The following is a 72,089-nucleotide window of genomic DNA, read 5'->3' as shown; positions in this document are numbered from 1 at the left end:
TTGGTGTGGGAAATTTAAACCAGTGATGTATCTTTAGTGTATGACTGTATCTGTATGTGCTTCAACCTAGGTAATAAAAGAAGTGGCAGCTCTACTCCATATACTGAAAAATCAATCAGGGGAAGCAAAGGTATCCCAAGTTCTCGCACAACTGTATCCTGGTTCATGGTACGAATCTTTGTACCTTCTGTTCGTCTATTTCAATTGTATCCTTAAAATTTCTTCTTCCTGTGACCTTGCTGTACAATGCTTCACAGTAATTGAATATGATTGAAATAGACTACAGTACGATGTACCTTTTCACCCTCAAGGTATGAGAAATGTACCTTTTAGCCCTTATAACGGTATAACTCGGAAGTCAAATATCTTTTTTACCCCTCCGATTTTTCACTGTCACGGTAAAAAGGGATAAAGGGTACGAAATGTATACCTTGAGGGTGTGGCGCCCTCCAAACCCGGGACAGAAGTTTGGGGTCCACACACACATCTTAATTATAACCTGCTTATAACAATAATAAAGATAATAATAATATATGCAGTGACCCTACTTATCAACTACCACGGACCGCAACAGGTTAAAGTATGCACACAAGCCAAACACACTAATATATTACAAACCGTTCAAATGCCAACTATTTCAAACTCACACTGAGTATCAAACATTAATACAAACTTTTACAAACTTAAATTATCCCAAAAGAAGCCTACTAGCTCAGCTTCCTCAACCTGAACCCCTAGCTCTCGCGCTGGACTGGGGATCCTCGCTACCAACTGGTTCCTTTTTAACTGGAAAGAATATAAACAACATCGCACAAATGTGCTAACTAGCTCAGCAAGTCACAATGACAAAACTGAGAATAATAATCATCAGGTGAATATGATTATGATATCAAGTGAACATTGGATTATGATTTAGAATTGGATATTATACTTTTAATTTAAAAGCCAAGGTTAGGCTGCTGATCAGTCACGCACTAACCCCGAGCAAGGCACACAGCATTGCTCTAACTACTGGATCCAAGGCACACATTGGCCTAACTTGACCATTATATGGTCTGACCACGAATCTGGTCCACAATTTTATAAAAACAATCCAATTCTAACATAATAACAGAATATGCAATAATAAACAATAACCAAAATCATTAACAACAATGAGTGTTTAACAATGAAAGGTTTTCAATCTTTGTAAGGATCAAATAAGTAGTTTAAAAACTTGAACGTTGGGTAATGAAAGAATTGGAAAACAAAAGAATCAATATTTCAGGATTTCAAAGATTTGGGCTCTCAAAGCATAGGATACAATGGTTGAATGTACAAGTAATTCAGTTCAGTGTTTGGGATTTTGTTTGCATGTATTTATGGAATAGTATCGTATACTTGAGGTTCGAGTTTGGGTTTACAATAATCAATGGCTTAGAAAGAATATGGTTCATGGCTCAAGAACAATAACTGAAATCAGGGTTTAGGTTTCCGTGCTTCAAAGCACTTGCAATGTCAACTAGACTATCAAGAATTACAATGTCTCGAGAAAGTTCAGAACACTTGCCTGGTATTAGCTTACTACTCTGCACTGACTTCCAATCACAACCGTCTTACTCTTCAACTATCTGTTTTCCTTTCCTACGTCTTGCCTTTTCTGCTCACATATCATAAGTATCTATCAATCATCAACTCATAGAGTTCTATTCAACACACACTTCTATCTACCCTTCGTTTTACCCAAATCCGATTAATGGATTGAAATCTATGCAATAACGAAGTAAACACCGAATATATAGACCGATAGTCAAACAACAGGTCACGTATAACATATAATACATCATGTAATCAATGATATATCATTTATAAAGAAGTCTCGGGTCATAAATGTGCTTTCGGGTATTTAAAATAATTTTTAAAATATTTTTTTGGAATTAAAACGGGTCGTTGGATCAATTTCGGGTTAATAAACAGGGTTCGGTTGGCCAATTCTGGCTCCGAAACAATTTTAGAATAATTATCGAGCCTTGAAAATAATTTAGAATAATATTTTAAAGCTCGAAACTATTTTTCAGAATTTTTAAATCATTTTTAATAATTAAATCTAATTAAATAATTAATTAAAAATCAATTAATAATTAATTAAATCAATTAATCAATTAATTTTCAAATTAATTGACTAATTAATCAATTAAAAATTAACTGAAATTAATTAACTAATTAATTCAGATTTATTTGTGAATTAAAAATAATTTTCGGAATTAAAATAATAATTTTTAGAATTTTCAGAAATTAAAAACGAATTTTTATAATAAAAATAAATGGAAAATATGATTTTTAAACATTTTATAAACAGGAATCCTATTTTTGCAAAGTCTGGAAACTTCAGGGACCTAACTGCATCATTTTCAAAAGTTGGGGTACCAAACTGTAATTTTCCAGCTCTTCGCCGGAAAACAGTCGGGTTCGCCGGAGAACACGTTCCCGGCGTCCTCACCCCACCAACACCTCCAGATCACATCTACACAACATCAGGAACACAACCATGCAATCAATTCATCCTAACAATCCCTGAGTTGGCCGGAATTTGGCCGTGAAGTTTTCCAGTTTCCGGCGAACATCGGAAAACTTCAAAACACAACTCCCTTCTCTACAGACCTCGTTGGTTCATGAAACTTATACGACTAGATTGCAAATTTCACAGAGAACACAACCCACTATAACACATCATCAATCTATCACAGAATAAGAAACCCCCAAATTTCAATTAAGAACATTCATACGGGTTATAAACCCTAATTTTAAAATTCGAAAATCAAACTCAAATTTGAACATGTTATTGAACTCCAAATCAGACGTATGACATATGAAAATCATCAGGAAAACAAGCTCTACAACATGCAATCATCAAATCAGACAAACAATCATCCGAACAAAAATTCATATTTTTAATAAAATAAATTCAAAATTAAATAAATTTTTAGAAATTAAACCTTTGATTTTGCAGTGAAACAAAGCTCAGAATCTGATAGAACACCTCAAATCCTTCGTTTTGGTTACTCAAGCTTTAAAAACAGAGATCGGTAACGCCTTCGTTTTGCTGTTTGATTCTTAGAACAGTTTAGGAATATAAGATTTTTCTCTGTAAAATTATATAATTATCTGTCTGCAATTGATTTTTATACGAAATAAAATACGGTAAAAGGCTATTTATAATTACGGAAAATTAGTATCCCGTTGGATCATTCCGGATATAAAATGGTACGTTTATTTATAAAAATTGATCCAAACGGTATCGGTTTTCGGGATAATTATCCAAATCAGTACAGCTTGTACTGCAGTCTTGGTCTCAGCACCCAGTTACACGTACTACGAAGTGATAATTGAGATAGTTTAATAAAAAGCTCCCGTTTATCGAAAATACGGGTTTTATTAATATACCGAAACGAATATTGTATCGAAAATGTTATGCCGGGACCCGCGCAGGACAAACCGTACGCCGGATCGAAAAAGTCGAAACATGGAAAATGCTCAGAATATTACAATTAGGTTAGGAAGGAGTTCTCGGAAGAGTTTCGGGTTCCAAAAACGTAACAACGGTTGACGTCGGTTGGTTCCCGTTTTTATAAAATAAATTTTAATTACCCGGAAAAAGATTTTAAAAATTTCATATGATTCTTATAAATCTATAAATCAACATAAAAATAATTAGGAAGATATGACAATTATCTATATTTTATTTTGGACATATAAAAATAAAAATACTCAATTAATATTATTTTTGAATATTCAAGTACATATATCACTTAACAATTAACTCACAAAATAGATACTGAACACACATAATAATTATTTAATATCGAAAATAATTACACGATATATCCCGGATATTACATCCTTCCCCCCTTAAAATGATTCTATCCTCAGAATCTCCTAAGAAAACAAATGAGGATACTTTTCTCTCATATCACTTTCTAACTCCCAGGTTGACTCTTCAACCTTTGGGTTTCTCCACAATACTCTTACTAACTTTATCACTTTATTCCTCAATACTTTCTCTTTTTCCTCTAAAATCTCTATTGGATTCTCTACATATGATAAATCTGCCTGAAGCTCTATTGGCTCATATTCTATTACATGCCTGGAGTCTGGATTATATTTCTTGAGCATCGATACATGAAAAACATTGTGAATGTGCCCCATGTGCGGAGGTAACGCCAATTCGTAAGCGACTTTGCCAACGCTCTTTAGGATCTCAAAAGGTCCGACATATCTTGGGCTTAGCTTCCCTTTCTTCCCAAACCTCGTTAGTCCTTTCCACGACGATACTTTTAATAATACCAAGCTCCCTTCTTCAAATTCCATGTCTTTCCTTGACTGGTCTGCATATCTCCTCTGATGATTTTGTGCGGCTATTAATCTCTTCTGGATAATTTCAATAACTTCCTTTGTCTGTTGCACCAATTCAGGTCCGAGTATTTTGCGTTCTCCTACTTCGTTCCAATATAATGGAGATCTACATTTGCGTCCATAAAGGGCTTCATAAGGTGGCATTCCAATGCTGGCATGATAACTGTTGTTGTAAGCAAACTCTACCAGGGGTAAATGTTCGTCCCAACTTCCTTTGAAATCAATAGCACAAACACGTAACATATCCTCGATTGTCTGGATCGTTCTTTCACTTTAGCCATCCGTTTGGGGGTGATAAGCTATACTCATATTCAGTCTTGTTCCCAAACGTTCTTGAAAACCCTTCCAGAATCTTGAATTAAACCTTGGATCTCGATCAGATACGATAGACACTGGAACTCCATGACGAACTACAATTTCTTTTAGGTACATATGGACCAACTTGTCGAGCGAAAATCTTTCATTTATAGGCAGAAAATGAGCTGACTTGGTAAGTCTATCCACTATAACCCAAATGGCATCATGATTAGCTCTTGTCCTTGGTAATCCAACTATGAAATCCATGGTAATATGTTCCCACTTCCACTCTGGAATCTCCAATGGTTGTAGCAATCCGCTTGGTCTTTGATGCTCTGCTTTAACTCTCTGACAGGTATAACATTTGCTAACCCATTCCGCAATTTCCCTCTTCATATCTGGCCACCAATAATTCTTCTTTAAATCTCTGTACATTTTGGTACTCCCTGGATGAATGGAATATCTTGAACTATGTGCTTCTTGTAAAATTTCATTCTTTAACTCCGTCACTGGTGGAATCCAGATTCTAGATGAAAATCTCAAAATGCCTTGATCATCCTTCTGCGTGCATAATTTTTCACCTATCAAACAATTTATATCTTGATCCATTACATCTTTCTGACATTTCTTTATTTTCTCCAACAACTCCGGCTGGAAAGTCATACTATACACTTTCGCTTTCCCAGGCTCGCAAACTCTAATTTCCAATTCCAATTTCTGAAATTCCTTATATATCTTCAGGTACTGATAATTCATTTAACTTTTCCTTCCGACTTAATGCGTCTGCCACCACATTCGCCTTACCGGGATGATAATTAATCGAGCAATCATAATCCTTGATCAATTCTAACCATCTCCTTTGCCTCATATTAAGTTCCTTCTGGGTAAATATATATTTCAAACTTTTGTGATCCGTGAAAATCTCACACTTTTCTCCATACAAATAATGTCTCCAAATCTTCAAAGCAAAAACTATAGCTGCTAGCTCCAAGTCATGAGTAGGATACTTTTGTTCGTGTGGTTTCAATTGCCTTGACGCATACGCAATCACCTTGTCGTGCTGCATAAGAACACATCCTAATCCTTTGTAGGAAGCATTGCTATAAATTACGAAATTCCCTTGATTGTCTGGAAGTGACAAAACAGGTGTTGTGATTAATCTCTGCTTCAATTCCTGAAAACTTTCTTCGCACTTGTCATTCCATATAAACTTTTCATTCTTTCGTGTAAGCTTTGTTAATGGTGTGGTAATCCTTGAGAAATTCTGAACGAATCGTCGATAATATCCTGCCAATCCCAAGAAACTTCTTACCTCAGTGGGTGTTCTCGGTATTTCCCAATTCGTAATTGCTTCGATCTATGCCGGGTCCACTTTGATCCCTTCGTTACTGACTATATATCCTAAGAACTGAACTTCTTGTAGCCAAAACTCACACTTCGACAATTTAGCATATAACTTCTTTTTCCTTAAAATCTTCAAAGTTGTCCTTAAATGTTCCGCATGATCCTTCTCCGTCTTTGAATAGATCAAAATATCGTCTATAAATACTATAACGAACTTGTCCAAATATTCCTTGAAAATTCTGTTCATCAGGTCCATAAACGCTGCTGGGGCGTTGGTCAATCCAAAAGACATCACTAAAAACTCATAATGTCCATACCTTATTCTGAAAGCTGTCTTTGGTATATCTTCTAGCTTGATCTTTAGTTGATGATATCCCGATCTTAAATCAATTTTGGAGAAGTACTTGGCTCCCTTCAATTGGTCAAACAGATCATCGATTCTAGGTAACGAATACTTGTTCTTGATTGTCAGCTTGTTGAGTTCCCTATAGTCAATGCACAGTCTCATGCTTCCATCTTTCTTCTTGACAAATAATACCGGGGCTCCCCACGGGAATACGCTGGGTTTGATTACTCCTTTTTCTAACAATTCCTGCAATTGCTTTGCTAGCTCTTTCATCTCAACAAGCGCCATTCTGTACGGGGCTTTGGATACTGGTTCTGTTCCAGGTGCTAAGTCGATCGCAAATTCAATTTCTCTATCTGGAGGAAGTCCTGGCAATTCGTCGGGAAATACGTCTGGAAATTCATTCACTACTGGGATATCTTCAAGTTTTGCTGGCTCCTGACTTTTGTCAATCACGTATGCTACGAAATGCTCGCATCCTTGCCGTAGTAACTTCTTAGCTTGAATCCTCGTTAAGAACTTCTTTACCTGCTTCTATCCCTTGAACGTTACTATTCTTTCGTCTTGCGTTTTCACCATTACTTTCTTATTTCGACAATCTATCTGAGCATCATGCTTAGATAACCAATCCATCCCTAATATCACATCAAATTCTCCTAACTTAAATGGTATCAAATCTACACAAAACTTACTACCAGAAATCTCAATCTCACAATTTCCACAAACTTGGTTTACAGTTACACGTTCTTGATTTGCTAATTCCACAGTCATTATTTCATTTAAGCACTCAACTGGACAATTTAATTTACTAACAAAATCTTGTGAAACAAACGATCGAGTTGCTCCCGAGTCTATTAACACTTTGGCACATAAAGAATTCACATTAAGCGTACCTGCCACGACATCCGTATCCTGGATCGCATCCTTCACCGACATGTCAAAAACTCTAGCCCTTGAAGTCTCATTCATTGTTGGGGTAGATCCCATAATCCTCAATGCATTACTGACTGGGGCTGGTGTCTTGCAATCCCTGGCCATATGTCCTGGCATCCCACATTTAAAGCATATAAATCCAATGACTGGAACCTTCACTGCTGGATTCCGGATAGGCTGATCCTTATTTTCTGGCTGATTTCGGCACTCCCTCGAGTAGTGCCCTTTCTGGTTGCATTTAAAACATACCACATTCAATTTGTTACAAACTCCTCCATGCTTCTTTACACATACTTGACAATCTGGAAAAGTTAATCTCAACTGATTCGGCGGATTCACATTAGCTGGACGATTGCCCTGGCCTCCGTCTCCTGTATTTTGTCTCCTAAAATTAAAATTTCTCCCTGGCTGAAACTTGCCCTTCTTAAAATTTGGAAACATCCCTGTTTGTGACTGACCCTCACTTCCCTCAACTTTCCTTTTCTTGCTTTCCTTATCTTTCTGGAACATCTCACTCTCTGTCTCTGCGATCATAGCTTTCTGTACAACCCCGGCGTAGGTATCCAATTCAAAAATAGCTACTTTCCCCCTGATCCATGGCTTCAAGCCTTGCTGGAATCTCTTAGCTTTCTTTCTATCAGTATCAACATACGACGGCACATACCTTGACAATTCCTCAAACTTCCCTTCATAATCTGTTACCGACATATTCCCTTGCTTTAACTCTAAAAACTTCAGCTCCATTTGATCCTGAACAAACTGAGGAAAATACTTTTCTAAAAACAATTCCTTGAACCTTTCCCAACTAATAACATCTGTGCCTTCCAATGTCTTCACCATTTCCCACCAATAGGTGGCCTCATTCTTCAGATAGTAACTTGCAAACTCAACCTTCTGTTCCTCTTTCACTTTCACTAAGGCAAATGCCTTTTCTATTTCCTTTAACCAAACATTTGCTTCAATTGGCTCTAAGGAACCCTTGAATTCTGGTGGGTTTATTGCCTGAAAAGTTTTGAAAGTTACCTGGGGATTGATCTGTCTCTGCTGTTGTTGTGCCAGGTGAACTGTTTGTTGGGCCAAGATTTGAAGAATCTGGGCTATTGCTGGGTCCATGGGTCCTGGGTTCACATTCTGGTTTATATCATTTTGATTGTTATTGTTGTTGTTGTTGGTTTCTTCATTCTGGGTGTTGGTGCGGGTATTTCTTTTGGGAGGCATTTTCTGTAAAGAATCAATCAATTTATTTAGCTTTTGAATCAAATATTTGCATAAAAGAAAAGTTTTGGAAAACAAGAATATCTCTTTTTGAAAACAGTTGTAACTAAGTAAATTACATGCTTCTTTACAGAATATAAACAGTTAGAGAAAACAGGGTACATGGTATCGCAGGGTATACTGGTGCCATAAATAAGGTAAAGTAAAACAGGTACAATAAAATAAATGACAGTGTTGGAACGGAAAAGGTACTGATATATAGATCAAAAGTTTTAGGTAGTACAAGCGTAAAGATGCTTCAAAAGTAAAAGCAGAAAGGGTACAACAACCTACTCACTAGTCAGCATCGCTAGTCTATAAATATAACTCAAAAGTCTTCTGATACACACTACACACTACTGTCCATACTACATAACCATACAACACTACTCAGCATCTTCATCTCAAAATCTCTAACTCAGCTCCAAGGAAACTCTGGTCCTGCTAGCCTCTCAAAGTCCTCCATCACCTCAGTAGCCCAGCCCAGCAGTGTATCAGGGCCCCTGCCAGGTAATGTAGCTCCATGTAACCTAGCCTCAAGAACCCTCCGGGTCACATGAATCTCCTCTCGAAGCTCCCTCATACCACGATTAACATCTGTAGTCCTGATGATATGCTGTAACTCTCTAATCTGAGCCAACAAGGAATCACGCTCCAATAGAAGAGCCTCATACCGGTAATAAGGAATTGGGGGCAATGTAGACTGGAATGGGGCACTCGCTACTGAATGCCCAGTGGAATCTGAATCAGCTGGTGGGGGTCCTCTGACAGGTGGCCTCATGCCTGGAGGTGGAATAGCCTGCAATGGTACGGGCTGCAATACCGGTGGAGGTAGAATAGCCAATGCTGGTGGAATAACAGGTCGTGGATCCGATGTTGGTGCTCCAACTGAAGGCTCTGTGTGATCAGCTGATACGGGAATAAAAGAATCGGCCATCTCTGCTATCTGAAATCATATCGCAATATAAGAATCTCGTTCCATAACACAAACTATACTAATACCTGATATACCGAAGCACTCAACCTCTCAACGTTCTCTCATCCTATGCCTTACTTCTAATCTTAACCCTCTACCCATTCCCGTTATCCTAGGCTTGTGTCAGTGACTTATAACCTGTAGCTCTGATACCAAACCTGTGGCGCCCTCCAAACCCGGGTCAGAAGTTTGGGGTCCACACACACATCTTAATTATAACCTGCTTATAACAATAATAAAGATAATAATAATATATGCAGTGACCCTACTTATCAACTACCACGGACCGCAACAGGTTAAAGTATGCACACAAGCCAAACACACTAATATATTATAAACCGTTCAAATCCCAACTATTTCAAACTCACACTGAGTATCAAACATTAATACAAACTTTTACAAACTTAAATTATCCCAAAAGAAGCCTACTAGCTCAGCTTCCTCAACCTGAACCCCTAGCTCTCGCGCTGGACTAGGGATCCTCGCTACCAACTGGTTCCTTTTTAACTGGAAATAATATAAACAACATCGCACAAATGAGCTAACTAGCTCAGCAAGTCACAATGACAAAACTGAGAATAATGATCATCAGGTGAATATGATTATGATATCAAGTGAACATTGGATTATGATTTAGAATTGGATATTATACTTTTAATTTAAAAGCCAAGGTTAGGCTGCTGATCAGTCACGCACTAACCCCGAGCAAGGCACACAGCATTGCTCTAACTACTGGATCCAAGGCACACATTGGCCTAACTTGACCATTATATGGTCTGACCACGAATCTGGTCCACAATTTTATAAAAACAATCCAATTCTAACATAATAACAGAATATGCAATAATAAACAATAACCAAAATCATTAACAACAATGAGTGTTTAACAATGAAAGGTTTTCAATCTTTGTAAGGATCAAATAAGTAGTTTAAAAACTTGAACGTTGGGTAATGAAAGAATTGGAAAACAAAAGAATCAATATTTCAGGATTTCAAAGATTTGGGCTCTCAAAGCATAGGATACAATGGTTGAATGTACAAGTAATTCAGTTCAGTGTTTGGGATTTTGTTTGCATGTATTTATGGAATAGTATCGTATACTTGAGGTTCGAGTTTGGGTTTACAATAATCAATGGCTTAGAAAGAATATGGTTCATGGCTCAAGAACAATAACTGAAATCAGGGTTTAGGTTTCCGTGCTTCAAAGCACTTGCAATGTCAACTAGACTATCAAGAATTACAATGTCTCGAGAAAGTTCAGAACACTTGCCTGGTATTAGCTTACTACTCTGCACTGACTTCCAATCACAACCGTCTTACTCTTCAACTATCTGTTTTCCTTTCCTACGTCTTGCCTTTTCTGCTCACATATCATAAGTATCTATCAATCATCAACTCATAGAGTTCTATTCAACACACACTTCTATCTACCCTTCGTTTTACCCAAATCCGATTAATGGATTGAAATCTATGCAATAACGAAGTAAACACCGAATATATAGACCGATAGTCAAACAACAGGTCACGTATAACATATAATACATCATGTAATCAATGATATATCATTTATAAAGAAGTCTCGGGTCATAAATGTGCTTTCGGGTATTTAAAATAATTTTTAAAATATTTTTTTGGAATTAAAACGGGTCGTTGGATCAATTTCGGGTTAATAAACAGGGTTCGGTTGGCCAATTCTGGCTCCGAAACAATTTTAGAATAATTATCGAGCCTTGAAAATAATTTAGAATAATATTTTAAAGCTCGAAACTATTTTTCAGAATTTTTAAATCATTTTTAATAATTAAATCTAATTAAATAATTAATTAAAAATCAATTAATAATTAATTAAATCATTTAATCAATTAATTTTCAAATTAATTGACTAATTAATCAATTAAAAATTAACTGAAATTAATTAACTAATTAATTCAGATTTATTTGTGAATTAAAAATAATTTTCGGAATTAAAATAATAATTTTTAGAATTTTCAGAAATTAAAAACGAATTTTTATAATAAAAATAAATGGAAAATATGATTTTTAAACATTTTATAAACAGGAATCCTATTTTTGCAAAGTCTGGAAACTTCAGGGACCTAACTGCATCGTTTTCAAAAGTTGGGGTACCAAACTGTAATTTTCCAGCTCTTCGCCGGAAAACAGTCGGGTTCGCCGGAGAACACGTTCCCGGCGTCCTCACCCCACCAACACCTCCAGATCACATCTACACAACATCAGGAACACAACCATGCAATCAATTCATCCTAACAATCCCTGAGTTGGCCGGAATTTGGCCGTGAAGTTTTCCAGTTTCCGGCGAACATCGGAAAACTTCAAAACACAACTCCCTTCTCTACAGACCTCGTTGGTTCATGAAACTTATACGACTAGATTGCAAATTTCACAGAGAACACAACCCACTATAACACATCATCAATCTATCACAGAATAAGAAACCCCCAAATTTCAATTAAGAACATTCATACGGGTTATAAACCCTAATTTTAAAATTCGAAAATCAAACTCAAATTTGAACATGTTATTGAACTCCAAATCAGACGTATGACATATGAAAATCATCAGGAAAACAAGCTCTACAACATGCAATCATCAAATCATACAAACAATCATCCGAACAAAAATTCATATTTTTAATAAAATAAATTCGAAAATAAATAAATTTTTAGAAATTAAACCTTTAATTCTGCAGTGAAACAAAGCTCAGAATCTGATAGAACACCTCAAATCCTTCGTTTTGGTTACTCAAGCTTTAAAAACAGAGATCGGTAACGCCTTCGTTTTGCTGTTTGATTCTTAGAACAGTTTATGAATATAAGATTTTTCTCTGTAAAATTATATAATTATCTGTCTGCAATTGATTTTTATACGAAATAAAATACGGTAAAAGGCTATTTATAATTACGGAAAATTAGTATCCCGTTGGATCATTCCGGATATAAAATGGTACGTTTATTTATAAAAACTGATCCAAACGGTATCGGTTTTCGGGATAATTATCCAAATCAGTACAGCTTGTACTGCGGTCTTGGTCTCAGCACCCAGTTACACGTACTACGAAGTGATAATTGGGATATTTTAATAAAAATCTCCCGTTTATCGAAAATACGGGTTTTATTAATATACCGAAACGAATATTGTATCGAAAATGTTGTGCCGGGACTCGCGCAGGACAAACCGTACGCCGGATCGAAAAAGTCGAAACATGGAAAATGTTCGGAATATTACAATTAGGTTAGGAAGGAGTTCTCGGAAGAGTTTCGGGTTCCAAAAATGTAACAACGGTTGACGTCGGTTGGTTCCCGTTTTTATAAAATAAATTTTAATTACCCGGAAAAAGATTTTAAAAATTTCATATTATTCTTATAAATCTATAAATCAACATAAAAATAATTAGGAAGATATGACAATTATCTATATTTTATTTTGGACATATAAAAATTAAAATACTCAATTAATATTATTTTTGAATATTCAAGTACATATATCACTTAACAATTAACTCACAAAATAGATACTGAACACACATAATAATTATTTAATATCGAAAATAATTACACGATATATCCCGGATATTACAGAGGGTCAAAGGGTACACTCGCAGAGTTCAGGGGTTCATGGGTACAAACACATATAATTTAAGGGCCAAAAGGTTAATAAGCCTTAAGGCATTTATCCTAGTTTGAACAAGATTTCCTAATTTTCCTGTTGGGAGTAATCTAAATTAATTTTAATGCTTTGTTTTGTTTTGTCCATGTCTAGAAAATAAGATTGATTTAGTCTTAGCTATGTTTGAGATATTTTAGGTTTGTTTTAAAATAAGTGGATTAGTAGAGATTTGATAGGAAGATGGTTGCTAATTTTTAGGAGTCTATTTTTCTTTTAAGGTTGTATGTTCTTATTCAGGAGTTTTAAAAGTAGTAGGAAAAAAACTTTTTTAGTGAACAATAAGTTATGTTTGTTTTCTATATTCTCTGTGTTTTCGATTCAAGTGTCTTGATTCTATACCGATATTTGGTATCAGAGCTGTGTGAGTATCCTGGAGGATGCCAAAGTGTATGTTAAGACCGAAACCTATGGAAGAAAACATTAGTAAGGATGAAATGGTGGCATAGAGTTTTCCGATGCTTACAATGTGTAATTACATTGCTTGGTCAATGAGGATGAGTGCTGTTATGCTGGCACATGGAATTTAGGAGGCTGTGGAGCCCAAAGACCCTAAAGGGAAAATTAAAGATAAGAAGGATAGAATAGCGTTGGCTGCAATCTACCAGGCCATACCAGAGGATATCCTATTGTTTGTGGCTGATAAGAAGACGACACAGAACACCTGGGAAGCAATTAAGTTATTATGCTTGGGAGCAGAAAGATTGCGTAAGGCATGAGTGCAGACAATGAAGACTGAATTTGAGAATTTGCTGATGAAAGAGACCGAAACCCTGGATGAGTTTGCATTACGTCTAAGTGGTTTGGTAACGAATATGAGAGCTCTCGGTGAGACAGTGGAGGAAGGGTACGTTGTCAAGAAACTATTAAGAGCAGTGCCTGCGAGATTTTGGAAAATCACGTCTGCTATAGAGCAGTTTGACAAGATCGAAGAAATGTCTTTGGACTGTTGGGTCGTTAAAGGCTAACGAGGAGAGGACACAAGGTCCAATAGAAAAGGCGTCAAGGCAACTCATGTTAAACGAGGAGGAATAGAATAAGCGTGAGGCATATGAAAATTAACGACTTTTATTAACAAGAGAGGAATGGCTTAAGAAATCGGGCAAAAGTGAAAGCACAAGGAATAGGGGCACTGGGAGTTTTACAAGGGCCGTGGAATCCAAAATAAGAGTCGAGTGAAGTATTTCAGTTACAAAGGTTATGGGCACTTCGCTGTTGAATGTCGTAAGCCGAAGAAGGAGAGAGACTCCAAACTAGAAGCTAATCTCGTTCAAGTTCAAGATGACGAGCCCGCATTACTGTTTATCGAGACTGATGAAAAGAAGTTGAGTGCACTGTTGTTGACTAAAAGGAAAATAATGCCAAAATTAAACACAAGCAAATGGGAAAAATCATGGTCCAATGTCTGGTACTTGGATAACGGTGCAAGTAACCATATGATGGGAGAATTGGGAAAATTCAAGGAACTAGATTACAAGGTGACCAGAAAAGTCAAGTTTGGGGATGGGTCCACAGTCGAGATTAAAGGCAAGGGCGTGGTAAGTTTCGATTATAAGACTGATGAATAAATTGAATTATGAGATGTATATTTCATCCCCAGTCACTACAAGAATATCCATTTTTAATAACAGAAAATGTCGTTTTTATGTTATAGACATCCATTGGTAGAGATCCCTGCCAACGGAATAACAACTAAAATATTCCATTGGAGGAAACATCATTGAGAAATCACTGCCAATGGATTTGTTTTCGTTACTAAATTTAACAATGGAATAATAGCAGACTAACAACAGAATTCCGGTCTGAGACTACAACCACATCCCGACAAACTTAGTAATAGATTATTCCGTTAGTATAATAGCAACCCCATAATAACGATTATTCCGTTGCTAGTAATAGCAACCTATAATAACGTAATATCCGTTATTAAATTCAGTGACACATTTTTAATGATAAATCCGTTATAAATATTAGCAAAACTATGGAAACGATTAAATCCGTTGGTAATATTAACATTTTTGGTCTTTTGTAATTTATTTCGTAACAAAATACCAACTTAATCTGTTAGTTCTTGTGATAAATTTTAAGCCAACAGATGCAAAATTAAAAGCATATTTATAAATATATATGATTTTTAAAACCTGTGCAATTTTTCAAATAAAGATAGCAAAAGTAAACATATAGGAAGTCCTTAAATACTGATTAAAAATTCAAAATGGGGTAAGAGTTACATCATCACTCTAGCCCTATACTTAAATACTGATTGAATACAACATCCAAAATTGGAAAATCTGATAGTTAAACTGGTACTAAACCAGATTTTCCCGATCAATGTAACCAAAATTAGCAACCTAATAGTTAACGGGGTACTAAATTACGTTTCCCCAATCAATGTTACGTTACATGCACACAAACATATATAACTTCAAGTAAAATGCATACCAAACATACTAATACCAAGTGAAATACTAATTGTCATCATTTTCACCATCTAAATTGGCAGGGGACTGATCATGTGGCACTCGAACTGAAGTAGCCTCAACAATCCTGGCTAGCTGATTTTCCATGGCTTTCATCTGATCATTCATCTCAATTAGTTGACACTTCAGCCTTTAATTTTCTTCTTCACCATCAAAGGATGACATACAAGGCTTATTCATAGACGGGTAGAAGAGTCTTTTTGATGAACCCACTCCATATACTCTCTTTTTCTTGTCAAGCCCTCCAACGGCTTCAAGAAACAATGCATAATTATCCATAGGCTGCCCAGTTTCCTCATGCAATTCATGAAGTTATAAGAATGTTTCCTGCATTAATTCATTCCAGTCGAGCAAGACATTACACAAAGAGTTCCAATATAAAGCTGAGGAAACATTCGTACAAATGCACATACCTATGCTCATTATGTACTACTAGATTTTGATTCATTATAGCACTTTTCAAATCATTTTATTAGGTTATATGATCTAGTCTTTGACATACTATGTATGTAAGGAATATTTTAAAAATGGATTATAAACTCAATATATATATATATATATATATATTTTACAGATATTCCATATTTTTACATATTTTTTCTTAAGAGTACGTAAAGTCGCTATCATTGTTCAGACCCAAAACCAAATATAAACCAGGGAGCGTATAATCAAGACACCAACACTACAATCATTATCAAAAATCAGTCTTATGCCAAAGATTAAATAGGTACAATCAAGCCATTTTAAAAAGTAAACATACTAAAATATTGCAAAATCCAGAGAATGTATAGTTTTCAATTTTAACATTATTAGTATTAAGTGCATAAATCTGCTAGGTGTATTCCTAATAACTAAATGGATATTTTGAATAATAAAACTCACATAGTTTGTTGACTTTTTTTGTCAATCCATACGACTTCCTCATCATCTTCGCTCTCATCATCCAAGATATTATCATCAACCCCGCCAATCAAGTTCTTTTTCTTCACATGTCTGGTGTGTGTCTCAAAAAATAATTGATCAGCAGTGGGGACACGCTTATACTGAATTTTCTGTAAAACAAAATATAGAAAATTTTAGAGCACAACAATTTCATTTTTAAGAAATAAAATTGAAAAAACATGTGAAAAATGCATAATATAGCTTACCAAATGAGTTGCAACCAGCCTATGAGAAGCAGAACCACTCGTATGTGTTGAATGGAGGCCATCAACCCCTTTATGCCGATTACTTTTTTGAATCAAATACAACTTTTAAAATTCCTCAGATTTTCAAAACTTAATCCAGCCCTCGTAAACATTCTTGCCAATTCTAATATCCTCTTTCTTTTTCTTTTCCCAGTTGGAATGAGCTACAGAAATAACTTGAGAATACTTCTTCTTTACACTTGTCAGCCAACCAGCATACATAATACCATTTTCTTATTTCCACATAAAAAATTTCTATAATAATAAAAAAGACAAATTATACTAAATTTTGAACTTCCAAATGTAACCAAACTTAAAAAAAAAATATTGAACTTCCTAAATAAGTTATAACCAAACACATTATATTTATGAACTTAAAGCCCATTTTTTATAAATGAAAGAATTGAAAGGCTTCTGTGATATCACTAGGAAGAGATATTTAACAAGAATTACTAAAAAAAATTCACATATAAAATTACAACATATAAAAAAGATATAATTACCTTGAATTCTTCAAATAAAATCTTTGAGTTTCTTGAGAAACCGACTTCCAATTGTATTTACTAGGCTCAAGCTTCTGGTATAATATTTTTTGGATTCTTGCAGAGCACTCATATGAAGGTTCCAGTCTAATATATATATAATTAACAGAAGGTAATGTAATATGACTAAATTATAGAGCAAAACAGAAAATTCGCTACATAGATATTTTAATTTAAGAACTCCTAACTTGCATATCATCAATGACTTCTACTAGCACCCTTCCATCCCTCTATGTGGAACCGATGTTCCAAAATACATTATCATTAGCAGCTGTAGAGGATACATTAAGTGTGCTTGGAAGGTTGGTCTGTATTCCATTGGTTCTAAGTGAGCACCACCTGTTGTCGTGATTGAGGTTCAGGAGTATGTTGGCGTGACTGAGCACTGATTTATTGTGATCCATTAGGTGTACTCTATTCAGATTGTGATGAATGTTGTCTTGATTGAGTGGGTGATGAGTGAAGTAGCGACTGATATGGTACATATTTTGGCAATGTATCCAGTCTTGACTGAGATTGTGTAGGAAAACTTTGTCCAGAATGAGCTTATACCCGTCCAGATTGAGATGGAACGCGTCATCCAGATTGAGGGCGTCATCCAGATTGAGCGCGTTGTCCAGATTGAGCAGGATGTCACTTTCTAGATTGACCAGGAGTGCGCTATACAGATTGAGTGTGAGCGCATTGTTCAGATTGGGTTTGTACGCGGTGTCCAACTTGAGATTGTATTCGCTGTCCAACTTGAGTTTTTAAGCGCTGTCAAGATTGAGCTGGTACACCTTGTCCAGATTGAGACAGTGTTGTTTCAACATTGCTCCTTAACCTTCTCATCGGTGCCTGCAATACAGAAGATAAAAGATAAAGATTTAGGAAAGAGGAAAAATGCATATTTATGTCAAAAATATTATAAAGACAAAGCTAATGATTGGAACTTCTAAATATCTTATTATTTAAGAAGAATGTATTCATTTTCATAGAATAGTTATGTACTACCTTGATATTTATCAAAAACAAAGGTGCACAAATAGAAGTATAAAAATATAAAATATGTATACTTGTTCAAAATAGTTTGTATAATTGTAATATAATTGTGGTATATCAGGCACATGAATTGTGTATCTGTATATTGATTGATCATATTATCATACAGACTTCTCCATTTATAATAGGAGAATAAGAATATAAACCATCATACATGTATTTGAAACATATACATCTCTTAAGGTCTATGAATATGACCTAATACATTCTCTTCAGTTGATGCTTGCTATGGGATTCTTAATTTACTAAGCAACCTTATTAACCATATAGCATGGCAAACACAATAGAATGCTTCCTCACAAGTTGACAATTAAACTATAGGGTGCTTCCTAGAATACCAAGTAAAAGTTGTTTCTCCCATAAAAAATAGGTATCCAGATATGCTTTTATGATCATCAACGTTTCCACACTAGTCACTATCAGAGTATCCCTTTAATTTGTAGTCAGTTATTCTTGAATAAAATAATCCCAATGATTTTGTTCCTTGAATATATCGCAAAATTCTTTTAATTGCATTCCAATATGACTAATTTAGATCTTCCATAAATCTGCTTACTACTCCAACACTGTATGCAATATCACGCCTGGTGCATGTAAGATATCTCAAGCTCCAACCATGCTTTGATATAAATTTGCTTCCACTGAATTTCCTCCCTCAAATTTAGAAAGTTTTATTCCCTGTTCCATGGGTGTTGCTACTAGATTACAATGCTCCATTCTGAATTACATCAAAATATTGTTAGCATATGCTTCTTGGGAGATAAAAATGCCTGACTTATCTTGCTTCACTTCAATACCAAGAAAATATCTCATCAAGCCTAAGTCTGTCATCTCAAATTCTTGTGTCATCTCCTTTTTAAATTCTTTAATCATGTCCTCATTGTTCCTCATGAATATAAGATCATCAACATAGAGTGCCACGACTAAAATATTACCTTGCCTTTCCTTCACATACAAAGCTGATTCACAAGGGAATTGTATAAATCCATTCTTCTTAAAATAGGTGTCTATACGGGTGTTACCATGCTCGAGGTGCCTGTTTTAAACCGTATAATGCCTTATACAATTTTAACACCATTCCTTCTTTTCCAGCTTTATATATCTAGGAGGTTGACTCACGTATACTTCTTCTTCCAACATGCCATTCAAAAATGCTAATTTCACGTCCATCTGGTAAATAGGCCACTTGAATTGAGCAGTTTGTGAGATCAGGAGCCTTATTATCTCGATTCTAGCAACGGGTGCAAAAACTTCATCGTAGTCTATTCCAGCCTTTTGTCTGTAGCCCTTTGCAACTAACCGCGCCTTTGCTAGATTATTTTTCTGAGCCTGGTTCAAAGCTCCTTCATTCTTTGGCTCATCATAACCTTTTTATACAATTTCCCATGCCTCTTGTGAGCCCAACAAAGCTTTCATGCGAATACATAAGTGCCCATAGTTATCTTTGGTAAGCTTTGGAACAATAAAAGAATTATTCATTTTGTAGGCTTTGATACCAATCTGTTCTGAATAGTTTGTATAATTGTAATATAATTCTAGTATATCAGGCACATGAATTGTGTATGTGTATATTGATAGATCATATTATCATACACAATTCTCCATTTATAATAGGATAATAAGAATATAAACCATCATACATGTATTTGAAACATATACATCTTTTAAGTTCTATGAATATGTCCTAATACATTCTCTTATAATAATTATCACCTTCTGGAATATATTCCAATAAACAAAAGAGTTTAGTTTATCCAACAGTACTATGCTAGTTTAAAGTTCATATCACATTCACAATACGACCTTTAAAAATTTGTAAGCTAACTAGCATAATAACTCATGCGAGGCACCGGTCATTTTCTTAAATTTTTTTATGCACCATGTAGTTATAGTGTTCTTAGTTGTTTTCTTATTTGTAAATGTTGTACAATGTCTAACATAAATTAAATACAAGTTGATTGTTTATCATCATGTATTATTTTTATAAAACACATTACCAAATTACATGACGTTTCTAATATAGCTTATTAAGCAAGATATATATATTCTTATTTGTGATGTGTAATTTATATTTAATGAATGGATATTAACAAGATAATGAGTATACGTTTAAACTGAAATGATTATGCCGTTACTATGTTTACAAAGAAATAGTTAAAAATTAACATATATGTTCAATATAGAGTTGACCAATAATTTTGAATTTTATTTAAATAAACTATATGTACTGTTCTGTATTATTAATGAGTTCACGACTAACTTACAATTAACTTACTTAATTTAAAAAGATAAAAAATGCATAACTGAAGTGAGAATGACTTATAATCATAATATATAATAACGTAAAATTTACACTACTGTTAATATATAAGTTGATTTTAATGTAAAATGTTACTTTTTGAAATTCAATGTATGCATGTATGAAAAAATGTTAGTTTATTATTTACATTACGGTTAACAAGCTAAGATTAAGTTATATGTGTGTCAGCATGTAAAGTATCGTATGTTACGTTTTTAGTAAGTTGAGATGGTTTCAATTATTTATATGCTAAATATGTGACTTAGGTACATGTATATTCTTTATTATTATTATTATTATTATTTTGCTAAATTGCTTTGAAATAGAAGAGAAAAGAATATAGAATAGATTGACCCTAAGATCTATGACAAGCCATAGATAGGACTATCTATAACCAATCTAACAAACTAGATTGGAGATAGAAAGCGAAAAGCTAAGCAACTAAGCAACTACAAAAGATGAATATTAGAAATGTCAATATTTGACCTAGAATATACAACATAATGATACCAACTAGAAGAAAGTAGCCTAGCTTTGATATCTACAATAATTCCTTGGAGAAGCTTGTAGGGGCCAAAAATACCCTTCTCGCGAGCTCTAGCATTCCTCTCCCTCCATATGTGATAACAAAAAACTTGAGCAAAGCACAGGGCCAAAGTACCTTTGGCTGATCCTCAACTTGAGTAATGCTGACCAGAAAATTTACCGAGGTGATGTTGCTAACAGGGATGTCAATAACGGAGAAAAGCTTGTTTAGAACCCATCTGCTATAGGTAGAATGCAAGAAGATATGACTAGTGGTTTCCCTTCCTAAGACACAGAGGAACCACTGCTGAGTATTTGTTAAACCAAACCTGTGAAGTCTACTTAAAGTGCTCAAACGATCCCAGCAAGATAACCATTGGTGATGGCATATCTCTGGATGCAAAGTTTGTGCCACACTGCCTTGTGCCAAACAACATTGGGTCCTTGATTGCAAAGAGAGTTCCATATTGCCAAGTTTTTACGCAATCAAGTACCAGTCATGGTTGTAACATAAAATTAAATTATAAATTGTAAAGACTTGTTATTGATATTCATGATTTATTTCAAGAATTTGAAGAAAAATTTGTAATTATATCATTATTTAAACTATTTTTAAGTTTCTTTTATTATGACTCCAATATTTCTTCATATAATAATTTGATAACTTGTATACTATTCTTCTAAAATAAAATATTTTTAATTCGATAAATTTTTATAAATATCAGTTAAACTAGTTATTTCCTTCAAATTATTGAATAATATATATTTTTTCTTTAAATAGTATAAAATGCATTTAATCAAATGCTAAATATAGTGTATATATATAACATTTATTTGAAAATTTTAAAATATTAAAATAATTAAAAATATTTGTACAATATTTTCTTGATCAATTAATATTGCTTATTGAAAATAATTCTTTTTAAAAGGCTAGTCTTTTTCAAGTAAAAAATGAATAATAAATAGATTTAATATATCATCGTGATTTTAACAAATTTCGTGAGATCTTATATCAAATTTCGATATTTTTAAAACGGGGACCACTACCAAAAATAATAATATGCTACCAGTGAATTTAGTAATTTTAATACAAATAATCAATTGACTTGATCCTATAAAGACCTCAAATACATTGATTTATATTAACATAAGATATTAAAATATTTCACATTATTGGCAAGATATTCTCGCAGAGCCTATAAATTAAATTTACTAAACGTATAATGTAATATCCGGGATATATCGTGTAATTATTTTTGCTATTATATAATTATTATGTGCGTTCAGTATCTATTCTATGAGCTAATTGTTAAGTGTTATCTGTACTTGAATATTCAAAAATAATATTAATTGTGTATTTTAATTTTTATATGTCCAAAATAAAATATAGATAATTGTCATATCTTCCTAATTATTTTTATGTTGGTTTATGGATTTATAAGAATCATATGAAATTTCTAAAATCTTTTTCGGGGTAATTAAAATCTATTTTATAAAAACGGGAACCAACCGACGTCAACCATTGTTACGTTTTTGGAACCCGAAACTCTTTCGAGAACTCCTTCCTAACCTAATTGTAATATTCCAAGCATATTCCATGTTTTGACTTTTTTGATCCGGCTTACGGTTTGTCCTGCGCGGGTCCCGACGCAACATTTTCGATACAATATTCGTTTCGGTAAATCAATAAAACCCGTATTTTCGATAAACGGGAGCTTTTTATTAAACTATCCCAATTATCACTTCGTAATACGTGTAACCAGGCGCTGAGACCAAGACCGCAGTACAAATTGTACTGATTTGGATAATTATCCTGAAAACCGATACCGTTTGGATTAGTTTTTACAAATAAACGTACCGTTTTATATAGGGAATGATCCAACGGGATACTAATTTTCCGTAATTATAAATAGCCTTTTACCGTATTTTATTTCGTATAAAAATCATTTGCAGACAGATAATTATATAATTTTCAGAGAAAAGCCCTAATTACATAAACTGTTCTAAGAATCAAACAGCAAAACGAAGGCGTTACCGATCTCTGTTTTCAAAGCTTGAGTAACCAAAACGAAGGATTTGAGGTGTTCTATCAGATTCTGAGCTTTGTTTCACTGCAGAAATCAAGGTTATTTTTCTAAAAATTTATTTATTTTCGAATTTATTTTATTAAAAATATGAATTTTTGTTCGGATGATTGTTTGTATGATTTGATGATTGCATGTTGTAGAGCTTGTTTTCCTGCTGATTTTCATATGTCATACGTCTGATTTGGAGTTCAATAACGTGCTCAAAAGTGGGTTTAATTTTCGAATTTCAAAATTAGGGTTTATAACCCGTATGAATGTTCTTAATTGAAATTTGGGGGTTTCTTATTCTGTGATAGATTGATGTTGTGTTATAGTGGGTTGTGTTCTCTGTGAAATTTGCAATCTAGTCGTATAAGTTTCATGAACCAACGAGGTCTGTAGAGAAGGGAGTTGTGTTTTGAAGTTTTCCGATGTTCGCCGGAAACTGGAAAACTTCACGGCCAAATTCCGGCCAACTCAGGGATTGTTAGGTTGTTTTGATTGCATGATTGTATTCCTGGTAATTTGTAGATGTGATCTGGAGCTTGTGGTAAGGTGAGGAGGTCGGAATCGTGTTCTCCGGCGAACCCGACTATTTTCCGACGACGGGGTGTAAAATTGCAGTTTGGTCCCTGGACTTTTGGGGACGATACAGTTAGGTCCCTGAAGTTTCCAGACTTTGCAAATTTAGGATTCCTGTTTATAAAATGTTTAAAAATCATATTTCCTATTTATTTTTATTATAAAAATTCATTTTTAATTTTTGAAAATTCTAAAAATTATTATTTTAGTTCTGAAAATTATTTTTAATTCACAAATAAATCTAAATTAATTAGTTAATTAATTTCAGTTAATTTATAATTGATTAATTGGTCAATTAATTCGAAAATTAATTGATTAATTGATTTAATTAATTATTAATTGATTTAATTAGTTATTTAATTAGATTTAATTATTTAAAAATGATTTAAAAATTCTGAAAAATAGTTTCGAGCTTTAAAATATTATTCTAAATTATTTCCAAGGCTCGATAATTATTCTAAAATTATTTCGGAGCCAGAATGGGCCAACCGAACCTTGTTTATTAACCCGAAATTGATCCAACGACCCGTTTTAATTCCGAAAAATGTTTTAAAAATCATTTTAAATACCAGAAAGCCTATTTATGACCCGAGACTTCTTTATAAATAATATATCATTGATTACATGATGTATTATGTGCTACATGTGACTTGTTAATTGACTATCGGTTTATGTATTCGGTGTTTACTTGATTATTGCATAACTTTCAATCCGTTAATCAGATTTGGGTAAAACGAATGGTAGATAGAAGTATAGGTTGAATAGAATTCCATGAGTAAATTATTGATAGATGCTTATGATATGTGAGCAGAAGAGGAAAGACGTAGGAAAGGGAAACAGGTAGTTGAGCAGTAAAACGGTTGTAATTGGAAGCGAGTGCAGTGTAGTAAGCTAATACCAGGCAAGTGTTCTGAACTTTCTCGACATATTGTAGTACTTGATAATCTCGTGATATTGCAAGTGCTTTGAAGCACAGAAACCTAAATCCTGATTTCAGTTATTGTCCTTGAGCCATGAATCATATTCTTTCTAATCCATTGATTATTGTATACCCAAACAAGAACCACAAATCTACGATACTACTCTACAAATACATACAAACTAAATACCAAACACTGAAATGAACTATTATATACTCAACCCATGGTATCTTATACTTTGAAAGATCGAATCCTTGAAACCTTGAAACATTGATTCCTTTGTTATCCAATTTTTTCATTACCCAGCATCCAAGCTTTTAAATTGCCTTATTGATCCTTACAAGGATTGAAACCCTTTCATTGTTAAACATTTATTGTTGTCAATGATTTCAGTTATTGTTTACTATTGCATATTCTGTTATTATGTTAGAATTGGATTGTTTTTATAAAATTGTGGACCGGATTCGTGGTCAGACCATATAATGGTCAAGTTAGGCCAATGTGTGCCTTGGATCCAGTAGTTAGAGCAATGCTGTGTGCCTTGCTCGGGGTTAGTGCGTGACTGATCAGCAGCCTAACCTTGGTTTTTAAATTAAAAGTATAATATCCAATTCTAAATCATAATCCTTTGTTCACTTGATATCATAAACATATTCACCTGATGATCATTATTCTCAGTTTTGTTATTGTGACTTGCTGAGCTAGTTAGCTCATTCGTGCGATGTTGTTTATATTCTTTCTAGTTAAAAAGGAACCAGTTGGTAAAGAGGATCCCCAGTCCAGCGTGAGAGCTAGGGGTTCAGGTTGAGAAAGCTGAGCTAGTAGGCTTCTTTTGGAATAATTTAAGTTTGTAAAAGTTTGTAATAATGTTTAATACTCAGTTTGAATTTGAAATAGTTGGGATTTGAACGGTTTGTAATATATTAGTCTGTTTGGCTTGTGTGCATACTTTAACCTGTTGCGGTCCGTGGTGATTGGTAAGTAGGGTCATTGCATATATTATTATTATCTTTATTATTGTTATAAGCAGGTTATAATTAAGGTGTGTGGACCCCAAACTTCTGACCCGGGTTTGGAGGGCGCCACAGGTTTGGTATCAGAGCCACAGGTTATAAGTCACTGACACAAGCCTAGGTTGACGGGAATGGGTAGACGGATAGGATTAGAAGTAAGGTATAGGATGATAGAACGTCGAGAGGTTGAGTGTTATGGTATAACCGGTATTAGTATAGTTTGCGTCGTGGTACGAGATTCTTATATTATGATATGATTTCAGATAGCAGAGATGGCCGACTCTTTTATTCCCGTATCAGCTGAACACTCAGAGCCTTCAGTTGGAGCACCAGCATCGGATCCACGTCCTGTTATTCCACCAGCATTGGCTATTCTACCTCCACCGGTGTTGCAGCCCGTACCATTGCAGGCTATTCCACCTCCAGGCATGAGGCCACCTGTCAGCGGACCGCCACCAGCTGAGTCAGATTCCACTGGGCATTCAGTAGTGAGTGCTCCATTCCAGTCTACATTGCCCCCAGTTCCTTATTACCGGTATGAGGCTCTTCTATTGGAGCGTGATTCCTTGTTGGCTCAGATTAGAGAGTTACAACATATCATTAGGACTACAGATGTTGATCGTGGTGTGAGGGAGCTTCGAGAGGAGATTCATGTGACACGGAGGGTTCTTGAGGCTAGGCTACATGGAGCTACACTACCTGGCAGAGGCCCTGATGCACTGCTGGGCTGGGCTACTGAGGTGATGGAGGACTTTGAGAGGCTGGCAGGACCAGAGTTTCCTTGGAGCTGAGTTAGAGATTTTGAGATGCAGATGCTGAGCAGTGTTGTTATGGTTATGTAGTATGGACAGTAGTGTGTAGTGTGTATCAGTAGACTTTTGAGTTGTATTTATAGACTAGCGATGTTGACTAGTGAGTAGGTTGTTGTACCCTTTTTGCTTTTACTTTCGAAGCGTCTTTACGCTTGTACTACCTAAAACTTTTGATCTATATATCAGTACCTTTTCCTTTCCAACACTGTCATTTATTTTATTGCACCTGTTTTACTTTACCTTATTTACTACACCAGTATATCCTGTGATACCATGTACCCTGTTTTCCATAACTGTTTATATTCTGTAAAGAAGCAAGCAATTTACTTAGTTACAACTGTTTTCAAAAAAGAGATATTTCTATTTCATAAAACTTTTCTTTTATACAAAGATTTGATTCAAAAGATAAATAAATTGATTGATTCTTTACAGAAAATGCCTCCCAGAAGAAATACCCGCACCAACACCCAGAATGAAGAAACCAACAACAACAACAATAACAACCAAAATTATATAAACCAGAATGTGAACCCAGGACCCATGGACCCAGCAATAGCCCAGATTTTTCAAATCTTGGCCCCACAAATAGTTCACCTGGCACAACAACAGCAGAGACAGACCAATCCCCAGGTAACTTTCAAAACTTTTCAGGCAGTAAACCCACCAGAATTGAAGGGTTCCTTAGAGCCAATTGAAGGAAATGTGTGGTTAAAGGAAATAGAGAAGGCTTTTGCCTTGGTAAAAGTGAAAGAGGAGCAGAAGGTTGAATTTGCAAGTTACTATCTGAAAAATGAGGCCACCTATTGGTGGGAAATGGTGAAAACATTGGAAAGCACAGATGTTATTACTTGGGAAAGGTTTAAGGAGTTGTTTTTAGAAAAGTATTTCCTCAGTTTGTTCAGGATCAAATGGAGCTGAAGTTTTTAGAATTAAAGCAAGGGAACATGTCGGTAACAGATTATGAGGGGAAGTTTGAGGAATTATCAAGGTATGTGCCGTTGTATGTTGATACTGATAGAAAGAAAGCTAAGAGATTCCAGCAAGGCTTGAAGCCGTGGATCAGAGGGAAGGTAGCTATTTTTGAATTGGATACCTATGTCGGGGTTGTACAGAAAGCTATGATCGCAGAGACAGAGAGTGAGATGTTCCAGAAAGAAAAGGAAAGCAAGAAAAGGAAAGTTGAGGAAAGTGAGGGTCAGTCACAAATAGGGAAGTTTCCAAATTTTAAGAAGGGCAAGTTTCAGCCAGGGAGAAATTTTAATTTCAGGAGACAAAATGTAGGAGACGGAGGCCAGGGCAATCGTTCAGCTAATGTGAATCAGCCGAATCAGTTGAGATTAACTTTTCCAGATTGTCAAGTATGTGGAAAAAAGCATGGAGGAGTTTGTAACAAGTTGGATGTGGTATGTTTTAAATGCAACCAGAAAGGGCATTACTCGAGGGAGTGCCGAAATCAGCCAGCAAGAGAGCCAGCAAATAAGGATCAGTCTATCCGGAATCTAGCAGTGAAGGTTCCAGCCATTGGATTTACATGCTTTAAATGTGGGAAGCCAGGACATATGGCCAGGGATTGCAAGACACCAACCCTAGTCAGTAATGCATTAAGGATTATGGGATCTACCCTAACAGTGAATGAGACTCCGAGGGCTAGAGTTTTTGACAAGTCGGTGAAGGATGCGATCTAGGATACGGATGGCGTGGCAGGTACGCTTAATGTGAACTCTTTACACTACTAGAAAAACGTCAATAGACATCGGCTAAAAACCGATGTCTATGAATGCAAAAATCCGATGTCTTCGTGGGTGATGTTAAAGACCTCCCATTTAACATCGGTTTTAAACTGATGTTAAATACAACATATAACATCAGTTCTTTGTTTAAAACCGATTTCTATATCTTGATATTAAATTTCTCATATATATCTAATCTTCATATATCATCAGATTATGATATTTTTATCAATTTAAATATATATGAGCTAAGCAAAATCTTTTAATTTAACCAATAAACTGATGTTACTAGTACCAGTAACAACAATTTTCATCAAAAACCGATGTTAACAATACCTTTGACATCGGTTCTTAATTGGTAACCGATGTCTATTTGTAACAAACTGATTTCTATAATACTTAATAACATCAGTTTTTTGTTTTAATAATTTTTTTTGTTGTAGTATTTAACATCAGTTTTTACTGATGTTAATGGTCCACTAGAACTGATGTATTAAGCTTTGAGAGACATCATTTTCCATTGTAATGATGTTTGTACCTGTTTTATTAATGCATATTTTAAAACTATAGATTCCAAAAACCAATGAAGTATCAAAACCAATTGCTGCATAATACCAGTCATCTATAAATCTAACAATCAATATTCAAACATCAGGTACAACAGATTCGTCTAATCCAAATATCAAGTACTACACATATCAATTCATATATTCTACTACTGTCTATACAAAGAATTTGACTTGGTACTGACAATAGCATGTAAAATATCATTTGAGGAACGCCCTCGTTCTTCTGCATCTTCCCACTCCTTAGTAAAGCTCATGTAGCCTCGTCCCGTATGATGACAATAATCATATGTACGGGTCCCAAATACTTGAATGCCAGAATCAAACTTAAACTGTCAGGTTTCTGGGTTAATAATACCATTAAACAATTAAGAATATCATCACATTCCTCATGCAGTAGCCAAATATTTTATATATATATGCAAAACTCAAAACTTCCTCCAACATAATTGCTAGATAAAAGACAAAATACAAACTCACTTGTGTGCACGAGTTGATCTACATTTACACTCTCTAACTCTATGTTACATAGGCTGGTGTGGTACGTCCTTCGAGAGTAAACACCAAGATAATTGCTGATATCACTCTTCTGAGTAATCAATCATCGGTACCAAAGTAACGATCTCCAAACTCCCCCATACCCGGTATTACATGAAACTCTTCATTTAATGCTAAATCAATCTCTGAAGTAACTATTTTAAGCGTTGGGAACCTCTTGCTGACACAATGTATTCCTTCAGGAGCCTATACGAATCAATGACAAATGAATCAGTGACAAGGGAACTCTAAGGCATAACTGTAAATGCAAACAATTTACTTATAACACTTACAGATATAAGATTAAGAATTATAATATGGGATTCTGGTACTCCCTTCTGTATGAGTAATTCAATCGCCTGGTGCAGTAGTGAATCCCTTCCCTGCTGGTGTAACATAATATTGGAGTTTCATATATGTTTAAAAGAAGGGAATGCTGAAATATGTAATCAACTCCTTCATAGCATGACTAACAAAACAGAAGTCTTAAACAAAATACTCTTTTGTTTTAAAGATTCCTCAGCGCTCACCTTCGAACAATCGAGACTCCACATAATTTCTTACAGAAATCAACTCCAGCATATACCGATCGTGAAATTATATTACAAAAAACTGAAATATAAATGAAGCAAACAACTTATGAATACAACAGATAAATTGTATCATTTTCATATCCTAAAAATTGTAGGTAAATGCCTTTTAAAATGTATGCAAGTCAGTAACGGATATATCTATCCTACATCGGATTAATATCGTGAAAGAAATACCAACTGTCTGATGACACAGGCAATATTTATATTACACAAGTAGAAAGCTCTATATGAAAAGAAAATATCTTGGCACCCTAAAAAAGTGAAAAACTAAATACTTCAAAGTTCAGAGTTCACATCATCTCTCGTGAAACGCCCTGATACTTTATTATAAACAAGTGATGTCCCAAAAGTCTTAGTTTTGACATTTAAAATGAATCCAAATTGCCTTCCCAACAAAATAACCTCGCCATAAATGATTCTTGAATTAGAACAAGTCCAATGTGACACAAATAATTAAAGAAATTATAACATAAATTTATGGTTTTCAGATATATCGATTTTATATCACTCTTCTGAGTAATCAATCATCGGTACCAAAGTAACGATCTCCAAACTCCCCCATACCCGGTATTACACGAAACTCTTCATTTAATGCTACATCAATCTTTGAAGTAACTATTTTAAGCATTGGGAACCTCTTGCTGACACAATGTATTCCTTCAGGAGCCTATATGAATCAATGACAAATGAATCAGTGACAAGGGAACTCTAAGGCATAACTGTAAATGCAAACAATTTACTTATAACACTTACAGATATAAGATTAAGAAATATAATATGGGATTCCGGTACTCCCTTCTGTATGAGTAATTCAATCGCCTGGTTGGCTGAGTTGCCTTCAATAAAAGAATGAAGTTTGTTATTTTGTAATAACTTCAGAAAACAAGTGAAAGTAAAAGGAATCCCCCTCCCTCACTCTCTTGATATGCAACAAATATTACCAGTTCCAAGAACTAGATCCAAGAGCAAGACATGTCGTTCTGAGATATCTTTTGGAAGTTTTTCGTATATAAGCTATAAATATACAAATGAATGTTATTCAGAAACCAAGGAGCAAAAAATTCAACAGCAAAAAGTGTTAAACACACTTAAAGAAATAAATGTAGAAATTAGAACACTATACCTGTTTACCATTATCACCATCACGATGGATTAGAATTTTCCCAATCTTTATTCCTTTGCAACAAGCATGCATAGCGTTCTCCATGCTTTTACCACTGTATAGATAAGCACATAAAATATTTACTTAAACAAATACGATATCATAGTACCTGATTTTTGAAATTGCAACTACTAATGGAGAATATCACTGACACCAAGTTCCAGAGCTCTTCTAATTGTTTCAGCACTATCATGACGCGGTGGATCAAAGAGAGGAAGAAGTGCAATGAACTCCCAAGGCCCGCCAGAACTGTCTTTGTTGCACTCAGGCACTTCCTGTAGAAAGAAACCGAAAAAAAAATTAAGTACACTAACATAAACATTTGCATCAAAAGTACTTAAGCTATTGTCTATGAGATCTTTATCAGTTACCTGATGAGCAACCCCCAGTGATCGAAGTCCATGTTCTGCAAAATTGTCAATTACTGAATGTACCTTCTTTTCAATTTTGGATTTTGTTGTGTGCCAGGTCAAGAATCTACATAACACCAGACCAAACAAACTTATCAAATGCATTCTCTGAAATTTCTCCGATACCTTTAGACTACAAGAACTAGTTTTACCTGCTCTGGTGCACATTTACTAACTCTATGCATTGTACCAGCTTTGTCAATGTATGTCAGTATTGTTCTTTTGTCAGTTGGATTAAATGGCAGAAAATGGATCTCAGTTATTCCAGCTCGTGCCTTCAGTAAAACATGAATTCAAGTATAATTTAGCTGTTTCGCATCACAAGAGGAACATCTCTATTATCTAAAAACATCTAAAAATACCTGTTTAGGGTCTGCCAACATTGTAACGATAGCAGCATCAATTGCATCTTGATTCTCTAACCTCGATGCTCTTGTAGCCATTAGTACTACGTCGTCCTTGTCCACTCCCTTAACAAACACCTGCAATGACAAAGAAGACATCAATAACAGGAAATGGATAAGTAAGTACATATTACAAGGAGTGAAGCCTTCTAATACAAACTCAAACATATATGTGTTCTCACTATCATTATATATGGATACTAAAAATCAACCAGTCGCCATTTTGTATAAGTAAGAAAATCAGAAGCATCGTTATGCTCCAACAGGAAAGAACTCGATTAATTGGAAATAAAATATGAATGTTCGGATCAACTATATAAATTAAACTAATTTCGTGATTCCTCAGTATTGTATAAAGGGTGACAGAATAATACAAATACTTATAAATAAAAAATCAAAACAAAAACATATACCCAGATATACATCAGAATTGATACCCACATACATAATTCAAGCAATTACTCAACTAAAAGCATAAAAGATTAACATGCTCAATTCAAACATTTAACCAATCATTTAAAAAATAGGGTTTTAAAATGAAACCTCTAAGTGAAAAATTAGGGTTAATCTTACCCAATTTATGCTCGACCTCCAAGCTTTAATCTCACATCTTTAACCTTTAAACTCAGACTTGACCTTACCCAATTCAAACTCTGTCCAAAAGAGAGAGGTGAGAGAGCACAGAGAGCGAGCATAGAGAGCACACAAAGCACATAAAAATAGTCGGGAGATATGACTGAGAGCCAGAGGTGATATTTTGGGTTCTTCATAGAGGGGTGAGTTTCAGTGAGTGAGAAAGAGAAACGAGAGGAAGGTGAAATGAGAGCTGATTGAGGGATAAAATGGGAGATGAGAGAGTGATGAACTGAGAGATGACAGAGTGATGAAATGATGAATACGTTTTTTGTTTTTGTTTTCAGTTTTTGATTTTAATTTTTATTTTTTTTAATAAAAAAGAGGGGGAAGATGTGGGTGAAAAAAGGGGGAAAATTTTACTAAGTCAAAGAACAAGGGGGAAACACTTGGAGGGAATGAATAATTTGGTTAAGGGGGGAACGGGGAAGGTGCGTTGATTAATTTTTTTAAAACAGACATATAACATCGGTTGGGCTAAAAAACTGATGTTTATAACAATAAAAGACACCGGTTGCCAAAAACCGATGTAGAAAACACCTTTTACATCGGTCAAAAAAGCAACTGATGTCTAAGAGGTGATGTCTATTCTACTTTTTCTAGTAGTGTTATGTGCCAAAATGTTAATAGATTCGGGAGCAACTCGATCGTTTATTTCACAAGATTTTGTTATTAAGTTAGATTGTCCAGTTGGGTATTTAAATGAAATAATGACTGTGGAATTAGCAAATCAAGAACGTGTAACTGTTAACCAAGTTTGTGGGAATTGTGAGATTGAGATTTCTGGTAGTAAGTTTTGTGTAGATTTGATACCGTTTAAGTTAGGAGAATTTGACGTTATATTAGGAATGGATTGGTTATCTAAGCATGATGCTCAGATAGATTATCGAAATAAGAAAGTAATGGTGAAAACGCCAGACGAAAGAATAGTAACGTTCAAGGGACAGAAGCAGGTAAAGAAGTTCTTAACGATGATTCAAGCCAAGAAGTTACTACGACAAGGATGTGAGCATTTCATAGCATATGTGATCGACAGAAGTCAGAAGCCAGCAAAACTTGAAGATATTCCAGTTGTAAATGAATTTCCAGACGTATTTCCCGACGAATTACCAGGACTTCCTCCAGATAGAGAAATTGAATTTGCAATTTATTTAGCACCTGGAACCGAACCAGTATCCAAGGTCCCGTATAGAATGGCGCCCGTTGAGATGAACGAGTTAGCAAAGCAATTGCAAGAGCTGTTAGAGAAAGGAGTAATTAGACCCGGCGTATCCCCGTGGGGTGCACCGGTATTATTTGTTAAGAAGAAAGGTGGAAGCATGAGACTGTGCATCGACTATAGGGAGCTCAATAAGTTGACGATCAAGAATAAGTATCCGTTACCCAGAATTGATGATTTGTTTGACCAATTGAAGGGAGCCAAGTATTTCTCCAAGATCAATTTAAGATCGGGATATCATCAACTAATGATCAAACCAGAAGATGTACCAAAGACAGCTTTCAGAACAAGGTATGGGCATTACGAGTTTTTAGTGATGTCTTTTGGATTGACCAACGCCCCAGCAGCGTTTATGGACCTGATGAACAGAATTTTCAAAGAATATTTGGACAAGTTCGTTATAGTATTTATAGACGATATTTTGATCTATTCAAAGACGGAGGAGGATCATGCGGAACATTTAAGGACAGCTTTGGAGATTTTAAGGAAAGAGAAGTTATATGCTAAATTGTCGAAGTGTGAGTTTTGGCTACAGGAAGTTCAATTCTTAGGACACATAGTCAGTAACGAAGGGATCAAAGTGGACCCGGCAAAGATCGAGGCAATTATGTATTGGGAAAGACCGAGAACACCCACTGAGGTAAGAAGTTTCTCAGGATTGGCAGGATATTATCGACGATTCGTTCAGAATTTCTCAAGAATTGCAACACCATTGACAAAGCTTACACGAAAAAATGAAAAGTTTATATGGAATGACAAGTGCGAAGAAAGTTTTCAGGAATTGAAGCGGAGATTAATCACAACACCTGTTTTGTCACTTCCAGACGATCAAGGGAATTTCATAATTTATAGCGATGCTTCCTACAAAGGATTAGGATGTGTTCTTATGCAGCACGACAAGGTGATTGCGTATGTGTCAAGGCAATTGAAACCACACGAACAGAAGTACCCTACTCATGATTTGGAGTTAGCAGCTATAGTTTTCGCTTTGAAGATTTGGAGACATTATTTGTATGAAGAAAAGTGTGAAATTTTCACGGATCAGAAAAGTTTGAAATATATATTTACCCAGAAGGAACTTAATATGAGACAAAGGAGATGGTTAGAATTGATCAAAGATTATGATTGCTCGATTAATTATCATCCCGGTAAGGCGAACGTTGTAGCAGATGCGTTAAGTCGAAAGGAAAAGTTAAATGTATTATCCGTACCTGAAGAGATATATAAAGAATTTCAAAAATTGGAATTGGAGATTAGAATTTGCAAGCCTGAGGAAGCAAAAGTGTACAGTATGATTTTCCAACCGGAGTTATTGGAGAAAATAAAGAAATGCCAGAAAGAGGTAATGGATCAAGATATAAATAGTTTGGTAGGTGAGGAATTATGCACGCCACAAGATGATCAAGGTATTCTTAGGTTTTCTTCAAGAATTTGGATTCCACCAGTAACGGAGCTGAAAAATGAAATTTTACAAGAAGCACATAGTTCAAGATATTCCATCCATCCAGGGAGTACCAAAATGTACAGAGATTTAAAGAAGAATTATTGGTGGCCAAATATGAAGAGGGAAATTGTGGAATGGGTTAGCAAATGCTATACCTGTTAGAAAGTTAAAGCGGAGCATCAGAGACCAAGAGGATTGCTACAGCCATTGGAGATTCCAGAGTGGAAGTGGGAACATATTGCCATGGATTTCATAGTTGGATTACCAAGGACAAGGGCTAATCATGATGCCATTTGGGTTATAGTAGATAGACTTACCAAGTCAGCTCATTTTCTGCCTATAAATGAAAGATTTTCACTCGATAAGTTAATTCATATGTACTTGAAAGAGATCGCAGTTCGTCATGGAGTTCCAGTGTCTATTATATCCGATCGAGATCCAAGATTTAATTCAAGATTTTGGAAGAGTTTTCAAGAATGTTTGGGAACAAGATTGAATATGAGTACGGCCTATCACCCCCAAACGGATGGTCAAAGTGAAAGAACGATCCAGACAATCGAGGACATGCTACGTGTTTGTGCTATTGATTTCAAAGGAAGTTGGGACGAGCATTTACCTCTAGTAGAGTTTGCTTATAACAACAGTTATCACGCCAATATTAGGATGCCACCTTATGAAGCCCTTTATGGACGCAAATGTAGATCTCCAGTATATTGGGACAAAGTAGGAGAACGCAAAATACTCGGACCTGAATTAGTGTAACAGACAAAGGAAGTTGTTGAAATTATCCAGAAAAGATTAATAGCTGCACAAGATCGTCAAAGGAAATATGCGGACCAGTCAAGAAAAGACATGGAATTTGAAGAAGGAAGCTTGGTATTATTGAAAGTATCACCGTGGAAAGGACTAACGAGGTTTGGGAAGAAAGGGAAGCCAAACCCAAGATATGTCGGACCTTTTGAAATCCTAAAGCGTATTGGCAAAGTAGCTTACGAGTTGGCGTTACCTCCGCACATGGAGCACATTCACAATGTTTTTCACATATCAATGCTTAAGAAATATAATCCAGACTCCAGGAATATAATAGAATATGAGCCAATAGAACTTCAAACAGATTTATCATATGTAGAGAGTCCAATAGAGATTCTAGAGGAAAGGGAGAAAGTATTAAGAAATAAAGTGATAAAGTTAGTAAGAGTATTGTGGAGAAACCCAAAGGTTGAAGAGTCAACCTGGGAGTTAGAAAGTGATATGAGAGAAAAATACCCTCATTTGTTTTCTATGAGATTCTGAGGACAGAATCCTTTTAAGGGGGGAAGGATGTAATATCCGGGATATATCGTGTAATTATTTTTGCTATTATATAATTATTATGTGTGTTCAGTATCTATTCTATGAGCTAATTGTTAAGTGTTATCTGTACTTGAATATTCAAAAATAATATTAATTGAGTATTTTAATTTTTATTTGTCCAAAATAAAATATAGATAATTGTCATATCTTCCTAATTATTTTTATGTTGGTTTATGGATTTATAAGAATCATATGAAATTTCTAAAATCTTTTTCCGGGTAATTAAAATCTATTTTATAAAAACGGGAACCAACCGACGTCAACCGTTGTTACGTTTTTGGAACCCGAAACTCTTTCGAGAACTCCTTCCTAACCTAATTGTAATATTCCGAGCATATTCCATGTTTCAACTTTTTCGATCCGGCTTACGGTTTGTCATGCGCAGGTCCCGGCGCAACATTTTCGATACAATATTCGTTTCGGTAAATCAAGAAAACCCGTATTTTCGATAAACGGGAGCTTTTTTATTAAACTATCCCAGTTATCACTTCGTAATACGTGTAACCAGGCGCTGAGACCAAGACCGCAGTACAAATTGTACTGATTTGGATAATTATCCCGAAAACCGATACCGTTTGGATCAGTTTTTACAAATAAACGTACCGTTTTATATCGGGAATGATCCAACGGGATACTAATTTTCCGTAATTATAATTAGCCTTTTACCGTATTTTATTTCGTATCAAAATCATTTGCTGACAGATAATTATATAATTTTCAGAGAAAAGCCCTAATTACATAAACTGTTCTAAGAATCAAACAGCAAAACGAAGGCGTTACCGGTCTCTGTTTTCAAAGCTTGAGTAACCAAAACGAAGGATTTGAGGTGTTCTATCAGATTCTGAGCTTTGTTTCACTACATAAATCAAGGTTATTTTTCTAAAAATTTATTTATTTTCGAATATATTTTATTAAAAATATGAATTTTTGTTCGGATGATTGTTTGTATGATTTGATGATTGCATGTTGTAGAGCTTGTTTTCCTGATGATTTTCATATGTCATACGTCTGATTTGGAGTTCAATAACATGCTCAAAAGTGGGTTTAATTTTCGAATTTCAAAATTAGGGTTTATAACCCGTATGAATGTTCTTAATTGAAATTTGGGGGTTTCTTATTCTGTGATAGATCGATGTTGTGTTATAGTGGGTTGTGTTCTCTGTGAAATTTGCAATCTAGTCGTATAAGTTTCATGAACCAACGAGGTCTGTAGAGAAGGGAGTTGTGTTTTGAAGTTTTTCGATGTTCGCCGGAAACTGGAAAACTTCACGGCCAAATTCCGGCCAACTCAGGGATTGTTAGGTTGTTTTGATTGCATGATTGTATTCCTGGTAATTTGTAGATGTGATCTGGAGCTTGTGGTAAGGTGAGGAGGTCGGAATCGTGTTCTCCGGCGAACCCGACTATTTTCCGGCGACGGGGAGTAAAATTGCAGTTTGGTCCCTAGACTTTTGGGAACGATACAATTAGGTCCGTGAAGTTTCCAGACTTTACAAATTTAGGATTCCTGTTTATAAAATGTTTAAAAACCATATTTCCTATTTATTTTTATTATAAAAATTCGTTTTTAATTTTTGAAAATTCTAAAAATTATTATTTTAATTCTGAAAATTATTTTTAATTCACAAATAAATCTAAATTAATTAGTTAATTAATTTCAGTTAATTTATAATTGATTAATTGGTCAATTAATTCGAAAATTAATTGATTAATTGATTTAATTAATTATTAATTGATTTTAATTAGTTATTTAATTAGATTTAATTATTTAAAAATGATTTAAAAATTCTGAAAAATAGTTTCGAGCTTTAAAATATTATTCTAAATTATTTCCAAGGCTCGATAATTATTCTAAAATTATTTCGGAGCCAGATTGAGCCAACCGAACCCTGTTTATTAACCCAAAATTGATCCAACGACCCGTTTTAATTCCGAAAAATGTTTTAAAAATTATTTTAAATACCAGAAAGCCAATTTATGACCCGAGACTTCTTTATAAATAATATATCATTGATTACGTGATGTATTATGTGCTACATGTGACTTGTTAATTGACTATCGGTCTATATATTCGGTGTTTACTTGATTATTGCATAACTTTCAATCCGTTAATCGGATTTGGGTAAAACGAAGGGTAGATAGAAGTATGTGTTGAATAGAATTCCATGAGTAAATTATTGATAGATGCTTATGATATGTGAGCAGAAGAGGCAAGACGTAGGAAAAGGAAATAGGTAGTTGAGGAGTAAAACGGTTGTAATTGGAAGTGAGTGTAGTGTAGTAAGGTAATACCAGGCAAGTATTCTGAACTTTCTCGAGATATTGTAGTACTTGATAATCCTGTGATATTGCAAGTGCTTTGAAGCACAGAAACCTAAATCCTGATTTCAGTTATTGTCCTTGAGCCATGAATCATATTCTTTTTAATCCATTGATTATTGTATACCCAAACAAGAACCACAAATCTACGATACTACTCTACAAATACATACAAACTAAATACCAAACACTGAAATGAACTATTATATACTCAACCCATGGTATCTTATACTTTGAAAGATCGAATCCTTGAAACCTTGAAACGTTGATTCCTTTGTTATCCAATTCTTTCGTTACCCAGCATCCAAGCTTTTAAATTGCCTTATTGATCCTTACAAGGATTGAAACCCTTTCATTGTTAAACATTTATTGTTGTTAATGATTTTGGTTATTGTTTACTATTGCATATTCTGTTATTATGTTAGAATTGGATTGTTTTTATAAAATTATGGACCAGATTCATGGTCAGACCATATAATGGTCAAGTTAGGCCAATTTGTGCCTTGGATCCAGTAGTTAGAGCAAAGCTGTGTGCCTTGCTCGGGGTTAGTGCGTGACTGATCAGCAGCCTAACCTTAGTTTTTAAATTAAAAGTATAATATCTAATTCTAAACCAGAATCCATTGTTCACTTGATATCATAAACATATTCACCTGATGATCATTATTCTCAGTTTTGTCATTGTGACTTGCTGAGCTAGTTAGCTCATTCGTGCGATGTTGTTTATATTCTTTCCAGTTAAAAAGGAACCAGTTGGTAAAGAGGATCCCCAGTCCAGCGCGAGAGCTAGGGGTTCAGGTTGAGAAAGCTGAGCTAGTAGGCTTCTTTTGGAATAATTTAAGTTTGTAAAAGTTTGTAATAATGTTTAATACTCAGTTTGAATTTCAAATAGTTGGGATTTGAACGGTTTGTAATATATTAGTGTGTTTGGCTTGTGTGCATACTTTAACCTGTTGCGGTCCGTGGTGATTGGTAAGTAGGGTCATTGCATATATTATTATTATATTTATTATTGTTATAAGCAGGTTATAATTAAGGTGTGTGTGTGGACCCCAAACTTCTGACCCGGGTTTGGAGGGCGCCACAACTATCTACCTGTTCATCGGTTAGCTTTTCATCAACCTCCCAATGAACGTTCCCGCACTCTACCGAGTCCCCGGGGCGTTAAAAAATTTCCTATTCATGTCAGCCTCGTTATATGGCTCCCTACCATCCAAGCCCTTCGGGCACCCATACACCTCAGATAGATCTCTATAGTAAAAACCCAGAGGCTTTGGGTTCCTCCTACACTGTCCAAAGTACTGATCTACATCCTCCCATGATCCATCTTCATTGGACAAGGTGTCCCCGGGCCCTAAGACTAAAGTCTGGGCTAAGACTTGCGGGTGTGGCTCAACTCGGGGAGGCATTCAAAGGAACTGCTACTGGAAGAAGAAGAGGAGGGGTAGGCTGCACTACAAGAAAAAAGTCCATAGACATCGCTTTTTGACCGATGTCTATGCTGTTTTCCAACTGATGTTGATGTCGGTGATGTCTATTCTAGACATCGGTGAATACCCGATGTCTATACTCAATTAGACATCGATTTTAGTTAAAAAACAGATGTCTATGTGTTGATTATTTACATAAAATGCTATAAATAAATTAATTAATAACTAAATTATACCTAATTAAACATGTTAAACATATCATGAGCTATCTTTTTTGTCACAAAAACATCAATTTTCATGAAAAACACTGATGTCTATGTGATGATTTTTTACAAAAAATGATATAACAAAATTATTTAATAACTAAATTACAACTATTAAAACATATTAAACATATATTGAGCTATGTTTTCTGTCACAAAAACATCGATAATTTTGACAGAGGTGATGTAAAATGACATATTAAACATATGTTTCTTTAATGAAAGGTGATGTTTAATTTAGCGTATAGACATCAGTGTTTTCTAAAATGAAGTGGTGTCTATGTATCATTTAGACTTGAACATGTTAGTCTTTAACATCAGTTGTTTGCCTAAAACTGATGTACATTGTGTTTTTTGACATCAGTTTTGTTTGGTTAAAAGTGATGTTTATAATGTTACTTGACATCAGTTTTATCTTAAACAAAGTGATTTCTATGTTTCATTTAGACTTGAACCTGGATTTCTTTGACATCGGTTTTTTACCTTAAAGTGATGTATTTATCTTTTTTGACATCAGCTTTTCTGAATTGAAAGTGATGTGTAAGAAGTTTATAGACCAAATTGTGTAAAGTTTTACATCACTAATTGTGTAATTATTGTCTAAGAACGTAAACCAAAATAGTAAAACATATGATCTAAAATATAAACTATTACATTCTCGCTTCTAAACATATACAGCACGGAAGGTTGATAAAAGTTGTGGTTACTGCTGCCTAATTGAAGTTGGTGAAATCCTTGATAGCTTTGGGAGGAAGAATCGACATCTGGTATTTCTTGTTTACACCAGAGCCTTTGGTGATCAGCGTACGGGTAGTGCATAGTAATTGGAGACTTCATTTGCTGGAATGTGATAGTAGGCCAGTTAGTATGGTGGGAACCATAGCAGCAATGTCATACGCTTCTGCTGCTTCTTCCTGAGTGCCTATTAAATAGTCATGGTGAAAACTGAATGAGATCACGAGAGAGTATTCTTAATTAGACCACACACACATTCTCCCTAATATAAATGCATATCTGATAAGCGTGATTCAATCAATACAGGGGATAAGAACTAAAGGATTATTATTCATGGAGCTCTAAACGATTGAAAGAATGCAACACACATGTAAAATTTCTTTATTACAAAATATTCTCCCTGTTTATGCAACAACTTTTTAAATTCCAACAGTCTCCTCCTTAAAGAACACATATCTTAACTTACTACTTTGAGCAAAGAAAAACACACGTTGTTCTGCTAAGAAAGGTCTTTATTACTGAATATTCTCTCCATTTACACCTTTTTAAATTCCTAAAGTTTCCTCATTAAACAACACATATATCAGCTTACTCTTTTGAGCAAAGGAACAATACAGATAGACAAAAAAAGGCAAACCGCACCCGTTCTTTTGCTCAGGAAGGTCTTCTACAAATTCTTGCTTCCACGAACTAACATCCATTGATTATTCCAAATTCACAAACAGAAGCTCCCTTAATACAGAGGAAAACCAAACATCATGATCACGAGGAACTTTATTAGTTATAAGAGGCTAAGAGCCATAGGTTAATTGACAGTTCACCGGTAAATGCGATAGTTGGGACTATATATGCAGCTTTCAGCAAACTTGACCAGATCTTCTGGTCGAGGAAGACGTGTTGCCAAGCCTGTGAGACATCAAATTTGTTATGTTTTAGGATGGTAAATAGATGGACAATAGATAAATCTATGATACAAAAGATACTAACCAAGATCATATGCTTTAGCAGCAACTTTAACTGCAATGTTAGCGGATATTGTTCTGATATTAGAAAATGGTGGGAATGTCATTCCCTTATCATAGTGTTCCTGTGTTACTTGACAGGCCAAAGCTTCAGCTGTTTAAAAAAATTCACAGATAATAAGCTTTTACGCACTCAGCTGACATAGTATGCGTCTAGTTATCAAACAATTATGGTTCATACTTAGCAATTTATAGTTCAGTAGTCAGCATTATTAATAGGAAGAATTATGATATATTTAGAACATGTAATTCCATGGTCCTATAAATGGAGTGTCAGTACTTACAAGCTGCAAGAAGCATTTCATCGTGCATGCGGATTGCACCAGACATAACCAAACCAAGTCCAAGTCCAGGAAAGATATATGCGTTATTTGCCTTTAAAACAAAGAGAACCCAAACATCTCAGTCATTTATGCTTATATAATTTTTTCTAACTAATACTGATATAAAATGTACAAGATAAATTTATAGAACCTGGCCAGGAATGAAAAGTTGGTCATTGTATTTCACAGGGTCAAATGAACTTCCACTGGAAAACACTGTGCGGCCCTGTATTAAGGAATAAGGTTTTGTTGGTTCAATGAGTTTCTTTGAAGTAAATAACATCAACTAATGTTGGATACATATCAATATATCATGGAGGGAAGAAAAACATATTTTGTTTACCTCAGACCAGTTATAAGCTTCTTCAGCAGTGCACTCAGCTTGAGAGGTTGGGTTTGAGAGAGCCATAATAAGAGGTTTCTGCATTTCGTCGGCTCATGAACTTACATACTTGTATATAAAAATATGTTATATTGAGATACATGCCAAGGGGGAGGAAGGACCTTATTGAAAGAAGCCATAGCCTCTACAACTTCTTTAGTGAATGTCTTCCCCTATCCTGATGTTCCAATCAAGACTGTTGGCTTAATAGCCTACAGTAACTCGAAACCAAATTAGAGATTAGAAATTAAACAAGAGACCAGGACGACAATCTTTGATGACTGACTGCAGGGAATACTACGAGTCTACTGTGTACAAGAACAGTTGAATTGTTATTTCCCTAGCTTCGAGTCCACGGGCCAGATCTTCTTACGTGTCTCTTCCAAAGGAATTTTTGCCTTTTCTGTGAGTTAGCAAATCAGGGCTCTAAAATCATTTTTAAGATTATTATCTTGAATCATATTAGATTTAAGGAAAAGATAAGAAAACTAGATATAAGTAATTATAAAGAGGCCTAAGCGACAGATGTGTTAAAAAACAACAGTCAGCAAGACTGTTGTTTAACAACAGTCTTTTGTGTGCTCACTATAAAATTTTAATAACCATCTTTTGTCTTGTTCTATTTACAAGTTATATTGTAACTCCTCTTCATTCTTTAACAACCAATTTACTGAATCTTCACATAAGATAGATAAGGAAGCTTTGCATTAACAACCATGCTAGATTAGCCAAACCTAAAGTCTACTAAAACTAATTTACACGTATGCATGTAGACAAATAATTTGAAGGGCAGGGGCGAACCCACAACATACCAAAACTTTCATTACTTGTCGATCCCCTCCTTTAAGAAAATCAAGATACTGGAACTTCTCATCTTTCCTGTTGATTACTGCCAAGCACCAATGTGCTTCTTTGTGGATAGGGACAACTATTTGAAATTAATAATGATGATAAGAAATATTGTCAGCATCCCAACTATAATAGGGTAACAATAATTAACACACACACACAAATTACTTTTTCACATTCAATGAGACTGTATCCCAACTTCCTTTGAGTAGTCCATCTTTTGACTGATTTATAATCATAGCCACTTCCCCCCACCTATCAACTGAGATCACATATAAAAAAATTTATCAAAACAAATAGGACGCGTAGAGAATAAAGAAAGATCCAACACCAAAAGAAAAATATATCAGTCAACTCTAGCAGGAACCTTAATTAAATAGGAAATAAAACAAGTAATATTTATATAGGAATAAATTAATAGTCATTATATAAAGAAGTAGCAATACTGCAATCAAGTCAAAAAACTATGAGAATTTTGGCAGCATGACACCAACATAGCCGTCTAAAACTTAAGGCTAACTGACTTTTACTAATTGTTGACGTTTGAAACACCAGGACAAGGGACTATATGTGTAAATACAATAGTCAGAATTCCATCTCTTCTCATTCGGATGATGGTTCTTGAAGAAAGACCCTTTATATAAATATAAAGAAGCAAAGCAAACACTACAAGAAGTGACAAATAAACTATGTTAATAATAGTAGCCGGTCTTGCCAATTGTGGTAGTTGTAATACATTGATGTTCAAATCATACTTAATAATCTAACTTGTTTTATAGTTTAAGATATGAATAGTACTTCTTTATAAGTTTAAAAGGTGAACCAGTCTAACCAACAAGGTCTAAACTACCACAAACCTGCTAATGGCAAATTGGCAATATACCTAGAAAGGAAAGGCAAGAAAAAGTATATACCAGTTACATTTTTGTGGACATTAAAAAATTATTCTTTTTTTCAGTTGGGTTTAGTACTTGGAAAGAGCACATCAAATTTCCATCAACGCTCATCATTGCACCAGCATTATCAAATTCACCGCAATAGTTGGGAGCGGAAAATATGGTAACAAGCTGTCTTTCAACAAAGAATTCATAACCATCCTCCACAACCTGCACAAGCATAACGTCAAGTCATCAACTCCGGTGCAAATTAATTGTTAAAAAAGAGAAAATTATCGGTTTTACCTGATGAGCACGACAAACAAGGTCCAAGTCATGCTTCGCTAAGAACTCTGACATCTTATCAGGGCCAAAGGTGAATGATACTCCTCTATCATTCAATCCACATCCTTTGACATCATTACTGGGATCTGACCAAAGTAAATCACAGAGCAAACCTGTGTCAGGTATAGCAGTTGGATGTCGCAGGTTTTTGATCTGATCCAAATTGTTAAGATCAGGGGACAGACCACCATACATGCACAATATCTTATCATCAACAACAACAGCCACAGGAAGACAGTTGAAACAGTCAGTAAAGGTTTTCCATAGTTTAACATTGAATCGGCGCTTACATTCATCATTAAATCCATATATTCTATTGATAGAGGCGCATTCATGGTTTCCCCTAAGACGAAAAAAGTTATCCGAATACTTAATTTTATAAGCAAGCAAGAGCCATATCGTTTCTAAACTTTGTTTTCCACGGTCCACATAATCCCTTAAAAACAAATAATTTGATTGAGGAGGAAAGCCACCATATTCAAAGAGTCGTAACAAATCACTATACTGCCCATGGATGTCACCTGAAATGCAAACGAGTATACATTATATATTTTCAGCAAGCACAAATCTTAGTATTAAGTGAACCATAGCAGTCTTGTGTAGCAGAAAATTTTAAAAAATATAAACAAAAAAGCCAGACATTGAAGTGTAAAGTGTAAATAGCTTCACCTTTTATCCAAATCAAAGGTACAAGCCTTAAATTGCACACATTACATATAACATTTTTACAGTTATTGCTACAATTCAATTTGATGTTGTAGAGCTAAATCAAGAGATGAAATCTATAACAAGCACCAAGCACCAAATCAAAACATTTAAAACCTAATCATATCCGTAATAAAATAATAGATCAACATTTATAATGAGCAAAATAAGATAAACAATACTAAATCAAATCACAAATCATAACTAAAGCAAAAAAAATGAGGATTGAAGTTAAAAACTACCATGTAATCAGTAGAGATGAAAGGATCGTTAACTTTACACAATTTACAAAAACAAAAAAAACAAAAATACAAATGAACAACCAAAAACACCCAAATTACCTAAAGCTCTAAATCTTTTTCTCAGATTAGGTCTTGTATATAACAAGAAGAAAAGTATTATCAACAAGTTTAGACACTAAATTAATAAAAAAAATAAGGGTTTCGAATTAGAAAAAACCCCAATTTACAAAATTAGGGTTTTGAATTCAAAAGTCCTCAACTTTTAAAACTGGTCTTCATGCAGAGAAGACCAGTTCGATTCAAGTAGATACAACACTTACCGAAGTAGAGAGGTTAACTGAAAGAGGCTTAACGGAGAGATTGGGAGCGGAGAGAGATTCAGAGAGAGAGAGAGAGAGGTTCCAGAGACAGGTTCGAGACAGAGAGGTTCGAGAGAGAGAGAAGTTCGAGAGATTGTGATGGTGAGATGATGGCCGGAGTTCAGAGAGATTGTGAGGGGAGAGAGGTTTGATCGAGAGAGAGAGGTTCGAGAGAGAGAGGGAGGTTCGAGAGAGAGAGGGAGGTTCGAGAGAGTGAGAGAGACTGTTTTTTAGTTTTTAGTTTTGATTTTTTAGTTTTTTGTTTTGATTTTTATCTGAAGATTAATTTGGGGGGAACCAAAATTTTGTTAAGGGGGGAGAATTTTGGGATTGGGGGGGGAATTTAGAACTAAAACTGAATGAAAATTTGACTAGGGGGGAAGAAAAGGTGGGCGTGAAATTATTTTTTTAGTGAATTTTAGACATCGGTTTAATTATAACTGATGTCTACAAAGAACAAAGACATCACAAAAACACGGGGTGATGTCAATATTTCTTTTAACATCAGTGGCAAAGTTAACCGATGTCTAATGTGTGATGTATATTGACATTATTCTTGTAGTGCTGACAACAATTCACCTAAACCACTGGGTCGCTCTGGCTACCGAATTCGAAGGTTAGCGCTGTTCTTAAAGTGACTACCTGGAATATACTATATATACATGTATGTGTACCCCGAGGTCAATGTAAACCCGAACCTAACAACAAAAACAAGACAAGAAACAGGAGAGATTTGGAAACAGTTCATGCAAAAATCAAAACCACTAAACAAGATATATGGCACATACATACAACTACAACCAAAAATATAAATCAAGAACATACCTCGAACTTAACTACACTTTTAAACTACAAAAAACCCGTATTTTTGCACAAAAACTAGCAAAATTGGTGTTTTCCATTCAAATCAAACACAATACATCAACGAAAACCACACAAAATATACTAAAATACACAGTTGAACTTCGAAACATCGAAACGATTGCAAACATCAAGAAAAAACTCGAAAATATCAAACTAAAACACCATAAGAGGGAGGCATGCATGGCAAAGTAGTGAAGAAGAGAGCAAGAAAAACAGGATAGATGGAGGCACTTACAAGTATCGGGAGTAACTTATATTTTCGAGTATAAGGGGTTACTTCATCCCTCATATTCACACATATATACACACACGCCAATATATTTGTATAATTCCCGTTTTACCCCCTTCTCCTTCAAAACCATTTCTCATTCTCACGCCAGAGGTGCGGCGGGGATGCCACCCCCCTCTGATTCTATTTTGTAGGTTCCCACCCTACACCTACACCATACGCCGCCGCTACTCCTGTCCAAACGGAGTTTGAGTCCGGGTTTAACATGGAAAAGACCCGGAGTGATCTATGATTATCATAGGGTGAAACCAGATATGAATGGGTTATTTAGGGTAATCCATATTCCACCCATTTCTGTGACGAGTCCATTATATGAAATTTGCTTGTTACCAATACCATACTCTAATATTAAACTTATTTTAGGAACCTGAAGTAGAGAATCACTACAAGAAAAACATGATCCTACAACCGTTTTTCACCGTTGTTTGATGTCAAAATTTTTGGTCGTCTATTGAGGAGCCGTGTGATTTCGATCAGACAACAGTGCATCGAACCATTACTAGAAGCTACAGACACAACAGGTTCATAACTGTTACCGAAACTGTCATTCAACAACAGGTTGTATAAAAGACTGTATTGTTGGAACAGTTTACCTGCAACGGTTTTCCTCAAGAAGACAACGGTGTATTACTGTCAACTAAGAGTGCAAAATTTCTATATATTATTTGTCAAACAACGGGTAGTTTGTTGATTGTTGTTTGAAAGGCTAACCACAATAGGTTTAGGACAATACAGTTATGTTATGATGTCTTAGACAACACCTTGAGCCAGAGTATTGTAAGGAAGTCTTTCAAACATCGGTTTGTGAAATGTATTTCCAATAATGAGTTGTGGTTAACGGCCATTTTAAAGCTCTTTAGACCACATTTTTTGTTTAACTCCTATTGTAGTGCACCCCTTGAGACAACAGCGTCGTATATAATGTTGTTTGAAAGGCTAACCACAACAGTTTTAGGTTAATACTGTTATTTTATGCTGTCTTATACAACAGTTTTAGGTAAATATTGTAAGGAGCTATTTCAAACAATGGTTTGTGATAGTATTTTAATACTAAGTTATGTTAACTGCCATCTTAATGCTCTTTAGACCACATTTTTTGTTTAAAGCATATTGTAGTGTTATCCTTGAGATAACACCATCGTATATTTTGTCGTTATGTGAACATGATAGACACAATATTACCATGTTTTAAAGTGTTGTGAATAGAGCTTTAGTCAACTGTTAAAACAATGTTACAGTGTTGTTCCAATTAGTTTGGTACAATGGCTGTTTTTGATTGAGAACACAATCATCTGTTGTATATAAAATTTTGCATATAAAATCCTGATTTCATCCAAACCACCTGTTTTCTAAAAACTAAATCCCAAAAATGAATCCACCAAAAATGAATCCACCAAACGAACAAACCGAGAACTAACTACCAATCACAAAAAAATCAAAATCCACCAAACCAACAAACCTAGAACTAGCTAGAACAAGAACAAGCCAATATATATAAATTCACCAAACCAACAAACTTAGAACTAGCTAGAACAAGAACAAGCCAATATATATAAATCCACCAAACACATATCAATCCAACAATCCTAGAACAAGCCAATATATATATATATATCCACCAAACATCTAATATAAATCCACCAAACACAACCAATCCAACAATCCTACAACACTAGAACAAGAACCGGGAAATATATATAGATTGAGCACAATATATATAGATTGACCATGCAATCTACTAATAGATTGAGACAAATCTATCAATCTACCGACAATTCTGTTTGGATTGGACCAAAAAGTGCATCACCATGACCAACTGCATAATTTAAAGTTCAAATCCGACTACTAGTTCAAACAAAAGACCACAAATTTGGAACCTAGATTGCATGGCGTTTCATGAAATATTTTGCAAAATCACAGCGGATCTCGTTAATGTCATCATCAGTGTAAACCAAGTTTGATCTGCGCATCCACTGAAAAATAACCCAAAATTTTACATAAGTCATACAATTAAGTACTGTACGAGTAAGAGTATAAGTCAATGGGAAAACCCAAAGTGAAAATCTCACCTTAGCAGCAAACTCAAGTTCTTTGTCCTGAACAATCTCCTTCATATAGCGCATCACAAACAGGCCACAATCCTTGGTTCCTGACTGCACTGGAACTCCCTGGATTAATTAAAAATGCATTACAAAAGCTGTGAATTGGAGAGAAAGAAGCTCTTGTATGTATATTGCAGAGAGATAACTATACAAAACAGATTTGGTGAATGTAAAAAATAAGTCTCTAAACTATGAGTGCAGTAGTGTTTATATACAAGCATTAATCTAACTAACTTCTATCCTTAACAACTAACTGAGATGTAACAAATAATTATTTAATTACAATATCAACTAACTGAGATGTAAGAAATAATTATTTAATTACAATATCCTTAATAGCATAGAAAAAATATGATGAGAATTGATTATTACCGCCATGTTCTCCCACAAAATTTTCTTCTTGACAACCTTGTTGAGATCCTCTTTGTAAATTTTAATGGCACTACAACCAAAATAATACCAGCAAAACCATTAAGCAACTGAAAAATGCGTGGTCTATCAAAGTTCAAGACTCCATACAGATATTTTAGAAGCTGAATCTTACTTGTCGACAACATCCAGCCATTCCACATTAGCGATTCGACATTTTAGAGGGTCCATGTGGTAGACAACCTCTGCCTCAGGATTTGCAACAGTTAAATTCCAATGGTTCCTACACAAACATGAATGAATTGAAGCCTTGTCATAAAAATTGAAACTTAGAAGCTCCAAAAAAAATCAATTTAAAAAGGCATGTGATCCTGTTTAGCTAAAACATTATATGAGAATGTCTAACTAGCTAGCTCTTGGATTAAAACTTACACGTCATTGTAAGGCATAAGAAAGTATTGCCCTTTCTTAGCATTCTTAAATCGTGCAGCGAGTGCACGCGACCTCTGCCCTGCATTACCACAGCCAATGGCACCAATTGTGGTGGGATCTACGAACTTGATCATGTTGGTCATCTTATTTTTTTTGACGTATTCGTTTATGGAGCTACATATAAAAATATGAGAGATTAAAAAAAAATCATTTCTGGAGCCACAGACTAACTATGAGATATTAAAAAAAAAATTGTGGAGAAACTTACTGAATAAAAAGGACGATCACAGACCCCGACATTTCACCTCCAGAGCACACCGAATATATATCTGATAAGTAAATGGCCATCTTTTTTGTAGAGCCAAAGGCTTCTTGGGATAGTTGAAAAGAAACCGTTCGTTCATCAGCTAAGGCACCCTTTGCCCATGTCCACAAACGATTTAATGCAGATGGGTAATTTGCACCCATCTCAACAACAAGCTCTGGTTCAACATCAGCGACTAATTTATAAGTCTTCTTTTTTCCCTTTTTCTTGGCATTCTGCAGAAAATACACATGAAAATAGTAAGAAAGAAAATACTAAATAAAAACATTCTAGCTATATAGTGCTATTCTAAATATTTTTACCTTCGGAGCTGACAAAACATTGGAAGTGCTATTGTTCCTCATTGTTATCAAGTTTCTTGGCCATGCAATAAAAGTTCCCATGGCTTGTTCCACGGTCAAAATCTCGTCACCGATGGGATATGGAATCTTAGCATCTCCTTGAATGACTTGAGTGATTGACACTCTTGCATTCTCTTCCCCAAGTCTGACTCCATGGATTGTCTCCTCTCCTTCAACAACAACAACTTCATCAATCTTCGCACAAGCTACAATGTTGCTGAGCGATCCAAGAGCCAATTTACAAACAGAATTATCCGGAGCATTCACTTTAACTTCTTCACATCTGTCTTCCTCAAAAACAATTCTACAACTTTCATCTTTGCCATCCAACCTCTGAGCATCCTCAGGATCCACCCCTAAATCAACAAACAAACTTTCAATCTTTTGAATTTTCAGACCACCTCCCTCCTGTTGAACAGGAAATAAATTCTTTGCAGTTGTAGGTGTAGCAGGATGGTTTACAGCTGCATCAACATCAACCCCGCCGTTAGAGTGACAGCTTGCTTGTTGGGAAGGATGCGTTGGAGTACATTCTTGTTGTACGGGCCTTTTCAAGATCTCTGCCCTCAGCTTTTCCATTTCAGCAGCCCAAAAATCATCTCTCGCTTTAATTATTTTTGGAGTCTCCTCTGCCAAGTACCTCTGAACTCTTTCCTGTATCTTTTCATCCATTGTTCTAGCTTTTTTTTGCCTTGGAAGATCAAAATAAACCGACTGCTTTACATGAACACCTTGTCCACGGACCCGTCCACCATGCTCAGGCTTACCGAGCGCGAGTGTTAAAACATCATCAACACCTTCAGCTATTAGTTTCCCTTCCTTAACCTCCTTTTTCAATTTTTCCTAAAATATTAAGTGTACCATATTATCACAGTCTGAGCTATTTCCATGTAAAAGACTAACATAATTAAGTACCATATACTTTCAATTAATTAAGACAAAAATTAATATATAACTTACAATTTCCGTTGCTTTATCTTCAACAATTTTTCCTAAAAATTTACCATCTTTGTCCTTCCTTGCTAGGACCCAGGTTGACGACCGATCAACTTCCTCTTCATCTGGATGAGATTGATACTGCATTCACATGTATATGATCAGGAAAGTATAATAGTATAAATATGTTAGACAAATTAGTTTGTATTAGAATAATAACTATGTCATTTCACTATTACGCACCCATTCATTCTCGAGGTTAGCATAACCTTTTCGAGACATCCGATGTGGATATACACTCAGCATCCTTCTTTGTATAGCATCATCATGACATTTCTGCATAAGAAGCACGAATGTGGTTATGAAATCAATATTAATTAAATACCAAAAACTAGAAACAACAAGTATGTTTTAATGCTAACTAGAAATAAGTATGTCATAATGCTAACTGGAAACATACCAAAAAGTCAGGTGACGTGCGATCAGCAACAAATATATCCCAATGCGATTTTTCTATGAAAGAGAAATCTGCAGGAGGATAGGCCAACACTTCAGGTTGATCTCGATAAGGGAGAATGTAATTTGTGGTCAGTCGACTTTTGAACTCCCTCCATTTCTGACCAGCGGAACGTAAAACCAACTTTTTCGCAGACGGAGGTAAAATGAAACCCAGCTACATACATAAGAAATTAAAAAGATATCAGATACATAAGTAATGAACATATAATGAAAGATACATAATTATTTGAGTTTGTTTTACCAGAACACACTCCCAAAGCTTGTTCTTTGTCTCATCGGGAACACATTTCCAACTATCATGCCAGATTGGTGCTTTGGTTCTTGCCAAAACCCCAATATAGGATTGCATTTCTGCTGCTTCAGGACCATACGGCTCTCCCTTTCCATTAAAAGACACATTAAGTTTATTCCCCTGGATCTTTCGTCTCACAATTCTATGCATCGTTACACAACCTCGCTTGAGTAGTTTTAGTCCTTCATTGTTGTTCGGGGTGGTAACAGGTTTCACTTTTTTCTTCTTATTTTTGGAAATTTTTTTCTGTAAGATTTCAGATATAGGCTTCTTCTTCACAGGCTTTGGGGAAGAAGTGGCTGGGGTGGGGGTCATAGCAGGGGTCTGGTTGTTTAAGGACCTGGTCTTTCGTAAAGCCCTGATCACATTCATGGTAGTTGGGTGGGATGAAGACCTGGACCTTTTAAGCTCTTTCTTCTTTGGCCCTGTTCTCGGTGACTTTCTTGTGTTCAATTCTGTCTTCTTTGACTCACTTTTCTTTTTCGGAGTGGCCATTATCTATACACCAAACAAAAACTAAAGTTTAAAACACATGTATCAAATGTATATGGAAGAAAAACCAAATTTCAGAGTCACATAATATAGAACATGTAAAATGAGCTGTCATATATCTAAAAGGACTTCGCATATATGCACGAAACATATATACTCAAACAGAGGCAATGTGTTTATGTGTTCCGTGAATCAAACAGAGGCAATGTGGATCAAAATCCACAAAATCTTAAGTGAAACATTAAAATCAAGCATAGTGAAACACTAAAATCAGGGATGCTGAGTGTATATGCAGAGTGTATTTAGAGGAACACTAAAATCTAGAGTGAAACATAGAACACATGAAATCAGGGACTCACAAGCATAGTGAAAATACAAAATCAACACCCACAAGCATAGTGAAAACCACAAAATCAACAAAATAGAACACCCCACAAGCATAGAACACCCCACAAGCATAGTGAAAACCCAAAAAATCAACAAAATCAACACCCACAAGCAGCATCATATATTCAAAACCCCACAAGCATAGTGAAAACCCACAAAATCAACACCCACAAGCAGCATCATATATTCAAAATCCACAAAATGCATTTCTCAAAATCGAAACCCACAACCCCTAAATACATGAAATCGGGGACTCAAAATCGAAACGGTTGAGTAATTGCCCTTGTCGCGTGTGATGCTAGGTTGAGTAATCGCCGTTGTCGCCTGTGATCGCCGTTGTCGCCTGTGATCGCCGTTGTCGCGTGTGATAAAATGAAAATGAAAAATGAAATTGTGAATGTAAACTGGTAAAGTAAACACCGCGAAGCCAAGGTGGGAGACAATTTTTGATTGGGGGGAAATGAAAAATCAAATGAACGGTGCTGATTTGAGATAGTACCTCAATCTAACGGTATGTAATGTCTTTTAATATATTTTAATTTTTAAAAATTAAATTATCTTGTCTGAAAAACTGTTGTTAGACATACTTTGTTACAATTGTTTAGTTAATAATTTCGATTAGAAGATTTTTATTCGGTTCCGTGTTTCGTTAAAAAGATGACTTTATTTTAAACATCTTATATTTTCCGATAAAATCTGTACATGACTACACTAAGTCGATATTAACATCCGTACGGTTGGATCGTTGACAAATCCATTTTATAAATTAATTAAGTCAACTGGGTAGTAGTACCCGTGTCAGGGACTACAGCTTTTACCGGATTTCTATTAAAAAGACGAACAAGAAGAGTTGATTATTTTCCGATAAAATTTGTACATGACTACAATAAGTCGATATTAACATCCGTACGGTTGGATCGTTGACAAATCCATTTCAGAAATTAATTAAGTCAACTGGGTAGTAGTACCCGTGTCAGGGACTACAGCTTTTACCGGATTTCTGTTAAAAAGACGAACAAGAAGAGTTGATTATTTTCCGATAAAATCTGTACATGACTACACTAAGTCGATATTAACATCCGTACGGTTGGATCGTTGACAAATCCATTTTATAAATTAATTAAGTCAACTGGGTAGTAGTACCCGTGTCAGGGACTACAGCTTTTACCGGATTTCTATTAAAAAGACGAACAAGAAGAGTTGATTATTTTCCGATAAAATTTGTACATGACTACAATAAGTCGATATTAACATCCGTACGGTTGGATCGTTGACAAATCCATTTCAGAAATTAATTAAGTCAACTGGGTAGTAGTACCCGTGTCAGGGACTACAGCTTTTACCGGATTTCTGTTAAAAAGACGAACAAGAAGAGTTGATTATTTTCCGATAAAATCTGTACATGACTACACTAAGTCGATATTAACATCCGTACGGTTGGATCGTTGACAAATCCATTTTATAAATTAATTAAGTCAACTGGGTAGTAGTACCCGTGTCAGGGACTACAGCTTTTACCGGATTTCTGTTAAAAAGACGAACAAGAAGAGTTGATTATTTTCCGATAAAATCTGTACATGACTACACTAAGTCGATATTAACATCCGTACGGTTGGATCGTTGACAAATCCATTTCAGAAATTAATTAAGTCAACTGGGTAGTAGTACCCGTGTCAGGGACTACAGCTTTTACCGGATTTCTGTTAAAAAGACGAACAAGAAGAGTTGATTATTTTCTGATAAAATTTGTACATGACTACAATAAGTCGATATTAACATCCGTACGGTTGGATCGTTGACAAATCCATTTCAGAAATTAATTAAGTCAACTGGGTAGTAGTACCCGTGTCAGGGACTACAGCTTTTACCGGATTTCTGTTAAAAAGACGAACAAGAAGAGTTGATTATTTTCCGATAAAATTTGTACATGACTACAATAAGTCGATATTAACATCCGTACGGTTGGATCGTTGACAAATCCATTTCAGAAATTAATTAAGTCAACTGGGTAGTAGTACCCGTGTCAGGGACTACAGCTTTTACCGGATTTCTGTTAAAAAGACGAACAAGAAGAGTTGATTATTTTCCGATAAAATTTGTACATGACTACAATAAGTCGATATTAACATCGATAAAATTTGTAAATGACTATCCATAAGTCGATTTTTATTTGGATTTAATTGATTTTGACATTCTTGGACATAATTTAAGGATTATTTAAAATTTTAACAACCCAATCATTGAGCTTTGTTATGTCTGAATGAGAACATAATAATTGAAGTCAAAATTAGGTCATTCATTACTCCTCATCTTATCCCCTCCTGTACTCTCCATCGTGATTCGTGGCGGCTCCATCGCACCTCGACCTCCTCGAACCTCCATCGACCTCGACCTCAAGCTCGACCTCGACCTCAAGCTGCTTCGCACCTCCTCCATCGCACCTCGACCTCAAGCTCAACCTCCCCCATCGAACCTCGACCTCCATCGCAGAGACCTCCATTTTAGGTAAATCCGTAACCTAAATTATCTTTTTAGTGTTTTAGGGTTCCTCCATTGTTTCAGTGGTTTAAGCTCTAACACAAGCTCACCTCTGCAATTAATTGTTTGAAGTGATAAGCTTAATAGTTAATTGTTTAATTAGTTAGTCATAATCTTAATTAGTTAATTGTTTAATTAGTTAGTCATAATCTTAATTAGTTAATTGTTTAATTAGTTAGTCATAATCTTAATTAGTCACCTCTGCAATTAATTGTTTGAAGTGATGCACATTGGGAATTTGGGTTTGTGATAAGCTTAATTAGTTACTAATTGCTAATAGATTATGTAGTTGTTGCTGATTGTTTTGGTTTGGTAGTTAGTCATAAGCTTAATAGTTTTGGTTATTTGGGAATTTGGGTTTGTAATTGTTTTGGTAGTTAGTCATAAGCTTAATAGTATATGCTCTGTTTTTGACCATCATGTCACTTTCTTTTTGCAGCTTGTTTTATATCAAAATATGGATAGGTCATGGTTAAAAGCTGATAGAAGAACAAGAGAGTTTGAGAATGGAGTGGACGATTTACTTATGTTTGCCTTTGAGAATGGATATAACGAAGACAAAATAAGTTGTCCATGCTTAAAGTGCGCACATAGCAAATCTTGGAAAGCTCGGATTGTTAAAAACCATCTGTTTCAAAATGGTATTGATGAAACGTATACTCGCTGGATATGGCACGGGGAGCCAAATATTGTAGAAAGTCCTGTATTGGATGAAAGTGACAACTCGGTATCTTCTAATTACCAATTCTGCACAAGAATGGGTGAAGCTGACGATGATGATGTTCTTTCTTCAGATTCTTCAGATTTCATCAACCATGTGAAAGGTGAGCATGAACCTCTTTATCCTGGTTGTGAGAATTACACTAAGATGAAAGCTTTGGTTAAGTTATTCAACTTGAAAGTGAAGCATGGTATGTCTGATTCATGTTTTTCTGATGTTCTATTATTGATTGGGTCTTTGCTACCAGAAGGCAACAATGTCCCTTCTTCTTTCAATGAAGCGAAGAAAACCTTATGTGCATTAGGAATGGGTTATGATAAGATACACGCATGCCCGAATAATTGTCTACTATATCGTGGGCCACAAGATGAAGATGAGACTACTTGTCGCATATGTAAGGCCTCTGGATGGAAACTGAATAAGAAAGGAGAAGAACAAGAAAGAGTCCCTGCTAAGGTCTTATGGTATTTCCCCTTGATACCAAGAATAAGAAATTTGTTCAATACACCAGCGATTGCGAAGGACATGACTTGGCATGAGACCGAACGACAACAAGATGGTGAAATGAGGCATCCAGCAGACTCGCAAACATGGAAGGATGTCGATCAAAAGTAGCCTGATTTTGCATCGGAGAGTAGAAACCTCCGGTTAGCTTTATCCGCCGACGGTTTCAATCCTTTTCGTGGAAACCGTACTGATCACTCAAGTTGGCCAGTTTTGCTATCGGTTTACAACCTTCCGCCTTGGCTCTGTATGAAAAGAAGGTACATTATGCTTTGCTTGTTAATATCAGGACCGACCGAGCCTGGAAATGATATAGATGTGTTCCTTCAACCACTTATTGAAGATCTGCAGGAGTTGTGGCGCGGGAAACAAGTGTACGACGCATATAGACAAGAGTCTTTCGTACTTAGGGGCATATTATTATGGACAATAAGTGACTATCCGGCCTTGGGGAACTTGTCGGGACATGTAGTTAAAGGATATAATGCTTGTATTGTTTGTGTTGATAAAACAGAGGCTACTAGGCTGGTTCACTATCGGAAGACGGTAGTTATGAGGCATAGGAGGTGGTTGCCTCGTCATCATCCGTATAGAAAGCAAAAGGCAGCTTTTGATAATAGCGTTGAGACAGGTGCTGGTCCTATTCCATTAACTGGTGAGCAGGTTTTTGAAAGAGTACAACATCTAAGGGACCATGTCTTTGGTAAGACACAACGCCAACATAAACGGAAGAAAGGTGATGCTAGACCAGTTTGGAAGAAGTTATCTATCTTCTTTCAACTTGAGTATTGGAAATTTTTGCCAGTTAGGCATGTTCTCGATGTGATGCACATCGAGAAAAATATATGTGAGGCTTTACTTGGAACTTTGCTAAATATTCCCGGAAAGACAAAAGATAGGGAGTCAGTCCGTCTCGATATGGCAGAAATGGGAATAAGAATGGAGCTAAGGCCAAAAACTCCCGGAAAGAAAGAGAAGGTACCTTTGGCTGCATGGAACTTATCAAATGCTGAAAAGAAGGTAGTTTGCTCATCATTTCTTCAAATGAAGTTACCGGATGGATTTTGTTCAAATATCAAGAATCTTGTAAATATGGAAAAACTTCGGCTTGTTGGAATGAAATCTCATGATTGCCACACAATATTGCATCATTTGCTTCCAATTGCGATTCGGTCGGTACTGCACAAAAAAGTCAGGTGCACAATAATAAGGTTTTGCCTTTTCTTCAAGGCAATTTGCAGCAAAGTCATCGATGTAGATAAATTGGAAAATATGCAATCTCAGTTGGTGGAAACATTATGCCAGCTGGAAAAACACTTTCCCCCTTCGTTCTTCGATGTCATGATCCATCTCTCAATTCATCTTGTGAGAGAGGTTAAGCTTTGCGGGCCAATCTTTCTACGTTGGATGTATCCTTTTGAGAGATATATGAAGGCGTTTAAAGTATATGTTCGAAATGCTGCTCATCCCGAAGGTTGTATTGCCGAGGCATATGTTGCCGAAGAGGCCGTTGAACGTTTGGTCAATTTTGAAGAAGCTACCATAGGTTTGCCAAAAAATGATAGGCATGAGCAAAATGCAATAAGCAAACCTTTATCTGGTGCGACAATGATCAAGCCAAGCAAAGAGGAATTGAATCTAGCACACTTATGTGTTCTGCAAAATAGCAATCACATGAGGCAATATTTTGAGTAAGTTACTAACATATGTGTGTGTGTGTGTGCATTTTGTTATTTTCTCATTATCTGCAATTCGGTAAATATATTGAAGCAATTGATTTTACTTGTAGTGAACATATGGCATCTTTAATGCTAAGATACCAGCAGCATGAAAATGACGAGGTGTGGCTAAAAACCAAGCAGAATGAACAATTCCCCGAATGGTTCAGGAAAAAGGTAAGTTTTATTTATGTGTTTATTACCTTGTTACGTAGTCCTGATTAAAAACAATACAGACAAGTAATATAAGAAGTCGAAGACATCCAATAAAAAATAAAAACACAGACCTAAAAAAATTGTTTAATTTTTTTTTTATTGTACAGATTGAGACGGAATTGCTCCATGACCATAATAGCATAGGTGATGATATAAGGTGGATGGCAGAAGGGCCTAACAAGAATGTTCCTACGTTTAGTGGTTATAAAATCAGCGGGGTTATTTATAGCACCAAGGAGCGTGATAATAATAGACAAGTACAGTGTAGTGGTGTTTGTGTTGTTGCAGATACATTAATGCTTTCCGAAAAATTTAAATCTGTTGAACATACTTCACATACCTATTATGGAGTTATAACAAGTATATGGGAGCTAGACTATAATAATTTTAGAGTCCCTATATTTCGTTGCAATTGGGTAGATATGAACAAAGGGGTTAAGGTTGATGAGTTGGGATATACATTGGTTAATTTAAATAAATTAGGATTTTCAAATGATCCTTTTGTTCTAGGGAAACATGTTAAGCAAGTTTGCTACATTGATGATACTCTTGAAAAATTTTGGTCTGTGGTGTTGAAAGTCCCGGAAAAGAACTTTTATGACCACTGTGATGATGAAAATGAAGGCTCTGTAGAAATAGAACTTGAGAATGAGCTGCAGTTGCCCGTGTTCCCGAATGTTGATGAACTGGACGATGAAAATACTAGCTATATGCGAGAGGAAGAAGAATGGATTCAACTTCCATAGTGGTAATATATATAATTATTTATAGATACTTGAGTCCATGTACCGCTCACTTTATTCTTTTTGTAGGTGAAGCTCCCATTATCCATGTGTACTGCTCGTGAACCCCTTGATGAGATTACTTTTGCCGTGATAAAATCATCATCTAGTTGACTGAGTTTTCAATTTGTGAATGCTGCTGGTTGATGCTCTTCTTATAATAGATGATGATTTTATCATAGCAAAAATAATCATTCGGCGGACATACAAGTATGGCTAGCTTCTACTGCAGAAACAGGGCTTGGAGATATGTTATCTACTGCAGAGGATAAATTATAAAATTTTCCACATCAAACTTGTGCAAATTAATGTTGATCACTTGTTTTTGTGTTTATGCAGAATTACTAGCATACGGCGGTTGTCAAGGCGTGCAAAATTATGGCTAAGCAGCATGCATGTTACCAAAGGCAGTAAACAAGGATTGTGTTTCCATTTTCATTGTAATATTCACTACTAAACAACTCTGTCTTGTATATATGGAACAATGTAATTTGAAATCTCTGTCTTGTTTAATTGAAAGTGTATGGTTTGCCAATTTTGAGGAATGGCTTACAATTTTGATTGAGGATCTCTAGTTTGTTGTTGGTTGGACCTTTGGCTGATTTATGGTATTATATCTGTTGGTTTGGGTTTATTCAGATTGGACATCTTATTGTTGGTTTGTGTACAGCAGGGTTGGGATATGTAATATGTGCAAGTCAATTTTTTTTTCCATCTTTGCTGTATAGACAACGGTTTCTTTTGCTAATCAGTAAACTGTTGTATGAACCTCTATTATCCCATAATGTTAATAACCATTGTCTATGAACTTTGCTTTCTACAATGGTATTTTAAATCCATTGTTTGATAGAGTCTAAGATATCAGTTTTAGTAAACCATTGTCTAAATTAGACAACGGACTTGTCAAAAACTGTTGTCTTAAGATGGAATGAATTTTTGTACATACAACATGCATGCAACATTATGTAAAAGGGTTACAAACAACAGCTCATAAAATAACAGTTGTCTTAAGATAGAATGAGTTTTTGGACATACAACATTGGTCCACGCTTGTTTAAAATAGTCATAAACAACAGTCCATGAAATCACAGTTGTCTAAATAAGTCAAATCGAAAAGCTTAGACAATAGTGTGCAAAAACCTCTATAAACGTTGTTGGATGGAAAGCAAGACAACTGTTTTTTCATAGCGAAGAAAACCCCGTGGTTTGATTTTTTGGGACAACGGGTATATTTTGAACCGTTGTCTCATGACAGTTGTGTGAATGAGATTTTGGTGTAGTGAATGCAGATGCTATGGATTAGGCATCAGTTGTACAATTTTTGCAGTTTAAATTTATCGCCATGGTTCTTCACCATTTAAAATTGTGAGGATATTTGGTATGGTTGGTTCAAGGGCTGAACTAGAATTCATACACCTTTTGCTTGCATCTTCTCCTTCATTTAGATGGATCCAAATTTCAAAAACTGTCATTACCGATCCTAAAGAAGAGTTGAGGATTTCGCGAGTGTTAATACAGTTTCTTCTAGCATCCACAGCTGCCCAGATAATATAGACTTAACTACTAGTAGTGGTGGCAGACTTCTTGTTATTAAATGCTGAAGCTACAATAGACTTATTACTAAAAATATGGAGTAGATTTTTCTAAGCAAATGTTAAAGCCTATATGAACTCAGCATTGTTGTAACATCTTTTGGTTAAGGTAATATTTTATCTCGTAGCAGTCATATAGAATCCATTGGAGCTTTTTTGTAGTTACTGATGTGTGGATATTATATAATTATCAATTATCATTTCTTTTTTCTTTGTTAGAAATATTTTTTATATTAAGTATCAATTATCATTTCTTATTTCTTTAATATTTTTTATATTAACTTGTTCCTTTTTGTGTAGTTTGTAAAACTTGATTAACTTTTAAACTTTCACTTATATGCTTGAGTTTGTCGTCCATTACCTGTTTCAAATGTTGTTGTTGAATTAATTAGTTTCTGTAAAGATTTTTTCATTGAATCTACCAGGCCTTTTTACCTTTATATAAGTTAATGTTATTTAAATTTATCGTGATTTGCTGGATATTGTGGTTCAGACAAAACAAGAAGTTGAATGGTTTACCTTATTCCTGCTCTATAGATCTGATGGAGTTAGGTTTGAGTTTCGTTCCTAATATATCACTCTCCTCACCGCCATCCCAAATTATGTTAAGTAAAAGTGATGTAGTGTGCCATCCCCCTTTACTAGATTCAGTTCTTATTGATTTTGATACTGTTGTTCCTGAATACAAAACTGGTTGTGGTTTGGGAGTAGAAATTTTATTATTTCATAAACAATATCAGTTTTCTTAAATTTAATAACCATTACAACCTGGCCCCATTATAAAGTTCCATATTTTCATTCCTTAAGATTATGAACCTTATATTTGTAAACCTTGCTCCGCCTACAAGAAAATACCCTTACATTTATTTTCTTGTTTGGAGCTAACTGATTTCCTTTTCACTATACTACAAATTTTTTTACATATACCAAGGGAAAATGGTAACAGAAACAAACCCGTTGGTAATAACCAACAAATTGTCAATGGAACTTAGAAACTTGAAAGACTTACCGTTAACTAACTGATTCATAACAGATTACTGACGAATAGTTGGTAATAGATATTTCCGTTGGGAAAAAAGGAGCCAAAAAATACCTCCCGGTTAAATTTTTTTTTTACCATTTCATTGGCATGTTCAGTGTTTTTTTACTATTCCGTTATTATTTCATTGGTATATTAAATCTGCATATTTAATGCCAACTACCTTGATATATTTGTTACCGTTTGGCTGATACATTCAATCTCATCTTTAATTATAACCTACATTACTTTCTTAATATTTTCTCTTAGTTTTTCTACTCTGCAGATCTAATAAACCCACCATTTAATTTCTTCCCCAAAATTCAGCACAAACGATGAACCTACAATTTGGTTTCCTCTTATCAAGGTTAATTTTCTTCAATTCTACATTTACCACCTGAGATCTATATTTTAGTTTAGCGTTTGTATATATGATTAGAATGATACTATATATTGTTATGTAATGTTGCTAATGCGCATGTTCATTAATTAGGTAAATTACATGATTAATTAGTTAATATTAACCTTTGTCTAAGTATCACTATAAGTAATTTCATCAACGATATATTCTGTTGGTGAATTAATAAAATCTATTGGTAAAAATAGTTTTTAACGAATTTCCCACTAAACTGTACAGTTAGAGGAAACGTCATTGGGAAGCACCTTCCTAACTGATTTAGGTGTCCGTAACTAAGTTAGCAACAGACTTAAAAAGTTACCGAAAAAGACCACTCCACCAACAGATTATTTGGTTGGTAATTCTAGTAACAAATTGCTAAAAATTTGTTGTTAAATTTAGTAACAAAATATTATCGGAATTTTGACAACTGAATATCCCTTTTACCATCCTCAATTTGGTCCTGAATTTTACGCCGGAAAATCTCTTGTTAATGAATTGGGAGACCTTGCTAATAATCAAAATTTCTAATATGATATTCGTGCAACATTTCCCTCTCTAAATATCTAACTCCATTTATAAGTACAACTTACAAAAAGATAAAATGAAATTCTTGAGAAGATCCACCTCAACGCATACTCTAATATTCAAAAAAATTATAAATTTTAGAATCAATCAAATGTAATCATACAAAAATTTATTCTAACACCAAAATCAATAATACATACAACACAATATATACAATCTTCAAAACTAAGGAATTTAAAAGATTCTCATATTTTATACAAAACTAGTTCAACCATTTGATATCAGTGCCTGATAATATGAGTACTCAATGCATTCTAAGCTTCGACCATTATTTTGAATGTCACAAAACCAAGCCCATTTGACCTTTGTGCTCTTACATTCGGTGTAAGTCTAGCTGCAAGAATAATTAGTTACTAGTCATATATAAAAAGCCAAAAAACTATAGTTATAATCAATATATTTATAGTCAAAGATGATTATCTTCGGTAACAGAACCAAATAGTGAGCATAACTTCTATAATTTTTTATTTGTGCTATAAAATGACGCCCAACAGAAATATGTTAATATTTTTTTAACTTATGTGCAAATGTGATAAAGAAGGGGACAAAGAATGAGGAAGATTGAACCGACAATAAATAGCTGGGAACTTAATCGCTCCAGTGCTAAAACTCAGGCCTTTACTTGAGAATACGGAAATTGAATCGGGTGCATAGCGTTGCGGTGGGAGGGAGTAAGATGTGAGAGCAAGAAAATGAGCAAGAGGGTGTACTGTATTTGATTTTATAGTTGTGATATAGTACGTTGTGATATATATATGATAAAAATTTTACAAGAGATTAGTTAAAAAATATGCACGACCAACCTAGAATTGCTATAGACTAGTAACATAATAAATATAACTGATCTACAATTATAACAGATTAAAAAGGAAAAAAAGATAACCGATCTATAATTAAACTGATATCGTTAGTATTGCGTTAGTAATCTCTTAGTATTTATTATTGTTATTATGTTAGTATTTTGTAGTTAAATATCTATTGGCAATTCATTAGTAATTCCGTTATAACTTTTGGTCTAGCCAACAAAAAAATTCGTTGGCAACTTTTCATTAGTAACCCGTTGCGAAATCGTTGATATTATATCGAATTTTCAAAATTTTGCAATTGGTCGGTAATTGATAATAGATAGATTTTGGTCAGCAATTTTTGTTGGTAAAAATGTGATATCTTGTAGTGTATGATGATGAAATGAAGCTATTAGTTTCCAATAATTAAATTTCCATGCGAGTCATCACAATACAAGTACCTAGCTTGACTGGTTTGGATCCGTATAATTATATTTTTTATTAGCATTTGATTTTGGTATCTAAATGCTTAACAATGATTTATAACATCTAATTGACACCGTACTCATGTTATGTTATGGCAAAATTGTTAACTTTAGTTGGGTTGTGAATATTTATTTTTATGTAGGAAATGAAAAAATTCAATATGAACAATGGCCGAGATTGGATGTATGAAAGGATCTATAGTAGATGATTCTTAACTTCGGCTTTTTTAAGTGGGTTAGAGAAATTTATGGAATATGTTATATCTTAAGAATCATCCATGAATGAGACAAATATTCAGTGTTCATATTTTAAGTGTGAGAATGGCAAATTCTGGAATGTGGAGACGGTAAAATTACATTTATTGAAAAAAGGGTTTGTAAGAGATTATTATGTGTGGCATCGACATGGAGAGCCATAAGATTCTAAACAAAGTGGAGAACACTCTTCTACACAATACTCCAATACTCAAGGCAGAAGAGACGAGGAAAACCAAATGTACAACATGGCAATGGATGTTGTCGATCCAAGTTTTGATCCAGAGATGCCAAATGTAGAAGCATAGAATTTGTATGATATTCTAAAACAAACTGAACGAGAGTTATATGAAGGTTGTGAAATTTCTCAGTTGTTTACGTGGTCAGACGTTGATTTTGAAATCTGACTATCATTGATCAGAGGCATGCCTTGTTTAGATGTCACGATTCTTTAAAGACATCTTGTCTCAAGATAATTCATTTCTTGACAGTTTCTACTGTACAAAAAAATATATGGAAGAACTGGGTCTTCCTTCTGAGCATATCGATTATTGTGTTAATGGATGCATGATATATTGGGGTGAAGACATCAACATGAAGTCCTGTAAATTTTGTTCACATGCAAGATATAAAACCAAGATTAACAAATCCAAGAAGGAGAAAAAGAAAGTGCCTTTTACGAAGATGATCTATTTTCCACTATCACCGAGATTGCAAAGATTGTATACTTCACGTACGACTGCAACCCCTATGAGAGGGCATGACGAACATTATCAAGAAGAAGATGTGATGCACCTGTTGAGTGGCATTTATGACACTTTACAATGCTCTAATAAGCTTTGAATTGATGCATTTATACTCAAGTTATTAAGTGTTTTAATGTGTTTTTTAGTATTTTTGCATTTCAGACATTAATCTGTCAGTAAGGTGAATAACATTATTATGGTGCTAATTTGGTGTCAAGGTGGTGTTGGAATAAAAGCTCGCAAAGATCAGCTCAAATGTACAGAAAAAAAAAAGAAAAGTCATTTTTGGAAGAAGCCCAGCGCGCCCACCCTGATCAATCGCGCGGCCGTGCCAGAACTTCAGAGAGCCAGCGCGCTCGCGCTGATAAAGCGCGCGCCCATGCCGGGTCGGGATTTCAGAATTCCTGTTTCAATTAGAAGACTAATTTTCTGGAGTTCTATGCTGATTAGGGCTACGATATAAATAACTTTAGGTCGTTTTTAATAAGTAATCAAGATAGAGTTCAAGGAGAGTCGTAAGAAGATCATTTTAACACAATTCAACGAAGGCGGAGAAGATCTTGTTTTTACTTGTGATTCTTTGTTTTAAGTTGTAACCTTGGATGCTAGTTTTCTTACTTGTGAACCTTACTTTTGTTTTGTACTTGACTTTATTTATTGTTTATAAAGACTACATTTTTTATATCATGCTTTCATCGGGACCCATGTTGATGATAGGTCTGATCATAAGCTAATCGTTATCGTGGGGTTCTAGCGGATTTATTCATGGATTTCTTTAGTTAATTGTTTCGATGCCTTAATATGTGGTGATTGATTGATATTCTAGTATTGGTTGTGCTTTTTCGTCTTATGAGCGTCGCAAACTTATAATAAAGCGTGTTAATTTTTAATGAAGCGAAAGTGAATTTAAGGATTTAGAACTTGCCATGCTAGCATAGGTTAATGTATTGTTATGCATGATTTGTAGGTAATTTTAACCATCTTACTTGCCCTGTGTAATCAAGATAGATAACTTGTGCCTAAACCGTTATGTTGCCAAATTCTATAGACATATAGGGTCTCAATATAATTGATAAATATTCAGCTTCTATCTCTTTTGTGGATGTCTGGTAGCACTACACCATATTTGACCTGTAGCATGAGCAAAAAAAAGTGTTAAAATGGCCAAAAAGTGTTACCTAAAGCAAAAAAACTGGCTATGGTTATATTTTTTGAAAATTTGGGGTGTTGGATTTGAGCCTGCTACAATAGGTGTCTATGGTTATACTTTTTGAAATTTTGGTAACATCTGTCAATGTGTTACAATAGAGTACCTATAGTTACATTTTTAATTTTTATGATAACAAGTTAAAGGTGTAACCACAGTGTTGTTGCAACACACCTTACCCTTTAGTAACACCAAAAATATGTTGGAAACATTTTTATATCTTATTGTAACATTCTTTTTTAACACTCTGGAATTTATTGTAACACTTTTTCCAATTTTTACAAACATAAATATATCAATCGGTCACACTTGGAACACTAAAATATTAAATACATCTAACTTAAAAACTCAAATTAAAGTTCAAATTCAACACAATACAAAGTTTCAAGTCACATATGTGGGAGGAGTTTTATACACGCCCTTAATGTTTATGAAATACAAATCAGTTCCCATGCAGATAGTATATTTACCAGTAGCAACTAACATGACGACGTACATAGATACACCTGGCCGCAACTTGTAGACCTTGAGGCAGATACTCTGCTTCTAGATCACCATCTGGAGACAAAACTGACCTAAATATGACCTTTTATTCGGGAAACTTGTTCGAATCCTTGCTTTGAGAAAAGCACTTGAGAGTTCCTAAACACGGGCAGGTCGATGGTGAAACTTTTCTTTCTTGTAACGCTGATGAACTCATGTGAACTACTGCTTTCTTCATCTTTCAGTTGCATAATCCATGGCATGCCATCCCCAACTACTTGCTTTTTTGGATAGTTCAAGGAAGCAAACCACCAATCACGACATACAGCTTCTAGGGACATACTATCCAATATGTCCAACTTATCTTTAATCATCTATAAAATAAAGGAAGGAAGAGAAGACCAGTTGACATCATTTCCTTTGTTCACTCGAAGCATCCTCACTGCAGAGCATAACAAAATGTTTAAAATCAAGAGATGCAAGATAGATTAGTAAAAACTAATGACAGAAATTACACAATGAAATGCAAATACATTTGTGAAATTCCGATGATACTGCAGTTTGAAGCCTTTACAATCGTATTAGAGTAAAATAGTTTGAACATATACTTACAAGAAAATCTCTAAGAACAAGGACGAGGGAAGATCTTCCCAATACCGGGTACTAAGCTGCGGGATATGTGAAATTGGACAAACCACCGGAGCAGGAGTTTCATGCCTCTAGTCATGCCCTGGAACCCCAAAATTACAACATATCTACTTTTAGCCTGTTGAAATCAACAAATTCACGGTTGTTACTAATTACATCTCAAAGTCATATTAAAGAAAAATTATATATTAACCATGGACCAAAGGCTTTGCTACAAAAGGTTTACCTTATGGTTTACCTTATATATTAACAATGGACCAAAGGCTTTCCAATAACATTTAGCAAAGCATGCCCAAGAAATAATTTAACATCTTCCTATTAACGTGTCTAGGGTGTTTTCGTGCCAGGAATGAACTGTCCAGTCCAGGTTTATCCCAAAACTGATATATTTTACTGTGGAAGTGGCAGCTCCAGAAGCCACATTCCATCTCAAAGTTTATTACGATAGATATTCAAGCAATGCAAAAGCTAACCAGGATATATGATTATATATTTAGTGCATAGCCTAAAAAGCTGGTCCATTTTATCATAACCAAACCAACACTACAGAACATTAGGCAACTGTGGCACTAGTACAGCAGTACTAATGTGGCATCATATTATCAAAGCAAAACAGTGAGCCTTTCAGACTAGTGCTCTTTTATCTAGAATAACCTGATAAAATCTCTTGCAGACACAAAATCTTTAATAGTTTCTAGTTTCTACAACAACCACAGAAGGCTATTAATAAAAAATTGCAGTCCCAAAATACCAAGACCATCTTTCATGACTCTAAAAAACAATATATTTCTCTATTTGTTAAATCTGTAATTAATTTTAAATATGTAGAACTTAGACTCTTTGCATGTCTGATGCCTTTAACCAAATGGCAAGAACCTATATTACTTTACTGGGAATCCAAGTTGCTATTTCATTGTCTTTGCAACACCTTTTCCAATGACCTTCAAACTCCTCTGCCCTCTTTGTGCTATATTGCATTTGAAATACGCTTTACCTATGCAATAAGCATTTACGAGTTTCAAAGTTGTTGATTAGACAACTACAAAGCAATACTATTGTGCAATTCCTCAATATATTTGAGGTTGCCACATAGATCTTCGACATGTAGGGACAAACCCCATTCCACACTTGTATCCTATAAGCTCAATAATTATATACAGTTTAAGACGGACATTTCAAATAACATCCCTAAGTATTCAATGCTACATGTTCAGTTTAAAGAGAATTATATCACTTTTCCTATGTTACTTGCAACCTCAGATATATGTATAAAGGTCTAAATTGACCAACAAGTAGATAATATTGACCAAAAAAATGAAAGTGAGAACATACCATATATAGCAGAATTCTTTTTCTGTGGTAAGACGCACAAGATTAACTGAACATACCATATATATTGAACCTTTGCCATGATTCGATCAAACATTTTATCCACTTTTACATGAGGGCTAGCTTCTATATACTTGTGTTCTTCCTCAATGAGTGTATTTGGACATTCGATAACCTGATGACAAAATAGAAGTAATGACGTAATCAGTGGTTGTTGTACTTTAACATTTATTAGACAGACAAAGTAGAATGAACATACAATCCCTTTGTACTTTCCACAATTAGTAAGATCCCGGGATAGACGACTTATATCACAACCAGCAGAGAAGTTCACTACTAACCAGTGTTTAATAGTGATAGTTTTCATAAATCTTTGCACGAGAGATAAAACAATTGAGGGTAAATCAGATTAAACAGCAGGGTACTTCATGAAAATGTCTAAATGTTGACTAAATCAAATTAAATCAGATTAGAAGAAAATAAGAGAAGAAAATAAAGCATACTCGACTAAATGTTGACCGAGAAAAGCTCGATTGAAAATAAAGCCCCAATTACTCAAACCCTAAACCCAGCTGAGAAAAGCCCCAATTTAAGAACCCTAATTCACTTCAAGCTAACTGAGAAGGTCAGCTCAAATCTAACAACTATAACCCAATTGAGAAGCTCAGCTCTGAACCCTAATTCATCTTGCAAGCTTTGAAACAACTGTGGGTTTTGATATGTGAGAGAGTGAGATGTGTTTGTGTGTATTTTTGAGATGTGTTTTATGATAAATAATTGAACAAACTGTGTGTTTTGTACAAAATAAATGAGCGGGGTATTTAGTTAATTTTGGGCCGCCCAAAAATTTGGTCCAAAAAAGAACTGCCTAAATGTTGTCCAAAGGGAAAAAAAATAACCGCTTAAAATTTCAGTTCTGTGCTAACACATTTTTTGATATCAATGCTAACGTCTTTTTTTATGTTACAATAGTAATTTGCTCCTATCTATGGTAACACTTTTTAATCTCTACTATAACGTTAAAAAATATGTTAGCTTAGATGAATTTTGGGGGATGTAAGGTAACATTTTTTATTGTAACACCAAAAAAAGTGTTGTTATAGGTCAAATATGGTGTAGTGTCGAATGGTACTCGTGCAACGAAAGTTGGCGTTTATCAGTTTCGTGTTTTCCGATTAGTGTCATCACCATTGCATGCTATGGTTGAGAACAATAAGGCTATTGAATGAAGTATTTAATCAAGTTAGAATCCCATGTTTGTCATATATATTAATCCAGTCTATCTTAATCTCGTAGTTATAATTGTTAGTTTAAGTCTTAGTTATAAAAAACCTCACTTTGTTATCGTCTAAGCATTGAATAATAACCATACATTGTTGCTTAAGTGTGTGAATTAATTAGTTAACCAATACAGTCTCTGCGGGAACGAATCTGATTTATATCTTGTACTACTTGCGAATGCGTATACTTGCGTGTATTATTAGCGCGTGTTTAGCAACTAACAAGTTTTTGGCGCCGCAGCCGGGGACTGCAGTGTTAATTATTAGTTTATATGCTTTTCATCTATGATCATTAAAGTTCATTGACTCGGACATTGTTACTTATTTGTTTCCTTGTCTTATTTCAGGTGATCTAGCGAGGGTGTATACAAACGTGTCCGCGTGCTCGCAAGAGAACACTTGATAAAGCCAAGGAAGAACATGTGGAAGTGCGTAGGGAAGTTTTTGAGGATAAAGAAAAGGTAGAGGAAGAAGAGAAAGTTGAAGAGCCAATTGTAGTAGCTATGGGTGATCAAGCAGAAAATCTAAAAGCTTTGATGGACTATTCTAAGCCTAAGATTAATGACATTCAGTCTAGTATCATCAGACCAGCCATCAGGGCTAACACTTTTGAGATCAATTCAAGCACGATCCAGATGATACATAACTCAGTTCAGTTTGGGGATTCTCCTACTGAAGACCCCAACATGCACATCATAGATTTCATCGAGATTTGTGATACTTTCATGTTCAATGATGTGACTGAAGACGCTATCAAGCTACGTCTCTTCACATTTTCTCTGGGGGAGAAGGCTAACTGCTGGTTACACTCTCTACCAGCAGCGTCTAACACCACTTGGGAAGATCTTGCTCAAAA

At 35.0% G+C, this 72,089-nt stretch overlaps 5 protein-coding genes and 1 long non-coding RNA gene across 6 annotated transcripts; 2 read left to right on the top strand and 4 right to left on the bottom strand.

Moving 5' to 3' along the window:
* Window positions 1-30,629: 30,629 nt before the first annotated feature.
* Window positions 30,630-31,332, bottom strand: LOC141663873 (uridine/cytidine kinase UKL1, chloroplastic-like). The gene is made up of 4 exons (XM_074469721.1): window positions 31,243-31,332; window positions 31,061-31,133; window positions 30,873-30,955; window positions 30,630-30,786 (listed from the first exon to the last, which is right to left on the bottom strand). Exons 1-4 carry the CDS (start codon window positions 31,324-31,326, stop codon window positions 30,640-30,642), a joined length of 387 nt encoding a protein of 128 aa, XP_074325822.1. The 5' UTR covers window positions 31,327-31,332; the 3' UTR covers window positions 30,630-30,639.
* Window positions 31,333-31,412: 80 nt separating this feature from the next.
* LOC141664651 (serine/threonine-protein phosphatase PP1 isozyme 3-like) lies at window positions 31,413-50,666 on the bottom strand. The gene is made up of 11 exons (XM_074470604.1): window positions 50,650-50,666; window positions 50,393-50,500; window positions 50,221-50,290; window positions 49,816-49,914; window positions 49,665-49,719; window positions 45,249-45,808; window positions 45,011-45,173; window positions 36,159-36,208; window positions 32,054-32,173; window positions 31,844-31,966; window positions 31,413-31,556 (listed from the first exon to the last, which is right to left on the bottom strand). Exons 1-11 carry the CDS (start codon window positions 50,664-50,666, stop codon window positions 31,413-31,415), a joined length of 1,509 nt encoding a protein of 502 aa, XP_074326705.1.
* Window positions 42,233-43,119, bottom strand: LOC141668449 (NADP-dependent malic enzyme-like). The gene is made up of 4 exons (XM_074475340.1): window positions 42,988-43,119; window positions 42,798-42,888; window positions 42,479-42,607; window positions 42,233-42,397 (listed from the first exon to the last, which is right to left on the bottom strand). The coding sequence occupies exons 1-4, from the start codon at window positions 43,117-43,119 to the stop codon at window positions 42,309-42,311; spliced, it is 441 nt and encodes a 146-aa protein (XP_074331441.1). The 3' UTR covers window positions 42,233-42,308.
* A 6,270-nt stretch (window positions 50,667-56,936) lies between the features above and the next one.
* LOC141664650 (uncharacterized) lies at window positions 56,937-57,815 on the top strand. Its single transcript, XM_074470603.1, has one exon. It carries the CDS (start codon window positions 56,937-56,939, stop codon window positions 57,813-57,815), a length of 879 nt encoding a protein of 292 aa, XP_074326704.1.
* Window positions 57,816-57,971: 156 nt separating this feature from the next.
* LOC141664649 (uncharacterized) lies at window positions 57,972-59,399 on the top strand. Its single transcript, XM_074470602.1, has one exon. It carries the CDS (start codon window positions 57,972-57,974, stop codon window positions 59,397-59,399), a length of 1,428 nt encoding a protein of 475 aa, XP_074326703.1.
* Window positions 59,400-67,833: 8,434 nt separating this feature from the next.
* LOC141664117 (uncharacterized) lies at window positions 67,834-70,686 on the bottom strand. The gene is made up of 4 exons (XR_012551843.1): window positions 70,457-70,686; window positions 70,013-70,128; window positions 68,589-68,742; window positions 67,834-68,418 (listed from the first exon to the last, which is right to left on the bottom strand). It is a non-coding gene; the product is annotated as an uncharacterized LOC141664117 (long non-coding RNA).
* Window positions 70,687-72,089: the final 1,403 nt, after the last annotated feature.

The sequence above is a fragment of the Apium graveolens genome, chromosome 6 (assembly GCF_009905375.1).
Source record: "Apium graveolens cultivar Ventura chromosome 6, ASM990537v1, whole genome shotgun sequence".
Classification (NCBI taxonomy): Eukaryota; Viridiplantae; Streptophyta; class Magnoliopsida; order Apiales; family Apiaceae; genus Apium; species Apium graveolens.
This window is presented reverse-complemented; position numbering and strand designations above follow the sequence as displayed.

Bases quoted from the DNA above. Each gene is read 5' to 3' on its own strand.
- LOC141663873 (XM_074469721.1), bottom strand. From the start codon at position 31,326: ATGGAGAACGCTATGCATGCTTGTTGCAAAGGAATAAAGATTGGGAAA. The intron at 31,134-31,242 runs GTATAGTGTTCT...GTATATTTATAG, and splicing joins ATGGTGATAATGGTAAACAG to CTTATATACGAAAAACTTCC. The intron at 30,956-31,060 runs GTAATATTTGTT...CTTTTATTGAAG, and splicing joins GGATCTAGTTCTTGGAACTG to GCAACTCAGCCAACCAGGCG.
- LOC141668449 (XM_074475340.1), bottom strand. From the start codon at position 43,119: ATGTTATTTACTTCAAAGAAACTCATTGAACCAACAAAACCTTATTCC. The intron at 42,608-42,797 runs GTAAGTACTGAC...TTTTTTAAACAG, and splicing joins TGAAATGCTTCTTGCAGCTT to CTGAAGCTTTGGCCTGTCAA. The intron at 42,398-42,478 runs GTTAGTATCTTT...GATGTCTCACAG, and splicing joins TGCTAAAGCATATGATCTTG to GCTTGGCAACACGTCTTCCT.
- LOC141664651 (XM_074470604.1), bottom strand. The intron at 31,967-32,053 runs GTATTTTTAGAT...GTTTTACTGAAG, and splicing joins TGTTGGCAGACCCTAAACAG to GCACGAGCTGGAATAACTGA. The intron at 31,557-31,843 runs GTAAAACTAGTT...TTCTTTCTACAG, and splicing joins GTAAATGTGCACCAGAGCAG to GAAGTGCCTGAGTGCAACAA.
- LOC141664650 (XM_074470603.1), top strand. From the start codon at position 56,937: ATGGATAGGTCATGGTTAAAAGCTGATAGAAGAACAAGAGAGTTTGAG.
- LOC141664649 (XM_074470602.1), top strand. From the start codon at position 57,972: ATGCTTTGCTTGTTAATATCAGGACCGACCGAGCCTGGAAATGATATA.